Source organism: Diadema antillarum, unplaced genomic scaffold (assembly GCF_040938485.1).
Source record: "Diadema antillarum isolate AM-2024a unplaced genomic scaffold, OU_Dant_1.0 scf00000057, whole genome shotgun sequence".
Taxonomy (NCBI): domain Eukaryota; kingdom Metazoa; phylum Echinodermata; class Echinoidea; order Diadematoida; family Diadematidae; genus Diadema; species Diadema antillarum.
Window position 1 is genome coordinate 2,441,269 of NW_027270946.1, and position 72,089 is coordinate 2,513,357.

Here is a 72,089-nt window from a genome sequence, read left to right on the forward strand (position 1 = left end):
TGCAGAGAGCCATAGAAGTATTGAATAATTAACACTTCACTGCACGCAATTATAATCGCAAGGAGCAAATCAAGATGCAAATTTTACGGCTTCTACTTATGCTGCAACATGCACAATAGAGATGAATAAAACAGAAATCACCATCCATCACCTCACTTACCATATTTACAGATACGCGATATAATTTAAAAATTAAAATATTCGATTTTTATAACATTCGTATAATTGAAACCCCATGAAACGAACATGTTTGTTAATCATCCTCTAGAAATAAAAGATAACATTCATACAGTTTTCGATACGAGGATGAATGTAAATGTAACTGAACCCAAATAAAAGATCACTTCATAGTTCTATAACAATCTGTCACAAAAATTGACAAAATATTTTTCTGTACTTACGCGACACTGTGGTGGGTTGTTTTGGGTTCCCCGTAAGGACCGAAGAGGTCGGTGGACTGTACGGTGCGAGATACGAGGGCAGTGTATAATGGAGGACCCGGTGGGTCCCAGATTCGAACCTCTGCTGGTACAGCGATCATTTCGGCAGAGTCTCCATGTTTTCTCCTTCACAATGCTTTTCTGAAACTTGTACTATCATCAATCTGCATTACCGCGTCTGAAAAATAGTAGTGAAATCATTCATCTTCTTGTTATTATCTTGCTGTCTTTCTTATACGTTCCCCCCTCCCTGTTCATACATTGTGGACTGAATTTACATCAGTGGTCAACATGCCAGCATGGTGATCGGGGAGAAGACGAAAGATGAAACGCGCATATCATCTATGATGTCATAATCATGAAGCGCGGATTATGCGCAGATAACAGTTGAGCATAATGTCATATCCGTAAGATATAGGTAGACATTGACATGGTAGAGCCATTGTATTCCCCCGTGTAGTCTGTTCGCAAGATTGAGGGAAAGGAAAAAAAAAATCATAATTATGGAAGAGAGAGAGAGAGAGAAAGAAGGAGAGAGGAGGAGAAGGAAAGGGAATAAGAATTGTTATGTTGAATATCATAAATAAAAATTGATAGGCCCACTGGCCTGTTGAATGAAGAATGCAGTCTATACGGTTGAGGGAAGAGACGTTCCGATAATGTACCAATAATTTGTTTGTGCCTTCTTTGTGGGGGTGTGGCTAATGGCGTCTCAAAACTTAGATCTCTAGTCAAGTCAAGAACAGTGGCGTGGTCTTCGTAAGAATAACAAATACAGAATCGATCGATCAGCTTTGTCATTAAACAGAGTGGGTATAGCAGATCGAAAGTTTAGTGTGTTCTCAATTATATAAATAAGTGATCGTCATTAGCATGAAAATAGAGACCCCCTCGGCTGAGTGGAGTAAGCCCAATGATGCATAATAAGGTAGTAACGATACGCTCCCTCGTTGGCAACAATGGGGCCTTGACAGATTAGTCTAAATTCCGCAGTAATATTGCTATACCTTTCAAATTCAAATTCATCAAATGTTCGGAAAACGTGAATTTATTTGCATCGGTACCTTTGAAATGTTTGTTATTGGAGATGAAAGAGATATGTTGACCTTTAGTAAATTATTCTTTTGAAACACTACCGCACTAAGAGGCTTAGAGTTTCTAACCTGGTCTGCATACAAAGACTAGCAAACCTGTCTGTGTGCGCGTTACACAGGTATTGCGCGCGCCACTGACAATAGTCTAGCCAAGTATCATTGTGCTAAACAATACGCTACAAACCCACTAAATCAACAGAAGTACATTAAATTCGGGCCCCCTCGCAGTGTAGGTCTAATTGCCACAATCTCATCTTTAGATGCACACTTTCATACAAAAATCTAGGGGCATATCCCTGTGGCCATCCAGAGCGAAAGAAAAGAAAGAGGGATATTTCATTTGGAAAGTTGAAGAAGCACTATCCAGCTTTTGTCAAAGAGCATCTCCAACGCATCGGTAGAACCACGACCCCTCTTCGCAGATCACACTGTGCGCAAGATATTTTATTATATCTAGGACATCTGCACTTGCAAAGTATCATCAAAAGTCATCATGCCTAACTCAGGATTCCAGGGACAAATTAACCAGAGCTTCTACGGAACCCGTAAATCAGATCTCGTGCCCCTAGGAGACCAGTACGTAACCGGGAATCTGCCAAACCCAGCATTTTGGAGCAGGTTCATGCGGGAACCTTTCTCCGGTGCGTCGTCTGGATCATCGAGCATGGGTTCGACGCCGCGGGTGTTGACTACCACTGAAGTCCTCGCGCCAGTCAGACCGAGCAACATCCACTCTCAGCTTGGAAACCGGTCAGTTGCTACGATTTGTTGCATGCAAGCTGGTTATATGAGTCCCTCATGTCGTGTTTTTTTTTTTTTTTTGTTGAGCTTCTAACATAGACTAGTAATCATTCATTATGATATATATTTAATGATCCACCCAAAACCAATGTGTCAAGACGCCACTACATAGTTATCTGTGTATGAATTTCTGGTTCTGTGCAACCGATAATTATACCAGCAGGTTACCAATAACGAATTGGTTTAGTTCGGTATGTTTAATGGTCCATGTAAGTACCATATTTACATACATGATATAAACATATCAATAATTGAGGGTACATGCAAATTGTTGAATACAAACTGAACAGAATTAACACATGTGAAATGTGAGGAATCTATATAGAAGCAATACTTCACTGCTTTTAGGACGCAGACTGTCATATAATGAAATCATTTTTTTAAATGTAAAATTTGCAGTTGTAACGAATGAGAAATTATGAAGGATTATGAGATGCATAAGCCGAATATGACAAAATCAAAGCCCATTACATTTAACTGAAAGAGCGGTGTGACAACCCGGCTGACAGTGTTAATCTTGTAATATTGTAATATTGTATATCGTCTCTCCTCCCGATCGTATTCGTACTGACTGTATCCCCCACTCAGGCGGTCAACCATACACATGCTTGCTCCTGATTCTTAGAGATACTCCCTTTGAGGATGGAAATTACGGGGGATTTTGGAAAGGAAACCATTAAAATCACCCTATATGATCTATCACAGATTTTTGGAAGGAAACTCGCTAGCAAAATTATCCTTTGAATGAAGGAACCGAGAATGACGAGGTAAAGAGTGTCCACAACAGCACTCCCTAACAAGAATATCTTTAGGGACTTTGTGATCTCATGCTGAATATACAAGAGAAGATGTAGGCCCTACTTTCCTGCGAAAAGAAGGCCAGCCGGCATGCATTGTAACAAAATATACACAGTGCATGAAGCACAATAGGGGAATCGGGGCAAAAACCAAGAAGTCCCACTCCTCCTGTACATGCACGTATATTTCGGATTTTTTTCGAGGATTTGAAACTTACCCTATATCGGGACACTCTTTCAGGATTGTTGGGGAAAGATTTCAAAACTTTACCCCCAATAGAAATTTTTCGGGGAAAAAAAACCCATATAGAACCCCCTATAATTCGACAATCTTTTCGGGATTTGTTCCTAAAATATATACCCCTTTTCCCGAAAAGTCAGGTACTCACTTGCAGAGAAGACGACCACTTGGGGGGGGGGGGGGGGGTTGTAGGTTAGCGAGGAACCGAATGAACGTTGGTTTGTCGCTCCTTGTGCGTTATAGGGACGTGCCTACTGTCCGACCAACAGGACAATGCTGGATTGCCCACCCTCTATAGAAGTCCTTATATTTCATTTGTTCTTGTTTTTCTATACCATGACTATATCTACGGTAACTGAAGTGAACAGTTAATTAATTTTCATAGAATGCTGTAATAAATGACAATCCGTTGACACGCGAGCCAGACAGGTATAACGATCAAAATAATAATGGCGTATGCCAACCAGGTACCATGCATACATTTTGCAAGATGATGGTTTCCCCATGCTCAATACACGAGAAGTTTAGTGTTGTTTCTCTATGAGCATGGTAAACTAAGCATCCTGAACTCATTATGTTGAGTGCATGATACAGTATTAAAGGTCTACGATAGCGTGTTAGTAAATGAGTTTTCTCTTGATTTTTAACTGCGTAATATTAATAAATCGAACAAGAGCACATAAATTGGGGTTTATCATTGCATGAAACGCCGCTCTCTCTTCTGCGCAAGATATACTTGGGCGCAAATATTGCATCGTCTGTATGAATTTGTGACATCTGAATACAACGTTAGCATCAGCGAAACTGGGTCTATAGATATAGTATAGGGATGCCTGTTTGACAGCTATTAGCTAGTGACAACCATCAAAGTATAGCCGAAACGGTTGATCGGGTATTCTACATTTAGGCCTTGAAAGAAGATGCAGTTGGGTGAGCGCAAACAACTCGCACGGAACATGGACGCTGGGAAAGGAATTGATCAATTGCATTGACACATGTTTCATGAAATCTATTATGCAAACTGGCATCGATCGCAGACCCTCAAGTGCGTTTTCAAACAAATACTTTCATTGAGAAAGCTCTCCTCTGGCAAGAGTCAATATTGAGTTACTTGTACAAGGGCGACAAAGTAGATTGTTAGAGTGTTTTAACATTTTTTTTTTCATTGTACCAATCGTGTATTTCATTGCAACTATAAATACAACATTAAATCTATAAGTGACTGAATATCAGCGACACGAACTCCTTTTTTCTCTCGAATATCAGGTAATTTTTCGTTCGAAATGTATCACTATCACTTTAATATCAAATAGCTAAATACGATTACGGGGTATATAATTCACCTAGAAATATATAAATCTACTTCTGTCAAATTGCAATGATATTATAGATAGAGTTGACTTTTCATTTCAATACTTTTTTGATCGGGTTTAAAAAAGAAAATGCATTCAAGTCGTGTACATCGGATGGGAGTACCGGCTTTAGGCTTTCAAGTAAAAATATCTTATATTCTTTTTTATGAAAAAAATTGAACTCCTTATATGACATGCAGGTCTGTTTGTGTATGAATGCATCACATGCTATGGTTGTGACCCCCCATTATGTAACATGCTTGCAGTCCTCACTTCTTCTACGTCTTCATTATTAACTTCTTATCGCAGATCTACGGATGGCACCCTCCCAAGGATCAAAACGTCACCGTCGGGTGTCGTCGGCATCGATGACCAGGCCTCAAGTGACTCCACCGAGGTGGGATCGCCTCCGTCCCGCGGCCACTCTCGGGACGCGCACATTCCTCTTGTTGCTCTGAACTCGCTCGCTCCTTTCGCAACCACAAGCAAGCCTACGTGCGGCTACTTCTTCTCCCGAAACACAGACAACAGGAAGAAAAGCATTGGCATTCCCGCCACCGACCTCGTAGCATACCGCTATTACGTCAAGTAAAAGACTACACGTCATCAAAATTTAATGCCTACACATTCAAGAAGAACTCTTTATACAACGAAACCATGTTCGTTATTGTGTAAATAATGTACCGGTATTTTTTTAATACCATTTCTCTTTCGTGAATTTCAAGTATTCTTTATATTTCTATTAAATCTCTATAAAAACTGATTCTTGCCTTCAAGGGATCTTCCTGTGCTATGATGTGTATGTAAATCACTCATTCTCAATGCACTATGATATGGGACTGGTGAATTCCTTTACTCGTTTTTAAGTGTGTGATTACCTCACCTTGTGTGTCAAAATATTCTGTTTCATGGCACGTATAGATAGTGTTACCATAATGATGTCTTCGATTATCTTTACTACTGGAATTTATTTACATTGTTTGCCATGACTGAAAGTGGGATTCTGAGTTCAATACATTTCCCCATGATAGATTGTATTTCCTCACACTCGCGATTGAAAATAGGTGCAGAAGCTCAGCGCACGTCGTCATTATTATGATGGTCGTACATAAATAGGTAAGATACACGATAACGGCTTGATGTGTACTTCACGAAATATATCCACGAACTATCTCTAGGCCTATTTAAACCAGGGAGGTGGGAAGAGCGTTAGGGTTAGGGTTAGGGTTAGCAGCTCTTCCCATCTCCCTGTTTAAACTATCCCTGTGTTTATTAGAATAGAGTCTGGAACTTTTGAACAGCAACTTTATTATTTTTTTTTTCTTCGGAAGCTTAAGATGTCTGTTTGCAGTCTACTTAGTTTTCCTTATTTGGTTACGAGTCAGTATTCTTATTTTGGCTTACTGAACACACTTTGAGGGACATAATCATATTGTGTATAAACACACGTTTGTTCTCACCCGGAACAATCTCCGGTTCTCAAACAATACGTATTGGAAGCGTGATTTTTTATAGGGATTTCCACCACTTATATAGTTGTTGATGCATTGAAAATTGTAAGAGTGTTGGATTATCTATACCTCTTCGGCATTGATCAATAACTTCCTGTCTGAATTTGTTTTGATAAGTAATTTTAATATGAAGTCATCGAAAATGATGAAAGGGCGCGAAAATTATCCCATCTTGTCTGTATGTGGGCCATCGGACAAGTTGATATTAGTCCACCACCAATTCCTTACATGCAGGCAAGTGAGGTTTTGCTAGCTCGTGCAGGCGGGTACATAAAATGTGCAACTAAAATGTTCCTTTTACGTTTTCCATCATTTCGCTTTATGATATTTTGCAATCAACGTATATTGGATCTACCCCAGTATGTTATCAGACGTGCATGTGTCTATGATAATTATCTATTTGAATGCAGAAAAAGCTGCTGAAAACTGCTTATTCAACTGTGGCGAGCCAATAGAATAAAATGGAGTCAAAAGGGGCATGAGCTTTAGATCCTACAGCAAAATTGAGACAAAAAATGGCCATCGCGAAGATTCTGCTAGGATCGAAAGCTCAGGCCCAGTTGACTCCAAAATTATTTGTTTAGGCCTACATGCATACACCTGTATTATGATATGCATGTTGGGGTGACATGCTGCCGAAATTGTATCTCTTGAATTATATAGCCACACTCTCTATACCCCTTTGCCAACAATCTATTCCTCTATGTCATTTTTATCAACTTGGCTTCCATCCCCTCTGATTTATTACGCTGTATCTGTTTATTGTTACACACGCGTCAAGATGGACAGCTGCTGTTTTTCCCTTCGTAGACCACTGTTTGTAATAATCACTGATATCCATATCCTCTCGTTCACCGACACTGCATGCAAACTCAACGAGTATATTACACGAAATTTGCCTTTAAATACATTTATGTATATATTTTTGCAATTAACGTTGATAGGATATATGCTGTATTTTCCAAGATGATAACGATTAATTACCTGATTTAAATTGCACATTTCGTAACGTTGGAAACTTCAGGGCTGCCAACATTGGAAACTAGTTGAGAGTGAGACTCCCAGAGGCCAATGCTATGAGTCAAAATGTTTGAGATCAATAGAAATGCATGCAAATGAAATAAAGTTTTAGAGTGAGAAAGGACCAAAATGAGTGAGTCTCACTCTCAATGAGTGAGAGTTGGCAGCCCTGAAACTTTGCATGAACTGAGTATACGTGTAATATAGTTGTGTGAATTGATACTGTCTGTCGCAGGAGTATTCTGTATAGAAAGGTATGAATGTGTCATGATTTTATGAAGAAGTTGAAAACAAAATGCGCTTGTAAGATGAATGCATTTCAAACAAAATCTATTATGTGTGCAAAATTGATAAGAATTGCAATATTCTTTGTTATTCACTGATAGCCTTCAAAATATGTATTGTAACATTATGTAATCATATTTGCAATAAATGTTAAATGAAAGAGAGGAATACATTGTTTATAATCATTATTCGTGACATTCCTCTAGGCTATATGTACCTGTATATGTATAATGTACAGTACATGTAATTATGTATTTCTGGGGAGGTGAGTAGAAAATAGGAAATATACCAGGCGATCCTCCTTTGAACGACGCAGTTCAAGCGTCGCAGAACAACCAGTCAATCACGTAGCAACGAATCGAGCTCTATTGGTTGCCTGGAGTCAAGCGTAGTGATTTGCATGTAGGCGGAGCGCGCGCCAAAATTTAGGGTTTACTGATTGGACGACGCCGAGCAGCAATGGCAATTTGCATAGCAGGTGCTTGTTCGCTGGATTCGCGGGCAAATTTGGATCGCATGCTCGCGATATAAATTCTGTCTGTTCGCCGTGCCAAAGTACAGATCAACTCTGATCACAACTCCAATCATGCCTGCCAAAGCACAAGCTGCTGGAAAGAAGGGATCGAAGAAGGCCAAGGCCCCCAGGCCAAGCGGGGACAAGAAGAGGCGCAGGAGGCGAAAGGAAAGCTACGGCATCTACATCTACAAGGTGCTGAAGCAGGTCCACCCCGACACTGGAATCTCCAGCCGTGCCATGTCCATCATGAACAGCTTCGTCAACGATGTCTTCGAGCGCATCGCTGCAGAGGCTTCCCGCCTTGCCCACTACAACAAGAAGTCGACCATCACTAGCCGTGAGGTCCAGACTGCTGTCCGTCTTCTCCTCCCCGGAGAGCTGGCCAAGCACGCCGTGTCTGAGGGCACCAAGGCCGTCACCAAGTACACCACCTCCAAGTAAATCGACTACTTGTAGCCGGTTTCTTGGAAAACCCAACGGCTCTTTTTAGAGCCACCAAAACTTCAAGAAAGAATTCGTGAAGATAAACTCAAATTCATAGCAAACCTCATAATATAGAGACTACAAAGTACAAAAATAAATTTTGCATAACTAACTGGACACTAGTAATAAGGCAAGTACGATCAGAACAATTTACTGGTTACGATAGTCATTCAGGATCAGTAGCCGGCAAGCTAACCGCAGCAGCGACCCCATACGGACAAATACGTACCGTAAAGGGGTCGCACAGCAAACCTATCCTGTCACGGAAGCACCTGATATGGCTAAGCATTTACGTGACCAGAGACCAAAATAGAGAGTTTTATACCGAAATTAGTGGCCTTACTCTTAGATAAGATACTTACAATCACGGCAGGCGAAGTCGATTTACAATATGATCTGTTTTGAGAGCCCTGTGAAAGAGTTTATCCGAGGTTTTTATAGTCCTACCGCATTTCGTATTGTAGTATGACTTACACAGCGCATGCGCTAATATGGATAAAACGTAGCACATACTGTAATACGCAATGTATGCGTGTGGAAAAAAACCGGACGGCTCGCTGAGAACTGAAATGAATATTCATGAGACGTAACAAATAGAATGCATGCTGGGCGATGATTTACTATCGGGCCTACCGGCACTTATTTCGTTTTTAAAGCGCATTTCGAATGTGTGGTTCATTATTTATTTGCAATAAAGGAAGTGCACACATAATGAACACCTGGAGATGTGAAGGATTAAGAAAATGATAGGTGATTTTCATGATAGAGGGTATGTTTTGTTTTGTTTTTTATTTTTTTCCCCAGTCTGCAGAGGAAATGCCCCAGATGTCTCATCTATGTAGATCAAGTTTCCTTTCACACTGTACATTATAGTTTTATTAAATGTTGTACATTCACAATGGGCTCCACTCACAAGCTCTGCTTCTTGGGGACTCATATTCATTTTTGCTTCATGTTCATTTTCTACTGTGATTTGAATTGAATACACTTCTGTTACATACATGTTTTGTTTATTTCCAATAGTTGAGAATTGTTTGATTATTAATATTGAGAGACCTTCCCCCCCCCCAAGACTTCTATCGCATGAGAGGAGATCCTTCCTGTCTTTCTTTTTCTGTCAGGCTTGTCACTTTCTGTTTGATTGTGTGTATGTGTGTGTGTGTGTCCGCGTGCGTGTGTGTTTCATAATTATTGTGTGTAACAAGTTGGAAGAATTGGAAGCTAAATTTCTATGTACTGTGACATACAGATAAATAAAATTGACTCTTGAGTATTTATTCATTTTCATTCATTCATTCATTCATTCATTCATTCATTCATTCATAGCAATGGGACAAGAAGTGTCTTCTGAAAATTTTTGAAATTTCAAATGTCATAACTTCCTTATTTTTTATCCGATTTTTATCATTCTTGCACTGTTCTGCTGGATTTTTTTTTATCATTGTCGTGAAATTGATAAAATTTTAGATTGGCTTTCATCTTAAAGGCATAATGGATTGGTTAATGAAAAACTAGAAATTAACCCTTTCAGATCCATCCACATGGTCATTGGGATTGTATTCCATTGCTCCCCATGGCTTTTTTTTTTTTTTAATGTTGTCTTGCTTGATCAATACCCTTTTAAGCCTTATACATACGTGTATGTACAATACTGCTGAAATGCATGCCGGTATTCCCCAACGCGTTTACATCGTTCGTTTGCTTGCGATCGGCGGTGATGCCATCAGACAAGGAGTATGTATTCGTAGAGGCGCACGCATTTCTGTGGTCATTTCACTCATGCCTTTTTTTAACCCATGATCCGATCCCGGCTTTGCAGCAGCGTGGCAGATGACATGATAGAACGAGTTTACTTGTGCAGATTTTTAGAAAAATTGAAAAAATTACAGCAGTATAAAGATCTGATTGCGTTTGTTTTCATTTCATTCCTTCAGAATGGTCTCATAATGAAGATAGGCACAAAAGGGATAACGAAATTTGTCCTGTTGTTTACCTTTCAAGAACGCATGCACAAAATGTGACGAGAAAAAAATTATTAAAAAAAATCATAAAATCATCGCAGTCCCGTTGAAATTTGCGGAAACATTATAGGCGCGAAAAGGATCTTGAATTCGGTCCTGCATGCCATGTTGGTTATCAAAAACGCATGCACAAATGCGAAGAAATTATCGGGAAAAAAAACTATGTACTTTCAATCCTTCTTGTGCGTGCATCACAACAGATTACAGCCGAAAGAATTCACGAAATCATCGCAATCCTGCTGATATCTGAGGTATAGAAATAGGCGCAAAAAATCGTGATATTCGAATAGTGCGAAGAGATTATTGGGGGAAAAATAAAAGACACATTTTCAACCCCTTCTGGTGGTGCATCATAAAGATTACAGCCGAATATCAAATCATGGCAATCCCGTTGAAATTTGAGGAAACGATAGGCGCAAGAAGGATATCGAATTCGGCCCTGAATACTGTCTTTCAAAAAACGCATGAATAATTCCGAAGAGATTTTCGGGAGAAAAATAAAGAATGTTTTTTCAACCCTTCTGGTGTGTGCATCACAAAAGATTAGAGCCGAAATAATTCATAAAATCACCGCGATGCCGTTAAAGTTTGAGGAGACAATATAGGCGCAAAACGAATCATAAATTCGGCCGTGAATACCTTCTAATCCGAGAGGACGCGCATTTACGAAATGTGGGAGAGAATATCGGTAAAAAGTATAAAAGGACACATTTTCAACCCCTTTTGGTGTGTGCAAAGTAAAAGATTACAGCCGTAGGAATTCATGAAATCGTCACAATCCCGCTGATATTAAATTGATAGGCGCAAACAGGATCATGAATTCGGCCGTGTTATGATCTTTCAAGAACGCATTTACGAAATTCGAAGATTTTATCGGGGAAAAATAAAGAACACATTTTCAACCCCTCTTGGCACGTGAATCATTAAGATTATAGCCGAATAATAATCCATGAAATCATGGCAATCCCGTTGAAATTTGAGGAAACAATAGGCGCAAAAAGGATCGTGAATTTGGCCCTGCATGCTGTGTATCTTTCAAAAACGCATACCGCATGCACAAATTCGGGAGAAAAATAAGACACATTTTAAACCTCTTTTGGTGCGTGCATTATAAAAATTACAGCCGAAATGATTCATGAAATCATCACAATCCCGTTGAAGTTTGAGGAGAACAAAAGGTGCAAAAAGAATCATGAATTCGGCCGTATCATTTCTTCTAATCCGAGAGGACGCATTTACGAAATGCGAAAAGATTACCGGAGCAAAATAAAGGGTGCATTGTCAACAATTCTGGTGTGTTCATCACAACAGATTACATCCGAACAGTGATCCGAAGTAAAGTTCATGAAATCGTCACAATCCCGCTGATATTTGAGTTAGAAATAAGCGCAAAAAGAATCGTGAATTTGACCCTGATGCCGTATGCTGCCGTATATACCTTTCAAGAGCGCATGCACAAATGCGAAAAGATTATCGGGAGAAAAATAAAGAACCCCTTCTGGCACGTGCATCAGAAAATACTATACAGCAAAAATAATTCATATAATCATTACAATCCAGCTGAGCACCAAAAATGTGAAAAGCGCAGAACTTAAGTAACGCGTGTTACTCTACGTGCGCCGATGTTGACAAAAAGTCACAAACGCATTTGATACAATCTGATTTTGTTCATAATCATTTAACACTTTGATTCACAAACATTCAATTCTTTTAAAATGGTTCTATACACGAAGAAGAGATAGGAGTACAAAGCATTACAAATTCGACCCTGCAGTGTACTTTCAAGAACGCCAAGATACGGGAAGAAATTTTCGGAGGAAAGTTAAAAACCGCATTTCAGTCCCTTCTTTTTTTCTTTTTTTTTTACTTCCTTTTCGTATCAACAAATCAATTCACAAATGATTCCTTTTTGTTCCTTCTCAAGAAAATGATCCGTAAACAAGGCACTTGAGTTTACAAAATGTTTATTTGCAAAATGTATTTTTTTTTTTTTTGGGGGGGGGAGGTAATATTATTGTCGACAAAAACATGAAAATAAATTTGCAAGCCAGTTAATGCTTTTTCAGGTTGTTGTTGACCAGTAAATTTTCTGTTCCGACCAGTACAAAAATGGGGAGGAAAAATGGATATTTACTGATCCGACAGAGACAGGTTGGACCGGCAGAAAAAAAAAAAAATGGGTGAGTGTGCAGCCCTGCTTTATCCAACTTCCAAGATTTGGTGATGAAACCAAAGCAAGCACTCTTGCCAAACTCAGTTGGCAACATTAGGAAGGTGTCATTCTGTTTCACTGCGTTCTTGATAATTTCTATTTGCTCCACTTTGAACTTAATTCTTTTTGCATCCTCCTCTACTTCACTTAGAGCATCTTTGAACTCCATGATACCTATCGTATTGGTACGAACAAGTGTCCTTTATTAAATGAGACCGAGAACCAAATACGAGCAACATTGTACATAATTATGGCAGATGACGTAAAATATGAATATTCATTTGCGCATGCGCAGATCAGTATATTTGCGTGATACGTTCATAACGGCGAATGGACAGTATCTCGACTAGACGGTCTCAAAGATGACTATTTATCTTGTTTTCGGAGGTAATGGTGAGAAATACATAGTCGTTTCTATTGTTCAACAATAATGGTTTTATATCATGTGGCTTTTCGTTGCGAATCCAAGTGTCCTTTTGAGCGGTGAGTTGTTTACGTGTTGCAGTGCATTTGAGTGCTTCCTAAAATTGCATGGGTTGCTTCGGGGCGCTGTTACTGTGTTACAGCGCCCCGCGACGGGGTTACCGGCAAGCATGTCATTCCCTTCTCATTTTTTCCATTATGATTAAAGCATGGACATAATGGGCTTGCCTTCACTGTGAACATGCATGATACTAAAACTGGTACACCGAATGAAAACTACAGTATAACAGTGACTGTAACAGGGGTAAACATTCGGACCTCGTCGAAATGGGTGCATGAACTGCCCCCATGTTTATATTGTATCAGGGAAGCACCTCCGTGATTGTATGTACATGCATGATACAGCAGTCTATACCTGTACATCCATGCAAACCGCCTTTTGGTACGCTGGTGGATCCACATCTTTAGAAAAATATAAGCCTACCATGGCGATACAAACCCTACTAGTACATTGTAGTACTACCATACGCATTTGAATACAAATGTACATCTATACGCACGTCAGCTCTTTTGTAGCTTCATGCTCTGACCGAGGAGGTTGTTTTTATTCTCGTATTCAAATAAGATAAAACAGATAGCATGAGAAAAGAACGACTTCTTCGAGCAGCTCGCCTTATACCTCCTTGCTTTTACGAAATAAAGCAGTGCCTGTACATGTATTTGCGTATGTAGTATGGCAGATTTCTCCATGTGAATCGCCCTCCTTCCGTGGCCTACTCCCCTGTGATGAAAGTAAACGATTGAACTTTACTCTGTATGTAGACCTTTATGCGGCCATTTATTTAGGTCAGTGTCTTATGACACTATAAGATCTAATTGTAAAATGTTAAAAAGATTGAAACAGAACGAAAAGAAAAACACACACCTGACGGCTGAACGCTAACCAACGAATAGAAAGATGCCATTTTACCAACGAATATCAAGTAACGAGTATCCCCGTCGATACCTTTTTCTGTTTACGTACATGACCCTTGCAAATGTACGTTTGAAGCTCGGACAGTGAAACAGGTGTAGATTGACACTGCAAAATAAGTTTTCGCGACTGAAAAAACACACACATTATAAGTGACTGCCGTAATGATTATGCATGCCATGTAAAACTCCCCAAGTGATTCATGTACACACACAATCTCTCCAAAAGCCTGCCGCACTTCGTTGACTGGCTGGCTTTGACTTATAGTTATAGGCCTATATAATGCATGTAACTCAATAGGCCTGCATGCTTTTCTATCATGTATTTGTATTTGTATACATTGCGCTCCATAATTTACCACCTCCAATTGGCTATCGGTTCCAGGAGCTACAGTCATGGTTACTTCAGACCCGCATACATGCATAATGCTACAACAGTGGCGCGGAGACACGAATAGGATACGCATAAAAGAATCAACACTGTCCGTGTGTGTAAAGGTGAAAATCATAAAATTTTATTGCTTGATAAATACGTAGATGTGCATACACTGTGGACACCCATGTTTAGACATTGTATGCAACAAATGATGATAAGAAAATATCTACAACATTCTCTATAGGTAACAGATCACTCTCCTGCCTTTCCTGTCTGCTGGTCTGTCTGTTTGTCTGTCTCTGTCTCTGCCTCTCTGTTTCTGATCTTCTGTCTCTCCATGTATTATCCATGCTTATTTGTACAATAATGCACCTTCGATCACTCCTGCACACTTTATTGCTAATACATGTGCTTCCAAAGTTGGATAAACATAACAAGTGCAATGTTCTATCCCACACTGTCAAGAGGTATTATCAAACAGTAATAGCAATAAACATGTGCATATCATTTATTTGGTATTGATTTCCCTACGAATTGATATCACATCAAAACTTTGTTTGAAGAGTGCCAAGTACTGGTGGTAACACAATTTGACAAGTAGTGTGTACAAGTAAATTACATGTACTATAATTATGTAAAGCCTAGTGTGAGACCTTATCGTAAAGTTTCTGCTGGTTCTCTCTTCCCACATCCCTGGTTATTTTCAGGATATGAGCCTTTACTAGCGAAAATTCAAATCGCAATGTTCTCTTTCCACTAGCTCCTTAGTGTGTTAAACGTGGTTTGGTACGTGCACACGATTGGGGTCTGCGGGCTGTTGCTTTGTGAGTTCCCTTGTATTCATTGACTATCCGGATTAGAGCGATTGAAGCGACTCTGATTTTGAAAACCTACATTGGACAAAAGGCCGAACTGAAGAGAAATTGAGGATAGCACTCTATTCACTATACAGTACACGTACTATACCACATTTGGTAAATCCTCTATTCTGATTGGCTGAAATTGCGGGGCATAATACTAACATTGTCTTCAGCCCCATAGGCCTAAAGCTGCTCCATATACATTGTACATACAATTAAACAATCTGCTTTTGGCTCGAAGAGGTATACATTGTATACTATTGTGAAGTTACTTCAGCTCTTCACATCTTTAATAGCGCAAGAGGTAACCCTCGTCCCCAGGAGATATCACTTACACAGCTGTATCTGGAATGGTTGGATGCGTTCGCATGACATAAAAATACAGTGTACGTACATGTACAGTACAAATAATATATATTGAAAAGGAGGTAGATACAATTTGTTCACACTGGTTATAGCAATTAGTGAATTGATTTATAGCGCGACGGCGGACGACCAAGTAAAATTTCATTGACCCTTATTCCAAAATAATATAAAGCAGAAGCACGCTCTATTATTACATAAAAGCAACCATATCAACACACATTCTGTATTACCTTGTACATGTATAGGCCATTACTTATTGTGAATTATAATTTATCAACGCTTGTCGGATAAAATTGCAATGCAAAAGTCTAACGTGGCAGTGTATAGAAAACAATTTGTGTGAACTGACTGGCAGGATAGATCAAGTAAAATTTCATTTGATTTTATTCGATATACAAATGTATAAATTACAGATTATGCAGCAGTCCATATTATGTGGACTACCCCCAAATCCACAGAAAATAGACAAAGTTTGAGCCGAGTCTTGCTATTGCACGGAGCCACTAGATCTAGAATATTACGTGTATTTTCCATGACGGTCTGATTTTAACACAAGACCAAATTCACGGCTCAATTAAACCTTTACACTTGTTTAAAAAAACGAGCTCAAATAAGAATAATTCTCGGAAGAAATTTCACAAGATTGCATACAATTACGTTTTTCACAAAATTTACAATCTAAACTTTCTTGATTTTGGTATAGGATGCATACGCTCAGGCCTTTTCTTTCTGCTGTAATTTTGCAATGTACGACAACATAATCTATAAAGTTCTTTTAATAGCATTAATCATTCGCAACAGCATTTGCATTCCAATAAGCATACTATTGTCTTCTTCTGGAAATACACGTATAAATACAATGTATTATAAATTATATCATAATACAGCATTGTACTGATGTTCCACAGAACATTAGTACAAAGTACATTGCAGTTTGAAATGAAATCTAATGCCGCCGTCCATTCTGTAAAACATCTATATACGTTTGCTGGAAATGGGAAAAAAAAATGAATGAATGAATGAATGAAACATGAAAAGATACCCGATGAATGTCACTGTCTACTGCATGACGTGGATAAAGTGACAATATTATTGCAATTTCTCATCAGTGCACGAAGTCGATCTGTATTCCCGGTATACCCGCATCATGGTGTCACTGTTTCTAGTCGCGTCATGTCGAACTCGACGCTGAATCGATGGATCGGAGATTGTGAGATAATGATTCGCTATCTCTTTAAGCTCTTTCTACTGGTAGATGTCTTCGATGACGTCGTGGTCGATACAGACCTCCGCGCGTATTTGTCATAGATATCGGGAAGAAAGTTCAGTTGCTGGGGGTCGTGCACAGGAACGTTCCTAGTGGTCTTCAGCCGCTCTAGGCTGCTGGGATCCTTCACGTGCTGAAGTTTCGGCAGAGTCGTCGAAGACTTCATCTTTTTCTTTCTCGGGACGTTCCTTCTGATCCCCTTTTCGGGAGATGTCTTCCGAAATCTCTGACGCAACAGTTTGATCTTTCGAGGAATCTCTTTTTCTTTGGGAATATCTTCGCTCGCAATGTCCACGGCTACATCGTCCTCATTGCTTCTCGCACTTTTCTGGCTGCTTTGTTCACTTTTGATTTTATTGAAATCGCGGACGCAAGCGATGACGTCGTCGTCACTGTAAGTTTGTTGACCTTTGACGTGTAAGTCTCCAAACTCTGTTGACCTGTGCGTGTGAGTCTTTGTCGGTTTGGACGGTCCGCTAATCCCGCTGACGGCACTCCCTCCACTGCTGACGCTGGCTCGCGATTTATTCAGGCTTGCTTCAAGATTTACCTCCCCATCGTCGTCGTTCCCATCGGTTTCATAGTCGCTTTCGTCTGGTCGTCCCGTCTTCACTTTGACATGAAGAGCTTTCTGCCTGATTTCCGGGAGACGTCCACCATCGCCTCTACTCCCCGCGGCACGAGTACTGCCTGCTCTCCTCTTTATTGCACTCTTGTCACGGGCTCGTCTCCGGCTCTCAGGGATGCTCTTTAGCGATTTCACTGCCAGCCGGCTGGTCAAACTCTCGCCGACGCGGCTTTCGCCATCGTCATCCGAATCGACATCCTCCCAATCGCTGTCGCCGGTATTGCTGGACGTCGCGGTGGACAGATAGGCGGTTGCGTACGCCGGGTCGAGTGGCTTGGGTAGCTGGGACTGCATCCGCGATTTGAGCTCCGCCAACCGCTTCATCATCGCCTGAATGTCGACGGTGTTGAATCGTGATCGAGGTTTTAGTTTCTTCCGAAATGCCCGGAGATCCTGACTCAGCGCTAAACCTCGCTCGTTGGGTGGTTTTGCTGTCAGGGAAAGAAGAAACAGAGAGGGCGTTACATCACGTTGGTTTTGACTTATTCCACCGAAGTAGGTCATTCAAAAAGAAAGAAAGAAAGAAAGAAAGAAAGAAAGAAACATACACTGTACAATCAAAACAAACTAGTAGTGAGGCGTTTCGTCAAGAATTACCTTATTACTATCTTTATTCCCCCCTTTTTGTTTCCTCTCACTCTGACCTGAAAATTTTGTTGAATCTCAAATCCCTTCTTATTTCATGAAATGCTGGAAAGTATATACATAAATGTACTTACTACTTCACCCTGTAAGTAAAGATGAGTAAGAAACTAATATTGTCGAAAATGACTTCTCTGTATTATGTCTAAAGATACTTTGTTGTTGAATTGAGTCCTACGATTTAATTCACAATGACCTAAATATCACTGTCAGAATCAATCAATATGGTAAAAGCTGAAATGTCACCCCGGTGACAATGGTAGTCAAATATCTGTCTTCTAATTTGATTAATCAGTGTGCGATTTAAATTACTGTTGACGTCGGTTTCAAAGGTGCTTACATTCTACAGTGATTTCACACGCGATGTACTGTAGTACTCACTTTCGTAGAGGATCTCGACACCCATTTTCCGGTGGTCGTCTTGCCGCTTGTTACGGAATTCGAGCACGAGTTCGTAGAGGTCGGGCCGTGCGATATAGAAGAGAAGCGTCTGGAGAAAGAAGAGGCTGTTTTCGGCCACTAGTCGCTGTCCTTCCAGGATGCCCATCAGACGGGGTCCCTTCAGACTCTGACGCAGGAGATCCGGTGGGTGTACATGATCTGCACAGGGGTACAAACATTTTCCGGAGCAAAAAAGAGTAAATGCGTGAGAAAGGGAAATAGGAAATGCACTTTTTGTTTACCTTCCGCATATGTGACTTTCTGCTTCTGAGATGATTTACGTATACCAGGTAAACTTACACGGTGTGCGCTATAACTCTTCGCATTGTTATAGTTTTGAAAAGGGAGTGGCCAAATTCCTTTGTCAGCACAATCAATATAAAGACACCTGTAGCATGTGTTATGCTTTTCTTGCATATCGACGAGATATCAATTACAGCTTCTTCTCATATTTTTCATCTAAAACTGGAGTTGTTTTGCCTGCATCAGCTGTATTTAAGTAAGGCAAATACAAAATATAAAAATATTACCACATGCAAGGAGTTGATAACATGACACACATTCGAGTGATTGAAGAAATCTCCTTTGCTTGTATTTTAATGAAACGTGAATAAATTGTGAATACGTAGCTGAAATCCACTTGAAAGCGCAAAGATAGGTTTGGCAAGCCCATAGCAGACTAATTCGAACAAGAAGTAAGAGATGGAAACAAGTACACCCGTAACCTCTTGAATAAAACAGGAATTTTATCATTAGATCATAATACCATTTCTCACAGTCTCCTACCTCTGCAAAGGAATCGAATATCGGCCACGTTATCGATCGTCAGATTTTCTCCGATATATCGGACCATCCATCGAAATTCCTTGTCCCTCTTGGTCTTCCACTTTCTCGCTACGGTCTCGTCGTCATGGCAACCAAGCCGGAGTTGAGCGTGCTTCGACGGGTCGACAGCGGGCACAAGAGACAGGGGCGGCAGTAGAGGCATCGGTCGGGCCGGTCGATAGTATCGGCCCTGGTGGAAGTATCGTATCTGCGGCATGACGATAGAGTGCCGCGCCTCTCACGTCAAAAATGAGTTGGCCGTTCGTGGTGCATAGCTACAGGTAATCTCCTAGAAATGAGAGAAAGAAACAAAGAGGAAAACCGTCAATGTTCCAGATTATGTTTCAAGTTAGAATCTATTATAGCTGCCATGACTGATGACTGCACGGAAGTTCATTGTAGGTTCTGTGTTGTTATAATCGTAAAAATAATTGTTCGAGTGACACTTCTTTGTTTAACACCGAGGAAACTTATCTTATCATGTGGTTAGCATAAAATATTTCATGCCAACCACATGATAAGATAAGTTTTCTCGGTGTTGAATAAAGAAGTGCCACACGAACAATTAAAGGGGCTGTACAGTATTGGTCGAGATGGGGATTCATGTTTTATACATTCCTAAAGGTGAGATAATGAGAAACCTCTTTTGAAATATGAAAGAGTATGTAATTTTAAGAAGGATTAAACGTTTATTTGATGAAAATTGGTTTTCAAATGGCTGAGATATCCAAAAAAGTGATGATTATAATAAAAGACTATAGGCCACGCCTTTTATTAGGATCTCTTTGTTTCACCTTGTTTTTGGATATCTCAGCCATTTCAAAACCGATTTTCATTAAAAACTCTTTGACATTTCATTGAGTGGTTTTAGAATATCTTGCAAAATGTTAAAAGCTAAATCCTCACCTCGACCAGAACTGCACACACCCTTTAACCTTATATTATAGCTCCAACAATATCTTTGTTTCAAGCCCCCTTCAAATCACGGATTTCTACTCTGGGGTGGAGATCAGCGCTTCAAATCTGTAGTTACCATCTTTATACTGACAAATTTGATAATGATAAAGATCATATACTTCTTCATTCATAATGAAATTGAGGTTGCACTTCCAGAATTATACGACCAAAAAAAAAAAAAAAAAACCCATAATTATTGCAACCACGGTATAGCACGGTATATCTATCTATCTATCTATCTATCTATCTATCTATCTATCTATCTATCTATCTCTCTGTCTATTTGTCTGTCTGTCTGTCTATCGTTGTACCTACCTATTTATGACAGGTATGTTTCAAACAAGTTCTCTTCTCATACTTTGATAAGCAACAAAGAATTTACAAAATAATAGTCTCGTACTCCAATTTTAGATTTGAATGTACATTTTGCCAGATACAGTAGATAACGTGATTCCAACCAAGAAGTTCCCACTATACACTCTCATTGACTGATTGAGCAGCGTCTTTGATGACTGCACTATACTGGTGTTTTGAATTATAGTGATATCAAATTGCAAATTATTGCAACGAAAGATATAGACATTCATTGACTGATGAACTCCATCAATATTCTATCACCCACTACAATTACCGTGATCACAACATCAAACAAACTTTAAGTCGTTTAGGAAAGACACGGTGGACATTTTGATAGAATCTCATGTGATTCGTCTGATCAAACTTTGTTTCTCAACATTTTGTTACAGCCGACTCGCGTCGGCGACTTCATATCGCTTGGCAACCTCGCCAATGTCCAGTCTCCAACTTCACATTGAATACCACAGTTCGCTGGCGAATCAGTCGATAGCATCGATTCATGTTTCGATTTTGCAAGACAACACATCTTTTGGGAGGGACGACATTAAGAGCGATCATGGATCAATAACATGACATTGCTTTCTCCACTTCATGAGTTCACCTCCGCCATTATCATAGCCATTTAAGTCCAACAGTCCAAGAGAACGTCAAACGCCCTCATCATCAGCATACATACACTGTGTGGATATGTCAACAGTCTATATAGAGACAACATCCATGCTGGGTTACAGCACGACATTCTCTATCCATGTTATACTACATGTAGTAAGTCTCGAGCGGTTTTGAATGTTATAGGGAGCGATCCTTTCATCGCTTCCTGACTGAACAGTGCACACAATGCTTATAATTCAGTTTATAAGGTTGGCTTTTATGTCATAAATACAGCGTCCCTCAACAAAAAAGAGAAATGATAAAAACACCACCCCATTTTCTTGAGGCAGCAATGAAAGGAGACCTTCCTATACCGATATCAACCCCTCACGGCGTGCATATTCTTGAGGAACATGGATTTCTCAAGATTGAGCTGTAAAATTGTTAAGCTTTGTTGACTAATAAAGTGTTGCAGTTACATGTTGATCCTATACTGTATAAATTAATAGTGTTGATTTGATGGACATGTCAATTATCTGATCAATAAAAAGTTTCAAAAGAAGAAAAAAGTTGTGATCCCGTCCACTCTGACACGTGATGTGAAAGCGTCCACATGTATAGGCCCTATACTAATTAGTGCATATTTTCTGTGTTTATCTGCATAGAGGTTTATGTCACTTCAAACTTCCTGTCATTCTACCGGAACCTCAGTGTATTAACTGCTATATGACGTGGTGCTATGATTCACGCACTATTTATCACAGAGCTACATTTCATGGCGCTTCTGTCACATCTAGTAGTATACGTACATCAAACTTTGCACCCACCTGGAGCAAAGTAGTGAGCAAAGTGGCTGACATTGCTCTCAATTGTATTTTGTAATACCACACAAAATACCCTCTACAATAAATGCTCGATGCAACTTAGCGCAAATGATAATGACATAGGAAGACTTTCAGCTGTTTTCTCTTTTTTTTTTCCTTTTATCTATTTCGATGCATGTATTCGCATTCGTCAATGTTTTGCGAGAATAAATGTAGACAACGAGATGAAAAATCTGTTCAAAGGCAAGGAATGTATGACATGTTAAATTCAAGATCGCTTCTAGGCCTTTTGGCTAAGATCATGTGTATAGATTGTTGGTATATGGAACCACCCTAATCCCCCAGGCCCAGATCCCCTAAACACACACACACACACACACACACACACACACACACACACACACACACACACACACACACACACACACACACACACGCACACACACACACACACAAGCAAAAACAAAAACAAAAAACAACAAAAACAAAACAAAACAAAAACAAAAACAAAAACAAAAAGAAACACACCCCTCCCCCGCCAACCAACCAAACAAACGAACCAAAGGGAAAAAAAAATCAAAGCCCTGGAAATATCTGAAGAAATTACGAATTTGCCGTTTCAGTGCTCTTCATGCATAAGTCTGTGTAAATTAAGGATTTGCCATTACCTAATTCATGACGACAAAAACGGTAAATGCGCAAAATATGGATACACAGTCAATATGCTTCCAGAGTCTATAATCACCGTGCAATATCATTTGGGATATCATACTTTTATATAAGGATACCTATGGAGATGCGGAACGAGGTAATGTCATGCATCTGTGTTCAATTTTATCTACCTCAAAACGGTTTGGATAATTGATCCTGTGATGGGGAATCATAATTACACTGATTGATAGTTCATTTCCCGCATATGTCCAAGGCCCTTTAAACACGGTTTACATATACACCTGTAACTTGTAAGTGCAGCGTTCGGTTGCTGAAAGGTCATGCAAAACCTGTATGATGATACACAGATTTGCTGTTTTCAAAGAAATCCGTATACAGTTGAAAGATGCATGAACAAATGTGTTTTTACGGGAGAGGTATTTTACACCGTCTAATATTACGAAAGTACCAACGAGTGTCAATTTACAGAACGTATATAGTACATGCACTCGTGTTCGTCTCACATCCCTGGTATTACATTGTAGGCCTACTTTATACAGTGCAGGTTACACGGAATCGCCTTCAAAGGGCACACCGCCACTTAACGTGATACATTATGATAGATATGTCGTAGAGGATGAAGATCATAGTTTCACATAAAAACTTACGTCAAACTCTTGGTTGAGGGACACGCATGATAGTCCTTCGCAATTATCACCTAATTTTCATCGAGGCCGACGATTGATTCATTATTCATTCGAAAGCAAGGATGCATTCAACCTCGGGTATGACGTCTTTGTTTCACCAGTTGAACGTCCGAAAGAAACGGGGGCAGTGCATTTCCAGTGTAAAATTCAACGATGTGCACAAAAAACCGTGCAAAATTCCTCACCCTTGACTACTGACTGTGCATACACAAGCTCGAGGGACAAAGTGAAGAGTACCACCAGCAAGGGGTAAACAGCTCTTCCTATTGACCCGTTCTTGTAGCTGCAAAGTGCCCACAATAGGTGGGCGTATTGATCCCCTACCCCTGGGGTTTGTTGAAACATTGGGGGAACATCTTCTGCACGGGGCTGTATACAAAGATCTCTGAATGAAATTGATGAAAGGTATGGAGAAAAACACATGGAGATGCCATGTAGCGATGCAGTGATGAAACTAGACTCCCCAAAAACAAAAAACATAAGCACAAAACAAAACAAAAACAAAACAAAACAAAAACAAAACAAAACAAAACAAACCTACATCAAACAACACATATAATACACACATACAGAATGTATCTATAACAAACTAACTGTAGTAGGCCTTCTCCCTAGGCCAAAGACTGCGGCGCTTTGAAGCACATAGGCAGGAGAAACGAAAGAGAACGAGAGAAAAGTCAATTTTATGACAGTGCAGAGAACAAGCAAAGTGATTGCAATTATCGGCGTGGTCATTTAAAGTCTTAATTACAAATGAAAACAAGAAAATTAAAGAAACACAAAACAAACGACAAGTAAAACAGAAACAGTAGCGGGGAATGACAGTAAAAGTAAAAATCTGCTACACATGACAGTACAATTTTGCTATGGATCTGATTCATTTTCAGAATGAAATGCTGCATAAAGCTCTCCAGAAGAGCAAAAAAATTGCGAACTTTATTTTCCCTGATCATTAAATCATTCCATATAAAAATCTGCCTTTGAAGGTAGTGTTTACCATTGGGAGCAGTGATTCAAAAAATGTTCGAGTTATCACAATTGATGCATAATATGTGCAGATCAGTTGTATTACAAAACATGCATCCTTCCATGTAAAAATTTCGCAGTAAAGCCTGTATTAATTATATACGGGAGATATCACTGTTTTTTCAATAGACCATAACTGTAGACGGTTTATTCGAGAAACAATTTTATTATTTTATTTGTATTCTAAGCTGATTTATATGTTTGTTTGTTTGTTTTGATGATTGTAAAGCGCTTCGAAACATATTGTATTAAGCGCTAAATAAATATTTCATATTATTATTATTATTATTATCATTATTATTGTTATAACTACTGTTCACATTTTGTACATTTAACAATACTTAACATTGATTACACTGATTAACATTTTTACATTGGCTGTTTCTATCCCGTGATTAACTCCCATCTTAGAACTATTTTGAAGCACTAGAGCTGAGGTTTTGTTTCATCTGCAAATGGTGCTTATTGCCGATACATCTTTGTACAGAAGTTATAACTTGCATAGAAGCAATATATAACTGAAGAAGCAAATTGAGTTAACTCTTGACTATATGAGTAGACGTGTATGACGCATTTTGAAGGTAGATATATACTCATAAATATAATTATATCTTTTATAGGGCCTACGATATATAACACAGATGTACTTGATGATAGTCCTGCTGATTAACGTTGAAATTAGGGGCTTAGCAATTATTGAAAATGGAGAAATGACATGAGATTTTGACAACGGCCAAATGAGGCAAAGCAAGTAGGTAAGTCAAATCTTTGAGTTTATATTAAGACAGCTAGTATAAACGATTATCAAATATTTTTTTGTGTCTTTTGTATGTAAGCCTCTAATATTGTGATTCTATTTTTAAGCTCTTTTTAGAGCGATGTTCATCTCGAGTCTTTTGATTCTATTTCATTTCATTTCTGCATTTCTTTTTCATACAAAAATGTAAAAAAAAAACCAATTGAACAAAATTATTCAGTAATACATGTATTTGAACAGTGAAGATAGATGGAAACAGGTGAATGATTGACTTAAATTATACTGTTTTCTGAATTACACAAAATTAATGAATACGAGCTCGTGCCATTTACTAATTGAGAAAACAAAACAATACTAAAAAAACCCCGAACAAACAAGAGTTTGCGTACCTGCTATTCAAGAGACAATTAATCCAATCTAAGGATAATGAAAATGCAGGAGACCATATCATTATCATTAGTAGATGTTTGACGAGTTCAACAGCCTTTTAATGATGATATTATAGGCAATACTAATATAAATAAACTAATATTTTCCATAACTTTGCCTGAAAATAGACACTAATATGCATTTAAATCTATTCTTTATCATCGACACGTCCCTAACTTTATCCCCTCTTAACGATATAGAAAAATCATCAACCCAGTTAACTCATTTGATTCAAGAGCAAATTGTCTACATTTGTCGTGACACCTGCCGTAGCACATGGCAACTCCCACGTCCACGGGCTACCACAGAACAGTGCGGGCTACAGGTGTTGCTAGGATACGTTGGTGTTTGTTTCCCTGGGTGTAACCTCGTTCACAGTTTTTGTTCAATTTAATCGCAACAATAGGCTTTTACGCGCATGCAGATGTGAATGAAAAGGAACGAGCCAGGATTGACCCCCGAGGTCACAAATGCCAAACTAATCGGTCTGCTTTTACGGGAATTCGCACGTGAAAGAGCAGAGTGTATACCAATTTTTCACCTCTCGAAGGAACTAATGGTGACCATAAGCGAGGTTTGTAATCTTATATAATAACTTTACAAACTCATATAATCAAAAATGCATATTAATCCAATATAATATAGGATACATCTTTTTTCTTTTTCATTGTCAGCCCGAATGTTTCATGGTGCGTAGTCCCATCAACTGCTTATTTTGTTGGTAGACATTTACTCGTGAGAAGTACAACAACTCAAGAACAAGCTGCAAATACAGTAACGTTAGGCTTATTGTTTCGAAATGAAGATGAATTCCTATTTTCACTCCCCCTCTCTCTCCTCTTATTTACTGCTATCTTGGTTTTCAGTCATGTGGATGAAGGAACGTTATAAAGTTATGAGATACTAAAATGACTGCGCTCAATTCCCTTCCACTTTCTTTTTGACTTTAGAAAGCAGATCATGCATGAATTGTTGGTGAGAATCGGGATGGCGTTCACATCAGTTGTCTATATGACTGAGAGGGACCAATAGTCGATACACTATCTAGACTTCTAAGTTCTAACTGCTAGACACACATGTACAGCCTTTCTATTGTAGGTAGCATACACAGTGACGTACATGTGGACCCAGTCTAGTCTAAACACTGGAAGTTGTAAACTAGACTAGCTAGACTAGACTTAAACCAAGATCTAGTTCTCCGTAGTTGTAATTGTAGGGGTCTAGCTTACTGCGACCAGCCCCATAGTATACGCGTACTATGCGTATGGGGCTGCTGGTCGCAATTAGGGTCTAGCTAAATCATCCTGGAGTCTATTTTCACACACACACACACACAAATAATAATAATGATAATTACGAAACGTCACTTGACTGTGCAAAAATGTTGCACTTGCATGACTTCATGTTGCGGGTTTTAAAATACCTGGCCATTATGGGAGGATTGAGGACCAAGTATAAGCTAGGTGTAGTAAAGGAGAAATTAGAGTAGATTATCTAAGTATTACAAAACTCAAAAGAATTCTAGGATAGTCTAGCCTTGATCAACTTGAGACACTGTGTTAATGATTAATACATCAACATTTTACGATCAGTCAGACTGTTTGAAGTGTTATGTAGATTCTACATCTCTAACAATATATCTAGACTAGACCCTAGTCTATGTTTTTATGATAATGAACATATAATTACTTTCACTGCATTTCCTTCAGGGTCTAGTAGACTAGTTGAATACCATACAGTTTGTGTAAATGTGGTAGGTACACTGATACTTTTAATTGAAGGCTATGTAGCCTATTTACATCAGTAAACACATAAATATTCTTACATAAATTTAGAGTTTACAAGTTGACTAGTAATCATGTGAAATGACAAGGAAACAAATGATGAACGCTTCTGCTACATTTACAGCATCAACTATGTAATTTTGTAAGATTTTGTAAGATTTTATTGACTCTTTCGACCCCCTCTCGGGGTATGAGAGTACAAACATATTTACAATATATGAATACAAAAATATAAGTGATAATGTACATGTACATGTGAAAATAACAGATATGAATAAATATGTTTACAAAACAAGGCGTAAAGGACGTTTAACTACTCTACCACTACGTGTACAAACATTCGCATCTACTATACTTTCTACAAAAATACTGTCTTTCTTCTTTGGTATTGAAGAGAACTGAAACATAATAATTCTGACAAATTTGGCTATTTTTTTTCAAATGGCAAGCATTAGTTGAATTGAATAATTTGGCCATATGTAATGCACTTGGTCTACTGGCCGTCAAGCTACTTGGTAAATACAATAATCTCTCTATAATCTCTAATACTGGCATGTTTTTGTTGTTACATCAATGTATGTAAATTTACAAATTTATTTTTGCTTATTCAGTAAGAGATTTAACACTCGCTAAAATATTTTCAAAAATACAGCATCTCGGGCAGTTACATGTATGCAGTGTATGGTGCAAGTTATGTCATTCATATGTTGTGCATGTGTTTCAGAGCACAATCTCTCAATGTCACCTATGCAGGACTAACTTCATTGCCTTGGTTCCAAGATGCCGTCGGCTGGAGCTGTATGTGTGCCAACCATTACCCCTCTGAGGCTGCCTTTGTCTGGCCAGTCCAGCAATCAGATTGACACCAACACACTCGTTGAAATCAAGTCTGGTAAAGAAACTTATTTTATTAGCACATTTCTGTAGTATGTATTCCAGTGTGGTGCAAGATCCCATTTACGACTGGTAGGTTTATTAACAACATATTATCAAGAGCTTGTGGTTGTATCAATTAGATGATGGAAATATTGCCAACCTACATGTATACATTTTTTATTAAGTTGAGTTATAGAAAATAAACAATTTATAAGTTATTCAAACATATGTCTGTCCATTACATGATTACTATTGGTGTACATGATAATTACAAACTAACCTCAGCTTGTTTATGTTATCATCAGTCATTGTACATTATGTATGTTTATTCTTTTTTTTCCTTTCTTGCAGTATTATCCATATAGTGTAAATTTCTTTACTTTTAAATTTCAAAATGGGTATGTTCTTGTATTTTTGCAGCTACTCATAGAGCAGCCATCTACTTCAGCACAAATGGAAGCAAACCTGACCCATTTGCTAGGAAGGACAAGAACACCATCCGCTACAAAGGACCATTTCTCCTAAATCCTGGAAAACGGACCATCAAGGCTATTGCTGTGTCCAGGTACTGTAAGACTGTCAGTTGGGACACAAAATTTGCTACAAGCAGAGAAGTGACTGTAATTGAATTAGTTCACACATCATAACACATAAATCAAGGTCTTTCCACCACAGTGTTGCGTACATGTACTTCTTTCTTGTGTGGAATACAAAATATCTGCTGATGCATGGTACTTGTTCACAGTTGTCTTCAGCGGACCTCTTTGAAACAAGTATTATCTCTTTGTATCTCAATCCCAGCCTCAATACTATTTAAGTGAAATATGATGAAGAATTACTGAATGATGCACAGAATGAAGAGAAGAGTAAGCATGGCATGTGATGTCCCCTTCTCATCCAGTATTTGATTCTTTCTTGAGAAAAAGTTCCTTCCTGATATTAGTGAAGTATAATGCAGACCCAGCTGCACTGATCATAGGGGTTTTCTTGCATCACATGCTTGTATGGTTAAGTATGAAAGGAGCAGATAGGCATGATGTTAAAATGTTCATTAACAATTAGAAAGTCTTGTGATATGGTTAGAGCAGTGCACATATTCAAAACTAAGGTCAAATCATTAATCAACTGGTAAGAAGTGTGGTGACCAAAAGTTAAACAAGTAACTCATTGTAATTGGAATCACATGTCTTTGTATAATCTTTCTCTTTTTTTGAGTACATACGGACATATGCACTATGTGTTATGCGTTATAATAGGACTGTTAATCATAGTTAATTATTATTAACTCTTATTGGCAGTGATGGCAGTCGAGAGAGTCATGTGAACAGTAAGACTTTCATCGTCGATTGGGTCCCGCCTGAACCAGAGGACAACAATGAGGATGACGACCAGAGTTTCATCATGGACTCCAGGCGAACACAGAGGTCTCTCCATGTGAGTAGATTGTAATAGAAGCAGGGAAAAATACATGTACGTCCTCTAGAGTAATTATCCCTGTTTGCAACGGTACAGGGTGCTTATTTGTGGCAGGGGCAGTTCAGCATTGATAAAACAGCTAAAGTAACGCTTAACACTGGCACCAGTCTGACGGTCCTAGACCAGTAAAAATCAATGTTGGGCTAGTAACTTTCTAGGAATTACCAAATTTACAAGTCCAACATGACCGGTAAAAAGAAAAAAAGGGGAAAAAATAGCATTGTCAGGGCCAGTCGAAGTAAAAAAAAAAAGGGACCAATAAATTTTAGGTTCAGACCAGTAAAAAAATGAAAAACTGGCTATCTACTGGTCCGTTAGGGGCAGGTCAGACCAATAGAGAATATGGGTTAGCGTGCAGCCCTGGATAAAGAGCATCAAGTGTATTTAGCCCCACTTTAGAACAAAAGCGGGAGTTTCTCGTAAGTGGGAAGTGAGAGTACTCTTGCACATGACTGGGCCCTTTCATCAATGAATGACATGGCCCCTGCTACAAATAGGCACCCTGTCACAAAGAGGGAGAATAACATGAGTACATGTTGTTCAGAGAACAACTCGACAAGTTGGTTATTTATGCTTCTTCTTGAGATTTGATGTCTTTGACACTGTAGTGGTTTTAGGGTGCAAGCTCAATATCAAACCCCTGATATTCAAGGGTAAGGGGGTGGGTATGTATCTGGAGATCATTTGTGTTTTTACTCCATCCATCATTGAGAGTAAGATTATCAGAAGGCACACAGCTTTAAGTCACAGTTTCAAGTCACCAGAAATTATAGATCGACTTTGTGGGGCATAAAGTGTGTTTGGAATTTAATAGTATACTATGTAATAACCTCTGAGTTATACATTACCAACCTAGTAAATATTACTTTGTAAATGTGTGACAAACTGAAATCAATACACTTGAAGTGTTCTCTTTCAAAAACCAAATAATTGTATGCTCAGTGGAATACAAAATGCAATTTCCCTTTGTGGTAATAGTTTAAGACTAAGGAAATTACAGCTTTTCTCTGATCAAGGTGCCAAATGATGCATGTAATCAATGCAGGAGAAATTTTGGTCTTTGCCATTTGAAACCACCTCATCCGTGTGTGGTTAAAGTTGCTGTGTATTTTTGCAAAGTTAGTCGGTGATGTTGTACCTGTGTTTTGTTTTCATTAACAGAGTTCTTTCAATAGCAGTGGTCCCTTGGAGACGATACACACCAATGGTGCAGTGACCCTGGCCAGATCTTCTATGGTTAGTAGAAGTCTCTCTAGAGTAGCATTTCACTTTTGCAACCCTCTCCAGTTTCTTTCAAAGTTTCACTGAAGGTGGTATGTTGTACAATGACAATACACTTCAACTTTCAAATGAAGTTGTGATATCTTATATTTTATAAACAGTTTTACCAATGCCAAGTGATGTGATCAAGTGTCTGTTGTACCTGGCATGTGTCACAAATTGACAATATATGAAATGTTCTTGCATGTAAACCACATTTTTTTTTTTCTGTACTAGAACTTTGAAGAGGCCTCTCTTGTTGAGACCATGCATGAAAAGACCATTACTGTGCAAGAACCATATGTGTAGATGCAGCTGTTTGAGCATTCAATAGTCGTTCTCAAGAGAAAGCAAAGTTCATTGAAATGGCATTCCCTAACCTGTAAAACTTCAAGCAAAATCCTTCTCAGATGTCATGAAATCTTGAAGCTCATGTTTACTCATGGCGACCATTTTAAAATGAGTGAACCTCTTTCTATTGGCAATATCTTCAAGGAAGCACCTTGTACCAGGTCGGTAAAGGCATAACATGATATGAAATTGCTATGGAACAGTACTCCTCACAGTCCAAAATTGCATAACTGTTTGTCTGCACATGCCTGTAACTATATATTCAAAGTTAAAAACATTATCTGTCATATCTGTGTGCTACAGCTGCCCTATATTCTTTCTGAGATAAATGCATTTCATGAAAATATGACCAAAATAACCAACATATTTTTGTTTAATTTTTTAATTTTTTAATTTTTTTTTAATGAAAATAATTTTCTCATCATTATAGCCAATGCATGGAATGGCATCTGGACCGGTCCCCTACAACGCCTGGGGTGCCACATCCCCACAGCCTCAACCGATGACGACACTCAACAAAAACCCGGATTACTTTTTCCAGTAAGTGTACTCCACATTGCTGTCTGCAAGAGTAACTGATAACGTACGCCCATTAAGAGTCCAAATCACATTTCATTTTTTTTTTTCATTCGGACTTAAATATTGCGACCATTTACAGGGGACTATCCTTGACTTGAATCTCTGGAATGATTTGAAAGGATAGTCCATATCAGAAGAAAGAGATCCAATACTTTTTTTTTGGACTCCTAATGGCTGCCGTCAATGCCCAAGAATAATAAAAGAGTTTGTGATATATGTGATGGTACGCTTTACACGGAATTCTCAGATGTATAGGAAACTCTTCTTCAGATGTACATTAGCTAAATATGTATGGACTATTGATATTTGCAGCATTATTGCAAAAATGTGCACATGTACTGAGAATGCAGTACTTTTTTCTTTTATTTCCTTTTTTCTTTGGTTTCTATTTCCTTATAATAGTTACCACATGCATCAGACCAGCCCACGTCAGAATCAGCCCCAAGTGAGACAGTCTATTGGCCAGGGGTCTGCGATGGTTCAACCACCGGTTATTATTGATGTAAGGAGCAGATCATTCTGTCATTTGGTGCATACAGAATAATAAAGAGAATGATGATGACAAAGATGAAGATGTTAAAGATAGTGTTGGTGGTAGGGGTGATAATGATGCTGCTGTATGTCATATCAGTATTGTTGATAATGGGAATGATGATGATTATGAGGATACATAGGATGTACCTGTGACAATGGTAATGCCAACATTCATTTGCTCTAAACAGCATCATATGCAACCTTTTATCCTTCAACACTTACAGAATATATTGCAATTTTTTTTGTTGGTATATGCCATTTTTATATAGTTGAATGAGCAAAGCATGTACTGTAAAATCTGTAATCTTGATATTGCTTATTTATCTGTGATGATCAAAGTGAATTTGCATCAAAACTCCTTTTACGCCAGTATTATGGGTAGTATAGACATATGCAAAATGAAACTAAAAACTTACAAGTTCAGTGTCTTTATGTATAATGGAGGCTTTAACAATGCTGCTACAAGCTCAATTTTTTGCTTCTTTAATTTTTTAGGCAATGACAGGTTACAATAACCAGGAGGCGTGGCGCCCCCTCAGTGTACCCCTCCCTGCCGTGCTGAACCAATCCATTGGCACACAGACCGTGGGTCTCTTTTACCCCACCCACGAGCAGCTGACGCGCTCCCCACAGGATGTCGAGCAAGTGCGGGCGGTGAGGGAGCAGGCTACCACCATGGCCTCCGCCCCTGCGCCCCAGGAGCGCCCCAAGCTAACCGACATCAGTCCTGGCAAGGGGTACTGGAAGCGCCAGCTCGCCCACATCGCGGCCCACCTGGAGGCCTTCTCCCAGCGGGATGCGGAGTTCCGCGCCCTCGTCGGCAAACCCAAGATGGGGAAGGTGAGAAGCAGAAAGTCACAAAATGTTTTCCTCCTTCATTGCACTGGCATTGATCATACCAAACAGATTTGAAATGCTTGAACTGTTTTGTGATAACCCTATTTCGATGAAGATGAAAGTCCTTGAGAGTATTGTGCTAATTAAATTCTATGTTAAACACACATTTTCAAGTACTGGTATACCAGTTTTTATGATTTAAACAAGTACATAGATGACTACTTGATTGCTTTTAGCAGAGGATTTCTATATCACACTTACCATTTGATTGGCATCTTACTACACAGGTGTTTTACTCACTGAACCTTACACAAATCCCTGAAGATACCTAAGATTGGGAATGGAGAATACAAGTATGATTTACCTCTAGACTAATCATATCACCACATCTTTCATTTCATCAAACATAGTCATCCACCTTCATGATTATGATAATATATATTTTGTGCAAATTACTCAGCATAGGACTCCAATAAAACTCATAACAACCAACCAAGCCATATCAAACCAATTGTTAAAGAAAATGCTACATAGACGGGCTACATTCTACAATGTGTATGTTTGCCTCATTACAGATCACCTATGCTAATGTGGAAGATGATGGTGTGGATGTGACACTGACCATTAGCCTCGAGTCGCGTGGTTCAAATCCTCCAGTCAGGGGCAACAGAGCTCAAGTGGCTCGTCAAGGTAGGTCAAAGGTCGCATCAATCTGTCCTCTTACAATGTACATTTGGTGTCAATGAAACATGTAGGAACACGAAATCTGTAATTTTGTAGCAATTATCTCGACTGTGATCCACTGGCTTTCACGTCTTCCTCCCATTTTAACCATGGAAAGCAAACTACTGTGTTATCTAAATTAAACATATTGTGTAAAGATATTCTTTTAATATGTTCAGGAGGTATCTGGTAATTTTGCAAATCAGATGTCAGTGCTGTCATTAATGTACCTCATCAAATGGGTCACCAAAAGAAAGTAATTACATATCTGTGTACACGTGGAAACTAGAGTTCCATTTCATAAACTATCTTGCAATAATTAAAGTGTGCATTAATCACAATTTCAGAGGAACAGTTCGGTAACAACCAATCACATGCAAGTTATTTCAGTTGTTGCAATGGAAAAGAATGCAACTTCATCTTGCTTTAATTTTAAACATCTGAATACAATGAGCCCCAGAACAAATGTTTAGAAAAACGATGAAAACAACAGATTTGAGTTAATTATGGTGCTTCAAACAGTGGAACTAAAATTTCCTGGCCAGGTGACTGTCGAAATGTGGCCCTGTAACTTGTGGCAACTATCATTCATGGCAAGTAAAGCAAATTCTGTTTTATTCCTATCTCATTTTGCAGAAGCTATTTTGGCAAAGAATAAAACAAGTGATGCAGGTAAGTTCATATCAATGTTGCTTATATTTTATGATTTTGTTATTGTTTTCGTTCTGGTCTGCAATTAACTGAGGATTTTTTTAGTTCACTCGTAAAAAAGCATCTACGTGCATGTAATTTGAAACAGCACTTCTGCTATTTTTTTCCTCACATTTGGCATCAATGTTATGTGAAGTAATCTGGACTGTAGAAATCTGGCACAATTGTGTAAACGATATTTTTCCAAGTGCCATTAATGCAACAAAAAGGATTTACCCCCAAAATAGTGGATGAAACTTGTTGTGCAAGTTTTAGCAGTTTGTACAGATATGCTAGTAGAAGTTTAATATGTGCATTGGGTTCAATCAATTCTTTGTGCTCCTACCTGAAGTTCTCCAACACTGCTTGTACTAAATGCATAACACTGCACCCTTCCTTAATTTCTGCCATATATGGAAGAGTTAGTCTTTATTCAAATGAGACAAATAAAGGATCCAAGTCAATGAAGATTCACAGAAATAATTCATAAGAAAAACATTGTACAGTTGTTCATTAATGCTTTTCAAGATGCGTGAGTCGTGCTGATAAAAGTTCTTGTCGTCCCCCCAACAGAGGAGCTGTACGGAGCCACGAAGAAGAAGAGACCGCTCACCAAGAAGCTGGCCGCAAAGAAGAAAGCTGAGGAGGAGAGGCTTACAGTAAGTCAGTTTTTAGTTTTGAGGCCCTACTGAAATGATTAACCACAGATATCGATGTGAAACCCACTGACAGGAACTCTCCCCAGATGTTGAAAAATTGATGATATTCATTTCTTCAAACTGCCTTGCCTTGAGATATCCCAGGGAGACATACGCATTGTATTTTTGCTGATGTGCTGCTCTTATATTAAAAAATAGTAGTGATAAAAAAAGTCTTCGCTTGCTCAGTGATAATCTTATGGATGATATATTAGTTTGTTGTGGAAGAATGCATAAATAGAATTGTTTGGGGCAGTGATACCAGGTAGTACCTGTAAGTGGTGCATTTTCTTACAATTGTGATAAATGAAGGCAACTATAGAACAAGGACGAAATGCATTACTCTGGACATGAGAATCAATAGGACTAGAAACAAACTTGCACTAAGCAGAAGTGAAGGGTTCCAGTTATTACTTGCATGAAATAACAGTACTAATTTTGAGTGTTTTGAGTATCTATTGACACTTGGAACTTGCCATAATGTAGCTATTTACTATGCTCTAACACTTATGCTCATATTCACATTCACTTGATCAGTGCTGCAGTTTTAATCAGTGATACAGACTATCTAGATTTTAGCAGTCAAAAAACAAAAATTAGGCTGTGATCCATTGGTAGCTTTTCTTTCAATCTACCTCATGATTAATATGGTGTTGTTTCGATGAGTGGTGCAGACTGTCTAGCAGTCAAAAATCTGAAATTGAGTTGTGATCCATTGGGAGATTTTCTTTCAATCTTCCTCATATGGTATTAATTGTTTTAATCAGTGGTGCGGACTATCTAGTAGTCAAAAAAAAAAGCAAACATGAATTGTGATCTGTTGGTAGCTTTTCCGTCAATCTACCTCATATGGTGTGCTGAGACTGTTTCTTCATATTTTTCTTCCCCAGCCCGAGGAAAAGAAACTGATCAGAGAGGTTGGACCACGGGGTGAGGGAAATGTGGACGTTGTGCAAGACATGCTTGATGAGGTAGGTGGTAATATTATGGGAGGGACATGTGCCATGTGTCTGGGATAATCATTATTCCCTTCTGCGCCAGGGACCTGGGACAGTGTGTACAATCCTATTGCATTCTCTGTGCCAATCAACACTCAAAGCACACAGGGTTGATGGAGACAGAGAGCTTCGGATTGACATGGTGAATGGTACTGTGTATTGTTTGTTGTAAAGGTTGAACTATGGTGTATTATGGTGATGCAAGAAAAGCTTCTGCTATTCATTCTAGACAGCTTGTAAAGGCATGTGAGATACCAGTAATATGTAATGTGTTAGAGACTCTTTGCAGTTGAAAGTGATTACACGTACAATGATTACTCTTCCAGGAATCACTGTAATGCAATAATGCTGGTAATCTTTATTCATTTTGATATGAAACTGAGGCAGGTAATAGTGGGTTTGGAAGGGATGGTCGCTCTGTGGATTGAAAAATAAATCCACTTGTGTTGAGATACTCTATACACCAGCCACGTCATACCCACCAACAAGTTCCAACTTAACCCGTTTATGAGGATGAGTCCCATGTATACTTGGGCAAGTGTCTATGGGAAATGCGTGTTGTAGCAAAATCTGCCCGTCCTCAACGGGTTTCCAACGATACATCTCTGCGATCACTCCTGTGACTCACTTTGGTGCCCCCTGGTGATCACATGGCATTATAATTATTTTGCATGCACTCGACATGAATATACACTATAAAAATGGGTTGATGTTATCACATGAGAACACCACAAAGTTAGTGGCACTGTACAAAGTGTATGGGAATAATACCCTATTGCTTCTGAGTGGTGCTTTCAGCTTGCATACTTGAACAGACTGGGTTCTATTCTTCATCGAAAGAAGTTTGGCAATATCAAATATTCTGTCTATCAAAATTCATTTTACATGGTTTTTGTGTAAACAATTCTCAAACTGTACAAAGTGTATGGGAATAATACCCTATTGCTTCTGAGTGGTGCTTTCAGCTTGCATACTTGAACAGACTGGGTTCTATTCTTCATCGAAAGAAGTTTGGCAATATCAAATATTCTGTCTATCAAAATTCATTTTACATGGTTTTTGTGTAAACAATTCTCAAATCAAACAGTCTTCATCATTCATATGATTGTATACAGGAAAGACAATTCATTTGATAATCCCTAAGATGTGCACAAAATTCTAGCACTATGTTTCTCCTTTCTTTACAGGGAGCAGATCCTAACTGTGAGAACAAAGATGGCATTCCAGCCATTGTCTATGCTGCAATGAACAACCAGGTGGACTGCATTCCAGTGTTGGCGGATGCAGGGGCAGAGGTCAACAGGAAGACTCCATCAAGGTATGTAAGAGGTCAAGGGTCGGAGTTCCCTGGCTGTGAACACTTCTCTTGGGGTTTTGCTTGTACGTTTACTAGCTTGCAAATGGGATTTAGTACATCACAGTGGTGGATCCAGCAAGGAGCGCACTGGGCACGCGCCCCCCTTTATTTTTGTTGAAACAAACAAAACAAAACAAAACAAAAACAAAACAAAAACAAAAACAAAATTGGTGGAGGGGTGCGTGCGCCCCCCTTTAATTTTGTAAAGGTGCCCCTCTTCACGGAATTCCTGGATCCGCACGTGCATCATCTCCCTTGAACCAGAAGAAAATGAAACTTGTCTGCTCAGTGGCCTCTCACAATAAAATGGCATTTCTGCTCTGTGTCTATAATTTGATAGCAGGCCTACGGACAAAGAGAATTGATATAGAAAGACAATGACTTATGGCTTTGCTGCACTAGATCATTAATTCATCAGCCATGTTGCTGGCTTTCAAAAAAAACCCTCAAGCCTAACCAAATTATTTTCCGTCATTACCATTTCCTGTCTTTATTCAGGGACATTATATGGGAAAGTTATGCTCACATTGATTGCAGTGTATTATGCTGTAGCCCATTATACATTCTGAGATCTTCCTTTTGCTGAAGCCATTCGATTGATGTCACTGATAGAATGAATAAGTAGTTTAGATAGGATAGTGATCCAGATAAATTTTGATGCTTTATGTTGGCATTAATCACATTAGTACCTGAGTTAGACCAGGAAACTGGGCATTGCACAAGTGGAAAGAGAGAAAATACAATTTGATAAAATCGTGTTAGACCTAGCGTAAACCTAGTATCACTTCAATATACACATTTTGAGGAACTTTTAATATAAGGTTGTATCATTCAAGATTTCTGTATAACACGTTGGTACAGAGTTTGTATCGTGCATACACAAGATAAAAATTGTCTATTCAAAGTAAGATTTTCGTGCATCTGTTAAGTGAAAAGCTCATTCCCACTGACAAACAACAGAAGAAAGGAATTGAATCCAAAACCTCTGTCAACTGATCTCAACCCATTGAACCCATATCACATGGAAAAAGGAACACCACCCTCAGCTGAAAAGCTCATTCACATTGACAGTGAAGAAAGAAGGAAAGGGAAAAAAAAAAATGAATCCCAAACCTCTTTTGACCAATCTCAACCAAATTAACACATATCCCATGTCCAAGAAAGCAAAGGGAACATCACCCTCATCTATCAACTGAAAGGCTCATTCCCATTGACAATAAAGAAAGAAAGAAGGATAGAAAAAAAATGAATCCAAAACCTCTTTGGACAAATCTCAACCCATTGAACCCATATCACATTCACCAGGAAAGGGAATGTCGCCCTCATGTATCAACTGAACAGCTCATTGCCATTGACAGTAAACAAAGAAGGAAAGAATAAAAAAGTATCCAAAATCTCTTTGGACTAATCTCAACTCATCAAATGCGATATCACATTTACCAGGAAAGGGAACACTGCCCTCCATGAGGCCGTACTCCTGGGACCAGAAGGCCAGGAGGCCATCGAGGCCCTCCTGGATGCGGGGGCCAGCGCCAAGGTGCAGAACGCCAAGGGAGACACGCCCTACGACCTCGCCATCTCCAATGGTTACTCTTCGGTGGTGGCGCTTTTCGCCTCCAGCATGGGCCAGGACATGCTGAACAAGATGACCAAGTCGAAGAAGGACAAAGGGAAGAAGGGACGACGGAAGGATGAGGATAGTGAGGAGAGTGAAGAGTCTGAAGAGGAGGAGAAACCAAAGAAGAGGAGCAAAAAGTACAGGGAGAAACTACCCAAGGTGACTATATTCTTTTGCAATCATATAGTTTCATGCACTTCTAAGTCTTATTATTGTACCTTCTTGTGTTAAAGGTATCGTATAGTTTTGGTTGAGGCCTAACATATTTGTGTGAGATAATAAGAAACCTCGTAAGAAATGTGAAAGAGCATGTAATTCCAAGAGGATTTGAACATATCAAAAAACAGAGTGATCCTAATAAAACTCTCTGCTACATTGCAATTGTTGTTCTATCTCTCTGTAATTAGGGCAATCTCACAGTTGATATTAATGTTTGGAGTGTATATCCATGAATTTTGCAACTTTTAGTTGTGCTGACAGATGAAAAATATGCAAATGTTTAAATAATTACATATTGTCATTGAGGCCAGTGTATGTGAGTTGCACAAAGCTGGAAAAAAAAGGGTTTACTCCTGATTTAATAATCTCTTAATTCTGCATACTGCATCCTATCCTTATTTTGCAGATTGTGTGATTTGTGTGGATTTTTAAAAACATTTTTCTTAACGACATTAATTTTCAGTTATTTCAAAATAAATAAACATATAAATCATTGATGGCCAACTACAGAAATGACACTGCATGTATGATAAATCTTTAAGACAAAGCCTACATACACTAACTATTGCTTTGCTGCACTCCTTACATTTTTTCCTGTTTTTGTATTGCCCAGGATAAAGGCACAGTGAATCCAGTCTCCAGGTTTGATCCTCAGGCCGATGCAGAGAAGTTGCGCAAGGCAATGAAGGGACTTGGTGAGTTTGTCCTTGGTACTTTGTGGAATTCCCATATGTAGTGGGATTTGCTACTGGTTTTGTCATATTGGACCATTCTGACTTCCCCTAGAAGATACTGACTTGATAATGTGCCAACAGAAAATGATAGGGAGTGAGAGAAGAGATGAAAAATTTCAGAAGAATGTTGTTTCTCAGCTGTAAGATGTTCATTAACTCATTCATTGTCTGCGATGAGATGTGCTAACCATTCTCTTCTTCTTGACAAAGCCAGCCTGTTTTCATTTTTTTTTTCATAAAAAAAAAACTTTCTGCACACGAACAGCCTCGCTAAGATTTGTAAGGCAATGCTGATATTAAAGCATTTGTTGTGTAAGATAACGTTTCTGATAGAGTGCACTCCTGTGATAATGAACACAATTATAATGAAATTCCAGTTACAATGAAGTGAAAATTCAGGCTGCAACATTATCCACTCTCTGATTTTTATCGTTTATTTGTTCGGTTATTACAAAATTGTGATACAGTGAAATAAATGTGCCGGTCCCGAGGACTTTGTTATAACAATGTGTGTCCATCAGGAAGTGTATATTTACTTCTGATTTGATTGCTTACTTTTGCATATTTGCTATTATTTGGTAATTTTTACTTCTTCCATCTTTCCTCTCTATGTGGCACACAGGTACTGATGAACAGGCCATCATTGATGTCCTGACGGCCCGCTCCAATGACCAGAGACAGAAGATTGCCAGGCAGTTCAAGCAGATGTTTGGCAAGGTCAGAATATATGTGTTTCTTTCACCCTTGCAGGATGCTGAAACATCAAATAATCCAGTTGTTGATCACTCAAGTATAATGCTGTGTGCCTGTCATGCCGACTGATTTCCTTTTGGTGCCTGTAAAAAGAATATTGAAGATGTTGTCAGAGAATTGTAAAAGAATCGTTTTAATGATCACTTATGATCCGCCAAACCTGCAAACATGCTGAATCAGTCTTGTAGTAATGTGAAAACGCCCAGATTTGCGTTGTTTTTTTTTTTTGTTTCTTTTTAAACTGAAAAGCTAAACTTTCATTAACAAAGTAAGGTTGATGGGTTGGAGTGTGGCAGGTTATATCATGATGTTCCTAATCATTGTGTCCTGTTGACCTGAAGTTTCAGAGACTACTGGTAATCCTTAAAGGGGAAGGCTAGTAACTGATCAGTGGGAATCAGTGGAAATGCTGGGAGATGATTGTTCCAATCCTTATGGGATTCATTCAAGAGTTCATTGTATATCTATTGTTGTGTGAAAATGATTTGCTTCAGAATGGTCTCATATTCAAGTAATGTGCAGTTTAATGCTTCCAGGTTAGCGTCCCTGGTCAGTGACGGAGCATTAATCTGCACATTACTTGAATATGAGACCGTTCTGAAGCAAATCATTTTCACACAACAATAGATATACAATGAACTCTTGAATGAATCCCATAAGGATTGGAACAATCATCTCCCAGCATTTCCACTGATTCCCACTGGTCAGTTACTAGCCTTCCCCTTTAAGCACCCAGAGATTTCTTCCAATGCCAATCTCCACAACCTGAAGAAATATGCAAAATTTCAAACAATTTGTTTTGGTTGAAAACAAATCTATCATATATTATGGAGATAAACATGCAGAGAAGAGCGATATAGGGTTGATACTAGCCAAGGAAACACACTCATTGCACACCGACTCATATAATCTTAAGCATGGCTATCAGAGATTCAGTGACTTTATAGAGGGGCGAAGCAGGCTGTGACCTTGAATGACCTTGACTGTAAGACTTATAGATGATGACAAGTAATGCAATATCTGCTGACTGCTGAGCGACATACAACAATTCTTTTTTAATATCTTAACTCTGTATGTCACACATTACTGAGACTGATAAATTGATGGTGATTTCTTTTTTTCCCCCCTTTCCTGGCAGGACCTGATCAAGGAGCTGAAGAGTGAACTGAGCGGCAAACTGTGGGACGTGGTGCAGGGATTAATGATGACCCCAGCTCAGTATGATGCATACCAACTCAACAATGCCGTCAAGGTGAGAGAATATGGCTCTGCACCAGTCTCCAGTACTTTCTCATTAGTAGTGAAAGGTTTGACAGATGTTTTGATGGTGCTAAGTGATAGGTATCTTCAATTGTGTTTAATAGATTTGGAGATATGGGGGGTATAATTGATTTTAAATGTCTTACAATATTGCTTTGTTTAAATCTCAACAGACTAGTGAAATCTAAACTACATTATCTCACAATTCTGTGCAAATTTTTTATTACTTTGTTTTATTTTGCATTATTTCACAATTCAGTATAAGTTTTTGATTATTTTGTTATATTATGTTTAAGTGTTATCAGTCTTGTAGCATTTTGTAGCAGATGGAAGATCACGTCATAGCTTCAAACATGAAGCATTTGTTTTATAGTGCAGAAACTGATTCTTCACACATTCTAACAATATCCAGAATGCCATCAAGCCACACAACTTACTAGGTTTCATGCCCTAAATTTTTCAGGGTCTGGGAACCAATGAGGAAGTGCTGATTGAGATCCTGTGCACTCGCACAAACGGCTCCATCGAGGCGATCAAGACAGTCTACGAAGACGGTAAGTTCATGGTTCGTAGAGCTGGTCGCGGCTGTTTGCTGGACAGGGTTAGGTTGTAGATGCTGACTCCATGGAGGTACCTCCACACTGAATGATTTGTGCCACATGTTCACATTAACCCGTGAGGACTTACTGATTTTGCTATAACTAGCATTTCCCATAGACACTTGCCCGCGTATACGCGGGACTCATCCTCAATGGGTTATAATCATGAAGATAAGTTCAGGAAAATGGGGAGGGGAAGTGATAGGGTGTTTTATACACCCCATTCTTCATTCTTGTTGGCTTCAGGAAAAAACAAGAAGAAGAATGGCTCCCTTAAAAATAGGTCAAATGTTGGAACTATTTTTCTTTCTTTTCTTGAAGAGAAAGAAAGTATTCAGATACACATAGGAGGAAATGAATGAAGATAGATACAAATTATGGCCTAAATAAAGGCAGATTTTGTCTTTCTGTGTATTGTATTTGACAAATTATACAAGAGACTGTTTTCATTATCTACATGTCACATCATAAGACTATGAGCGAGTCTGTCAGTCATCCTCTTTCGGAAATTTAAAAAAAACCCCAAAAACTGTCAAAGCTTTTTGTGATGTTCAACACAGTTCTCTGTCATCAAATGTTCAAAAAATTTCTTTCTTCTCTTCATCATAGTAAACATTGTTGCTGCATTCCTACCAGATGCTAATTCAGTTCTTTTCAATCAACTTCTCAGGGTTTTCAGAAAATATAAAAATGGATATGCTTTTATGAAGTCAACCACTTTTTGGGCAAAGCCTACCTTATTGCAAGGCTATGTGGTTGAATCCTAACATTTCTCAATGCTTCTTCAAGGAGCATTTTAGTAGGTTAGGCTTAGACTGTGTGGAGTGATCTTCCATAATGTCTATGTATTTTGTATGCTTATGAAATAAACCGGGGGTCATTAAGTTGGGGTTGAAATTCATGGAATGACAATTTGGAAATTTACTTCTCACTTGGGGATGGCTATCCATTTTGATAAAATGAAAAACTTGGCACATTTGTAAACCATCTTAGTATTTACTCTTCATCAGTGCTATCTGTGTGGTAATCTTTAATCTCTACCTTCCTATCCCTACCCAATCCCAAATTTCCACCAGCCTATGGCGAAGAGTTGGAGGAAGCAGTAGCGGACGACACGTCGGGCCACTTCCAGAGGCTCCTGGTATCGGTTCTCCAGGGAGCCAGGCCAGAGGGAGACGAGGTGGACCCCGACAAGGCCAAAGCCGATGCAGAGGTGAGGGTGTGGTGGATGGGGGCAAAAATGAGAAGGGGAGGATATTGCAGTAGGATACTGAATAAGAAAACAGTCATAGATATGATGGAAGATAGCTGATGTTGGAGAGTGATGAGTAGTTTGCATTTGAGTGTAATGCAAAAGTGAAGTATTGTTTAATACCTAGTAACCATGGGGCACTTCTGGGTTTCATGAGCTAACAAGTCCCCCCCCCCCCCAAAAAAAAAAAAGAAAAAAAAGAGGCCCTCTGGTGCAACTTCTGGGTTTCTTCAGCTGACAAGCTAAAAAAAAAAAAAAAGGTCTTCAGTCTTCAGCCCATCTTTCTCATTTCACTTCCAGGTTTCTTCATCCTGGGGGGTCCCACATGGGGGGCCCGATCTCGGCCAGAACGCGAAGCGCTCCCATTGTACAACACTGTACAATCCGTAGGGACAACTTGGCCCTGCCATCAAAGCGAGGCCGACTTGTCCCTTATTCCGAGTTAGCCTGACCTCGTTCTGAGATTGCCGCTCCGGCAAACCTTTTTGGTTAATATTTCACATTTTCATCATTACTCAACGAATATCTTGTTATTACAGCATTATTCCACACATTTCTTAGGCATATGTGTACATTTTGGAGCGAAATTTTGACAATTCTGCAGGCCTATGAGAACTATGTTTTACCTTTAATATCTTCAATTACGACGACATCATCTCTTCAATGATGTAAGAACAAATTTTGAACTCTAAACTCACTGTGATGTTGCTGTGTCTCTAGGCTCTGTACAAGGCAGGCGAGGCGAAGTGGGGCACGGACGAGTCGCGCTTCAATGTGATCATGATGTCGCGCAGCTACGCCCAGCTGCGGGCCACGTTCGAGGAGTACGGGAAGCTGGGCAAGCACGACATCGAGCAGTCCATCAAGAGGGAGATGTCGGGAGACCTTAAGGACGCGATGCTGGCCGTCGGTAAGTTTACAATCACATCCGCAAGGCATGAAATCTATGGATACAGATGGAAGAAGTAGAGTGTACTCCTGTTCTAACAAACACGGTTATAATGTAATTCCAGTCACAACGAAGTAAAAATTCAGGCCTCAACATCATCCATTTCATGTATCTTTATTGTTTATTTGTTGGGTTATAACGAAATTTCGATATAACTGCTGGTCCCGATGACTTCGTTATAACGGGAGTCCACTGTACATGCACCAAATCTCTTGGATATTATGTCAATCCTGTGATGTACACTGCCAACAACTCATGAACATAATAAACTACCGATCATTAACAATATAGTACAAGTATGTGTGCCGAGGCATGAAGTCTATGGATACAGACACATAGTATAGTAAATGCATCAAATCTCTTAATTGGAAAAACCCAGATGAAAGAACAACTTGTGAAATCATCAACAATACACCACAGATCATATGTGATTGATAACGGTAAGTGCTGCAATACAGACCTTTAAAGACTAGTAAATCATGATCTGGATACTGTGAATACATGTGTTTCTTTATATCAGAAACGCAGACTCTGTGATAATACCCAGACCAACAGGAATCTTGTGAGAAAGATTTATTGTGAATATAGTTCAAATGTAAAGTCTCTAAGAGCACAAGCTTTTCTCTACAGAAATACAAGTGATCCTAAACAGTGTGCTATGACATTGTTTGTGCATGCCAGATCTCATGGAAATGCAATTATTGTGAGGTAAACTGGGACAAGCAAGTCATTCCTGGAAAAAAACAAAAACAAAATAAAACATATTTCACAAACTGATATTTTGATACAAGCCCGTAGAAACAAGCAGCTCAAAAGTGGCATATGGTAAATACTTGTGCCACTCAAGAAATCAAATACATTACAAATCGGAGATAGAGGCAAAGGGGGGGGGGGGGGGGAGCTGATTGAATCATGCACATTGAAAGAAGGATGAAAAAAAGATTGAGAAATATGTGCAAAGAAGATAGACTGTCTGTTATTGTTTTCAGACAATGTGAAATAAAGGAATCGGTTAGAGCAGACAAAACCAGACAGGCTGCATGTCTTTGATACCATTCTGAGATAGAGACGAGAGCCTGGAAAACATCAAATGATAGTTGTCAGTTGCAGATTGTTGAGTGCCATATATAATGGCTTGGGATTTCATGCTCTGTAGATTTGTTTGTATTTTGTTCATTTGATATCGTTGGGGAACATCTTGGAAAATGTGCATGCTTGTAGTTCTTTTTATTTGAAAGAATAGATGAAGAAAAACAAATTATCACTATATAAATGTTATGCTTTAGTTTAAAGACACCTACTAGTCTGCTAATTTGTGACTATTTACCATGTTACCATGAGAAAGTCAAAATCATTAGAGCAAAGATAACGGCAAAGAAAAGCACATTTCTATGGCAGGATCTGAAAATAACGTTTGACAAATTGTACATCAGTAAAGACATATACCTACAAAGTTTAGAGAAGTACCAAAGTCTGCAAAGTGACGTGAGGTGACTTTGTCAAGTAGATATTGTGGCCAGTCACAATTTTTCGCATAAACACAGGATGCTGCTCACACTGTAAGATGCACGCGGGGGTGTCATTTTGGTGTAATGGCTGGATTCTTGTGATTAAAAGGAGTTGTTTTCATCTTCGACAGAAAAGACATGCCATGATTCTTGCCTTTGTCATGAGGTTGCTTGAAAATATCTGTCAAATAATGGCACATTCCATAGATTTTGAGATGCAGAAAGCCTGTGTGCAGGGCAGTCTCCTTATAACAAACATGCTACAATAAAATTTTGCTCCAACAAAGTGAAAAGTCAGGTCCCAAAATTATAAACTTAGGGATCTCTATATGCTGTATTTGTTCGGCTATAGTGAAATTTCCTTATAACAAAAGAAAAATGCTGATCGCGAGGACTTTGTTTTAACAGGAGTTGCCTGTATTGCTCATTTTATCCTCAAGCACCCACTATCAGAGAGGTGACCACCTTTTTGTCACATCTTCATCTCTTTCTTCCTCTGTATAGTGCGATGCGTCCGTAACAAACACAAGTACTTTGCTGATAAGCTGTACAAGACCATGAAGGTATGCATTCAAATCATTCATTTGTCTCATGTGATTGTCATACTCTCAACAATCAGTACATTGTTTGCTTATTTATTCTGTAATTGTTTCTGAGATAATGTGCACCTGTATGTGTTGTGATGTGGAGTTGATCAAATCTTGTAAACTTTAATGTAGGACTTGACTTCAAGAGCTGTACTGATGTTCAGAGAAATAAGAATGAGTGGATATCATGCATAGAATATTATGTATGTAGCACACTATGAATGAAAGTAGTGGCAGAAAGCAACAATTAAAATGAACTGCAAGTGGTAGGCAATCATCCGTATGAATATGGATAGTTAGAATAGGAGTTCCATGGACATGTTCAAATTGCTACCAATAATGATCATGGTATTGTTCTGTTGCTTGTGTTTTATGCCCCATTTACTTTGTGCACAAATGTCACTAAAGGTTACTTTCTCATTTTCTCCTTGAATTATATGAAGTAATAAATTACATGTTTTTGTTTGTGCATTTCAGGAAAATCACATCTTTTGTGAGCATTGTTTACAAATCAAAATGAGGCACAAGACTCTAATGACATGCCATCTCAGGGGAGGGGGAGGATCCCTAACTATGCATTTTGAAACAAGAAAATATGTGACGTCATTCCATTGTGGTAGAACTTGATCATTTAGTTAATCAGCCATAAAATTGCCACAAATATGTCTTGATTCTTGAAAGTAACTTCTCCTTCAAGAGCAGTATTGATGATTTGCGATCCATTTTTTCTGATTATTCCCCTCCAGGGAGCAGGAACAGATGACGACACACTCAAACGCATCGTGATCTCCCGCTGTGAAGTGGACATGCAGAACATTGGTGGAGAATTCCAGGCAGCCTACTCTCAGCCGCTAGGCCAGATGATTGCTGTGAGTATTTGGGTGCCTTTCCTGCCCCAACAAAAAACTGTATGTTTGGGACTTATTGTAAGACCCTTGTTTCTCTATGGCATGTAAACCAGCAGTACAATTTGCCTTTGGAGGAATTCCATCAGGACAGTTTTACTTGACATTAAGACTTTATCACTTTCAGAGCCTGAAAGTTCCTGGCAATTTAACAAATGCTAGGAGCAACAGTGTTTGCATGAAAACATCTTTTAAGACATATCCCTTTAAAAGAGCACTATGAACTATGCTTCCATTTTAGATTCCTGGTGAAATTCATAAATGCTATAGATTTCTAAGCAAAATATTATGCTTGGCATGTGTCTTCTCATGCCCAAGATTTGTTTTATGGTTGTGTTTTTCACAGACAACATTAACAAAGCAAAGCACTTGACTGAGTAATTCAGATATTGTTTCTTTTCTGTTTGCAGGTAGCAAAATATATACCCGGTAGATGCTTTGTTCAGAGTTCTGACTCATTGTAAAGTTTGACCAATCCGACTAAGTAGTACAACGTCACCCTCTTTGTTTGTTTGTTTGTTTGTTTGTTTTTTCTCAGGATGATACATCAGGTGACTACAAGAAGATTCTTCTGGCTCTTGTTGGAGGAACAAACTGACTCAATTGAATCCATCATGATTTGAAGACCACTGCCAGTTCTGTATGTGACGGGACCATCACCAGCAGAGGTGTGGTGGCATGCATCATGTAGACCAAGGCACAGTCTGTGATGAACCCATATCAACCCACAGTTTTTTAAGACTGTTCCATGAAATTAGGACTCTTCATATATCCAGGGCATTTTTGTTTGTTTGTTTGTTTGATTTTTTTTTTTTTTTAAGCGAGAGAGAGGGAGATTAATGAGACACTGAAATTGTTTTATATTTTCTGGAAAATTGATACAGTTGTTTACATCAGTATCAGGGAGACTAATGTGATATTTGATATGTCCTTGTATTCCTATCAATCCATACATGTATCCCCCCATGAAGTCACCATTTTAGAAATTTGCAAATTTGTTTGAGATATGACCATCCATTTATGTCAAGTATTTGACTTTTAGTTGTTGCTGTTGTTGTTGAGATACCGTTATGCAATTAAAACATGTTTGTGTAAGCAATTTGGGGCAGTATGCATATCTGCGTGGATCTTGTTTCAGCAGAGAAAAGCAAGACAAAAACAATGTTTGTCCAATCTTGTCTGCAGCGAGGTATGACATGTGATGCCATAGGTGAAAGTTTCTGGGCAAACTCTGGTGCGATGTCCCATCTTTCATGAGTTAATGATGGCCTCACTGGATATACTTTAACCTTGGACCCATTGAAAACACTGAAGAGGCACTGGCTGTGAAAGAAGCAATCCCCCGTGATTACACGGTCAGATCAGATTTGAATGTAAATGCAATTGTTTGCACTCCTACGCGATTGAGACTTTTTAATGCTGGCTTTGAAGTATGCCACTTAAAATAAGTGACAGATAAACAAGGATCGCTTCTCAATAGCGCACCCTTGGGAGGGTGGGAGGAGGGATTGTATGTCTTTGGTAAGTAAACAAGGGTTTCACTTGAGAGCCTCCCGGAATCTGACCTTTGACCCCACTGATAGGATCTATAAGTGGGGCGGTTGGTTGACAGTTTAGCGATGAGAGTCTATAAATCCCAGACTCTGGGAGTTGAGCTACAGTTCTTCTATCACTTTGGCATGCCAGAATGATAAAAGTTGTATTAGTGAAGGAAAGTTTTGTAGCACTTCAACAATGGAAAACTAAAGTGTGGATACAGATTAGCAGGGCGTGATTACACCATTTTTTTTAAAAATCTTTCTTTTTTTGTCTGCAAGGAAGATGAGAAAACCATTAAGAGTAAACCAAAGAAAACTGATAGAAAACTGTAGCTTTATGATAATTACATCACTAGAAACATACTTTTAACTCTTTAACTCCCAATTGACATCCATTCATAACAGTTTGCTAGTACAATGAAATATTATTTGACACTGACTTCTATTCAGCAAGAGATTGAAAAAACATCATTAACCTTAAGCATCATTTAGTCATCCTTAGTACACATCTCATTCACTTTGTGTTATTAAAGTGATGTTTGTTATGTCATTTTGTTGATAAAGCATCCAGTCAAAAAGCAAATAAACAGTGTATAATTTTGACGTAGAAGCATTGTACTGCTGCAAGGATCGCTAACTGAGGAATTTGGTCTTGCTTAGTGTCCTGTATCGTGAGATTTCTTTTCGTCTTCTTCAAGTGAAAGTGTAATGTTTGACATGCTCGTTCACGCTACGTGCATGGGTGTATGCAAGGGGGGGTCGGGAGGGTCGTACGACCCCCCCCCCCCAAATTTTCAAAAGGTCCACTTTTTGTAAAAGACATTTTTGTTTTTTTGAGGGCTTTTTACTCTATATAGGCCTACAACAGGAAAAAAAAGTGACCAGGTGGTGTTCCAGCAAATTGTCAAAAACCTCATAAATTTCGTAACTTAGTTTTAATATGCCATAATTTACCTTATTTCTAAGCTGCACTGCCATGCCGAAAAAGTCACTTTTGTATGCACCAAATCAGGGTTCGGAATTGGCGATGGTCCGCTGGCCATTGGCCACCCAAAATCATGCCGGACTAGCTAAAAATCATAAAATTCTGAAGTTACTAGTCCGTCTGGCTAGCCGAAATATTGCTTCAGTGTCAAAATTGATTCTAAGTAGTCCGCCTGGCTAGTTAAAAAAAAAGTTAAGTGCGACCCCTGCAAATTGCCCCATTTTAAGATATAAAATTCAAAAACTCCCTACCGTAGAAGGGGGGACACCCCCCTCCCACACCCTCCCCCCGCTCGGTCACTCCGCTCCCTCGCAAAGGTAAAGGTCCAAAAATTTGGGTTACGACCCCCCCAGAAAAAATCCTGGATACACCCCTGACGTCTCCTGTAGTAATTGAATTTCCTTGGAAAGTGAGTATCGCTATCGCGTTGTGTTTTGTTTTCCTTCCAGTATTCATGTCACATTCCTTAGCGTTCTAAGTTTTTTCGTTTTTTTTTCTTAAAGCATTCCCTAATTCCACTATTATTAAATCTTCTGTTTATGTTTCTGATGGTACAAATGTTAGTATTCCTATCTTCAAAATTGCAGACCATGCTCCATTTTTAGTGTATTTTGAACTGCAGAACAATTCATTTGTCTTTGTTTAAAACTGTTGAAGTTGTATATCATGTACATATAATTAAAGAGAAGCAGAAAGTGGAAAAAGAATATGAGGGGCAGAGAGAGAGAGAGAGAGAGAGAGAGAGGTTGAAATGACTTTACTATGTTGTATTTATTGTTGTGCATATACTGGTATTTGCAATTTCTGTAACTATGGATGATCTATCTCATAAACCTTGATCTTTCGTATGTATTCGTATGTTCTTCATTCCGATGCAATTTTCAAGAAAATATCAGATTCCTATCACGGGTTCACAATTGTAAATAATCACATGAGAAGGCAATGGAGGCAAATGATCTCTAGAAGGTCCTGCTAATGTGATATAATGACGCGATCATCTAAAGAAATATGGAAAATTGATTCAGCACAAAATTTCACTTTGTCTCCTATTTTCTTTTAGATGAATTTATGTTTTGTGTGACAGTCATGTCAAACAGCTGCTTTAGTACTTTGTATATGTTTGTATTGACGCGCAGTGGAGATTGTCAAGATTTTTTGATGTATGCTCTGTTATTAGATTTTTATGGCTGTAGTAATGAATAAGTTTAATGTATCATTACGTACTGATTGTGTATTCAAAATATCCTTTTTATCCGATTGTAAAACATCTCTTAGTAGGTTTTTTTCTAAGTGTACAGCTGATAAGTAAGTAGGCTAGGTAAGTGTAACTTGTGCAAGTATTTTCTAACTATTTTAGACAATGTAAATGTACAACTTTGTAATTCATGTCTTAAAAACACTTTCATTTTGTGTTTGATACATGTGTATATTATAATAGATTGGCTGGTATATTTCTTTGTATTTGATAATTGTATGTTTCTAGGTCACTGAATTAAGTTATAGTTTATGTTTTGTTACTTTGGATAAGGAATTGTACAGTTGAGTCTTTGTGGGTAAAATATAGCTGTACACGTAGACAGGATGTGTTTGATGATCTTGATATAAAAATGCAAAATTTTTTATCTGTCGTACGTATCGAAAGTGCCTATGTGCAACCAGGTTATACATTTTAGATCCTTGTTTTAGCTCATTGGGCAATCTGAGGTCGTAGCGAAATGACGAGATCTCTAAATTATACCTTGAAGTTAATGTTTTAATAGATATAAATCTGACCTGCTAAGCTAGTATTGTATACATACAGGAGTAAGATATAATGTTTACCTTTATGTTTATGTTTTTGCCTCACTTTTGAAAGTATCAATTTTATTGATTATCTGTCAGCAAGCACTGATTTATTTCAGGCGTTACTATGGATGTCGCATGTCTGGTTAAAGATACAAATGCCTTTCCTCTTCGTCGTGATGTTCGAATCATAGTTATAACTGTTGTAAGGACAGTATTTATTATTGTTTAATGTATTGTATATATACCTCACTTCTGTACTGAGAAGAATATGTGTATATAAGTATATATTTAGTGGAGGTACGTTCTCTTGCGCAGATGTATACATAACAATAGTTCGTAATGGATTTTACCAAGGAACTGCGGAGGAAGTTGTGAGTTATGAAAAAGCATAACACAACTTCATCTGCAAGTTCTTTTATGGTTTATCATTATTTCAGTTACCATACTCTGTCTCACATTCAGAAAAAAAAATCCCCGCCTACATCTGTTCGTAAAAATAAAGCCTGCAGATCAATGCGTCATGGCTAGAACCAAATTCAATTTTAGAAATATCGAACAATCATATTTGCGGGAAATCACAGTAATGGTAGATGTGCAATACTTCTACTTTGCCCATGCAAAATAAAGTTGCCCATATTATCTGTTCACCTCCGGCCGAATTTGTTGAAACATTAAGTTATTACGCACATCTGATGTTCACAATTTCAAACAAACAAACGAGCAAACAAACAAACCTCGAATTCCTTTGGTTTCATTCCTTATGTGTTTGTAACGTGAAATATCAGGATAAAGAGATGAAACGTTTATGGACACTTTGCAGTTTGCTGTTTCATATTTTATCATGTCTGTGTCGACTTTATCATCAAAAAAGTCAAATGTAGCATATTTTGAATCATGTGGTTGTGCTAGAAACTACCAGTACTTGGTGTACAATGGCTATTGTTGTTTAACAGTAGCGCTAGTCAAGATCCCGGCAGACAGTTACAGTACTTGGAATCTTCCTAAACAATTCTGGTTTCAGTGGAATATAAAGCTACATTTAGGACGATATCTTGGTGTGTTTTTTTCTGTTTGATTAATAGTCCTGTCTACAGTTCATCTGTCTTTGTTTCCCGATTTCATTACTCTTACGAATTATTGGTGAGTCGACACAAGATCGAAAAAAAAAAACTGAGAAAAAAAGGAATACAAATGTACCATGTACATGAATGGCATATAGGCAGTGTAAACCATCGCGTACTGTGGGGAATCTTTTTTATATTAATGTGAAATAATGGCTACCGTTCCATACGTGTAGTTGCGATTTAAACACGGTGGTAGTTCGTTGAATGTATTCAGTTTGTTTATTTTTCATTACTTTGTACGTATGATCGCAGTTACTCTATATCCCCCATCACACCCTCGTGCAGTTATAAATGAATGGATACATACAAAATTACACACGGAGAAGTGAGCATTCTTGTCTGTCTTACATGAGAACACTTTTCAAGGGTAAAAAAGTGAAACTTTGAAGAAATGGTACGTTTGTATTCCCCTTTCTCTTTATGAGTGTATTGTCAAATGAATACATGTACTATAATTTTATGCATTTCTTTTAACTCCGTACAACCGTACGCAATGGTGATGATAAATATGCTTTTACAATAGATCTTACACGCTGTATTCAAATTCGGTACTTGTACGGCAATGCAAAGTGAATGTCTTTCATCTGAATATGTAGAAAGTAGGATAGTGATTGGTCTGTAGCTGGCCATGGAGTTGAATTGATGACAAAGTGACTTTGAGCAGAGGTCGAAAAGAGAAATAAAGGTAGAAGGAGCTTCAAAACTTATTTGTTTGAGTCTCGGTGATTTTGCTGTTGGATTGTACATAGAAACGGGAAGTTCGTATGTTTTTGTCTTGTTTTTTATTTCTGTTAACCTTCACTTATTCTTGCCATTAGTGGTGACTTTGTTGTTGGTCGACTTGGATTTTACATAAAAGCGGGAAGTTCGAGTTTTTTAGTCCTGTTTTTTTTTTTCTTTCTCTGTTAACCTCCACTTATTTTTGCCATGAATCAAATGCTCTGATAATATGTAGCCTTTTTGTATGTCCTTTTTCACAACTTTGTTGTTGGATTGTGCATAGAAACGGGAAGTTCGGGGTTCGTTGTTTTGTTGATTTGCTTTTGTTTCTGTTAAGGGGGGGTGGCCTTTTTCTTTTATTTCCGTTAAAATTCACTTATTCATGCCATGAGTCAAATTCTCTGAAATGCTACCTTTGTGTGTGTGTGCGTGTGTGTGTGTGTCTTTTTTTTCACGACTTTGTTGGATTGTACGTAGAAATGCAAAAATCGGGGTGGGGGGGTGGCCTTGTTCTTTTATTTCCGTTACAATTCGCTTATTCACGCCATGGGTCAAATGCTCTGCTATGTTGTCTTTTTGTCATGTTTGTGTGTCCGTTTTTTGAGGACAGCACGACAAATTTGTATTTTCTAATCCAACGGGTAAGTTCACTGCCGGGGTGCAATTTGTATCATTTCGAATGTCACGCGATCAAAATAAAACTGAGTTAGATGTTGCGTGCCGTGCTCACCTTTGAAATGACCAGTTTTTGTATCCATTTCAAAGTAAGCAAATTCCGCACGTTTCCAATAAACATTATGGTATATGCAGGTGCGCAAAATATAGGAGACTTTAAAATTCTGTCGCTCATAAAACATTTGCCTATATATTGCTATCGTCGCAATTGGAGACCAAGGGTTCAACGGTCATCTGAAAAAGTTCGTTTACTGATGAAGCCCACGATAACGTCGGGCATATCCCGCTGGTTGGCCCCATGCTGGATTGACGTCCCTCTCGGGTTATACATCTTAATAATATTTATGTTTATAGCCGGATTTGACAGATGTATCTATTCTGAAATGGTATACCTGATTATCACGATAAAACCAACTCCGTCTTCCATTTTGATGTCCCGATGAAGATGGATTTTTGTACAAATAAATGTTTCGGCGTAGTTTCAATGCAAAAATTTTTCCAAATTCCTGGAACTCCCACCCGTATATTAAACTAACTGCAGTGCATGAACATTCATTCAGCCTCAAGGAAGGCATAGACTCCTTAGTACACATGTCTCATTCGCTTTGTGTTAAGTATTGAAAATGTTTGTTATGTAATTTTGTTGATAGAGCGGCCAGTCAAAAAGCAAATAAACAGTATATAATTCTGACCTAAAAGCATTGTACTGTTACAAGGATCGCTAACCGAGGAATTTGGTCTTGCGTAGTGTCATGTATCGGGAGATTTCTGTTCGTCTTGTTCAAGTGAAAGTGCAATGGTTGACATGCTCGTTCACGCTACGTCTCCTGTAGTAATTGAATTTCCTTGGAAAGTGAGTATCGCTATCGCGTTGTGTTTTGTTTTCCTTCCAGTATTCATATCACATTCCTTGGCAGTCTAAGTTTTTTCATGTTTTTTTTTTCTTAAAACATTCCCTCATTCCACTATTATTGAATTTTCTGTTCATGTTTCTGTTAGTATGAATCCTAGCATTCCTCTCTTCAAAAATTGCAGACCGTGCAGCATTTCTAATGTATATTGAACAGCCGAGCAATTCATTTGTCTTTATTTATAACTTTTGAAGTTGTATATTATGTCCATGTAATTAAGAGAAGAGGAAAGGGGAAAAAGAATATGAGGGGCAGAGAGAGAGAGAGAGAGAGAGAGAGGTAGAAATGACTTTTACTTTGTTGTATTTATTGTTGTGCATATTTTGGTATTTGCAATTTAAACTATTGATAATCTATCTCATACACCTTGATGTTTCGTATGTATTCTTATGTTCTTCATTCTGATGCAATTTTCAAGAAAATATCAGATTCCTATCACGGGTTTACAATAGTAGATAATCAGATGAGAAGGCAATGGAGGCATATGATCTCTAGAAGGTCCTGCTTATGTGATGTAATAACGCGATCATCTAAAGAAATATGGAAAATTGATTCAGCACAAAATTTCACTTTGTCTCCTATTTTCTTTTAGATGAATTTATGTTTTGTGCGACAATCATGTCAAACAGCTGCTTTAGTACTTTGTATATGTTTATATTGACGCGCAGTGGAGATTGTCAAGATTTTTTGATGTATGCTCTGTTATTAGATTTTTATGGCTGTAGTAATGAATAAGTTTAATGTATCATTACGTACTGATTGTGTATTCAAAATGTCCCTTTTATCCGATTGTAAAACATCTTTTAGTAGGTTTTTTTTTTCTAAGTGTACAGCTGATAAGTAAGTAGGCTAGGTAAGTGTAACTTGTGCAAGTATTTTCTAACTATTTTAGACAATGTTAATGTACAACTTTGTAATTCATGTCTTAAGAACACTTTCATTTTGTGTTTGATACATGTGTATATATGATAGATTGGCTGGTATATTTCTTTGTATTTGATAATTGTATGTGTCTAGTTCACTAAATTAAGTTATAGTTTATGTTTTGTTACTTTGAATAAGGAATTGTACAGTTGAGTCTCTTTGGGTGAAATATAGCTGTACACGTAGACAGGATGTGTTTGATGATCTTGATATAAAAATGCAAAATTTTTTATCTGTCGTACGTATCGAAAGTGCCTATGTGCAACCAGGTTATACATTTTAGATCCTTGTTTTAAGCTCATTGGGCAATCGGAGGTTGTAGCGAAATGATGAGATCTCTAAATTATACCTTGAAGTTAATGTTTGTAAAGGACAAGTTCACCTTCATTAACATAAAGATTGGGAGAATGTAGCAATATTTGTAGAACACATCATTGAAAGTTTGAGGAAAATCGGACAATCCGTTCAAAAGTTATGAATTTTTGAAGTTTTTTGTGCAGTCACCGCTGGATGAGAAGACTACTGCAGTGTATGATGTCACATGCGTACAACAATATAAGGAAAATATAAAGAGAATTTCACAAAATTTCATCTTTTGAAAAAAGTACACATTCCCTTGACTCGTCACTGACATATGTTATGGGTAATATTATTCCCATTGCCTTTAGAAAGAGGCAAGTCAAGTGCTATTTTATTATGCGAAAAAAGTGAAAATATGTTGAATTTTCTTTATATTTTTTTTATGCTGTTGTACTCATATGACATCATGAGCCATAGTAGTCTCCTCATCCAGCGGTTCCAACGCAAAAATTTAAAAAATTCATAACTTTTGCATCGATTGTCCAATTTTCCTCAAACTTTCACTAATGTGTTCTACCGACCTCCCTGGTTCTACTAATATTACTGCATTCTCTCAATCCTTATGTTTATGAAGGCAAACTTGTCCTTTAATAGATATAAATCTTACCTGCTAAGCTAGTATTGTGTACATACAGGAGTAAGATATAATGTTTACCTTAATGTTTATGTTTTTGCCTCACTTTTGAAAGTATCAATTTTATTGATTATCTGTCAGCAAGCACTGATTTATTTCAGACGTTACTATAGATGTCGCATGTCTGGTTAAAAATACAAATGCCTTTCCTTTTCGTCATGATGTTAGAATCATAGTTGTAACTGTTGTAAAGACAGTCTTTATTATTGTTTAATGTATTGTATATATACCTCATTTCTGTACTAAGAAGAATATGTGTATATAAGTATATTATTATCTAGTGGAGGTACGTTCTCCTGCGCAGATGTATACATAATAGTTCGTAATGGATTTTACCAAGGAACTGCGGAGGAAGTTGTGAGTTATGAAAAAGCAATACACAACTTCATCTGCAAGTTCTTTTATGGTTTATCATTATTTCAGTTACTATACTCTGTCTCACATTCCGAAAAAAAAAAATCCCCGCCTACATCTGTTAGTAAAAATAAACCCTGCAGATCAATGCGTCATGGCTAGAACCAAATTCAATTTTAGAAATATCGAACAAACATATTTGCGGGAAATCACAGTAATGGTAGATGTGCAATGCTATATGTACATTACTTCTTCTTTGCCCATGCAAAATAAAGTTGCACATATTACCTGTTCACCTCCGGCCGAATTTGTTGAAACATTTATTTATTACATTACATTACATTTATTTATTACGCAATTTGTTACGCATATCTGATGTTCACAATTTCAAACAAACGAACGAGCAAACAAACAAACCTCAAATTCCTTCGGTTTCATTCCTTATGTGTTTGTAACGTGAAATATCAGGATAAAGAGATGAAACATTTATGGACACTTTGCAGTTTGCTGTTTCATATTTTATCATGTCTGTGTCGACTTTATCATAAAAAAGTCAAATGTAGCATATTTTGAATCATGTGGTTGTGCTAGAAACTACCAGTATAACATACTTGGTGTACAATGGCTATTGTTTAACAGTAGCGCTAGTCAAGATCCCGGCAGACAGTTACATTACTTGGAATCTTTCTAAACAATTTTGGTTTCAGTGGAATATAAAGCTACATTTAGGACGATAATCTTGGTGTTTTTTTTTTCTGTTTGATTAATAGTCACATCCACAGTTTAATCAGTCTTTGTTTCGCGATTTCAGTACTCTTACGAATTATTGGTGAGACTACACAAGATTGAAAAAAAAAACTGAGAAAAAAAGGAATACAAATGTACCATGTACATGAATGGCATATAGGCAGTGTAAACCATCGCGTACTGTTGGGAATCTGTTTTTATATTGATGTGAAATAATGGCTACCGTCCGATACGTGCAGTTGCGATTTAAACACGGTGGTAGTTCGTTGAATATATTGTATTCAGTTTGTTTATTTTTTATTACTTTGTACGTATGATCGCAGTTACTCTATATCCCCCATCACACCCTCGGCAGTTATAAATGAATGGATACATACAAAATTACACAAGGAGAAGTGAGCAGAATTCTTGTCTGTCTTACATGAGAACACTTTTCAAGGGTAAAAAAGTGAAACTTTGAAGAAATGGTACATTTGTATTCCCCTTTCTCTTTATGAGTGTATTGTCAAATGACCTCATGTACTATAATTTTATGCATTTCTTTTAACTCCGTACAACCGTACGCAATGGTGATAATAAATATGCTTTTACAATAGATCTTACACGCTGTATTCAAATTCGGTACTTGTACGGCAATGCAAAGTGAATGTCTTTCATCTGAATATATGTAGAAAGTAGGATAGTGATTGTTTTGTAGATGGCCATGGAGCTGAATTGATGACAAAGTGACTGAGCAGAATGTCGAGAAGAGAAATAAAGGTAGAAGGAGCTTCAAAACTTACTGGTTTGGGTCTCGGTGATTTTGTTGTTGGATTGTACATAGAAACGGGAAGTTCGTATGTTTTTGTCTTGTTTTTTATTTCTGTTAACCTTCACTTATTCTTGCCATAGGTGGTGACTTTGTTGTTGGATCTTACATAAAAGCGGGAAGTTCGGGTTTTTTTGTCCTGTTTTTTTTTTCTCTGTTAACCTCCACTTATTCTTGCCATGAATCAAATGCTCTGATAACATGTAGCCTTTTTGTATGTCCTTTTTCACAACTTTGTTGGTGGATTGTGCATAGAAACGGGAAGTTAGGGGTTCGTTGTTTTGTTGTCTTGCTTTTGTTTCTGTTAACCTTCACTATTCTTGCCATAAGTCAAATGTTATCTTTGTGTGTGTGTGTGTGTGTGTGTGTGTGTGTGTGTGTGTGTTTTGTTTTTTCCTCACGACTTTGTTGGATTGAACGTAGAAACGCAAAGGGGGAGGGGGATTAGCCTTTTTCTTTTATTTCCGTTAAAATTCACTTATTTACGCCATGAGTCAAATTCTCTGAAATGCTACCTTTGTGTGTGTGTGTGTGCGTGCGTGTGTGTGTGTTTTTTTCACGACTTTGTTGGATTGTACGTAGAAATGCAAAAATCGGGGGGGGGGGGGTTGGCCTTGTTCTTTTATTTCCGTTACAATTCGCTTATTCACGCCATGAGTCAAATGCTCTGCTATGTTGTCTTTTTTATGTTTGTGTATCCCTTTTTCACGACAACACGACAAATTTGTATTTTCTAATCCGACTGGAAAGTTCACTGCCGGGGTGCAATTTGTCTCATTTCGAAATGATCAGTATTCGTATCCACTTTAAAATAAGCGAACGCTGCACGTAATGGTACATGGATATGTGTATAGATGCGCGAAATATAGGAGACCTTGAAGGTCGTTTTTACCTTTGGGAGCAGTGATTTAAAGAATGTTCAAGATAACACATTTCATGCATATGAGTAGGTCAGAAAAATCACAAAACATCCCACCATATCAAAATTTTGCAATAGAACATTGTAGCTTAAAATATAAGGAGATATCACTATTTTTGTCATGAAACCATAACTGTAAATGGTTTAGTCTGTAAACATTTTTACTATAACTATTGTTTACATTTTGTATAGGGCCTTCTGTATTTAACAATACTTAATATTGATTATACTGGTTCAAATTTTTACATCGGTATTTCTATCCCTAACTAACATTTTAGAACTATTTTGAAACACCAATATGCTCGGGGTTTTGCTTCATCTGCAATTGATGGTAAATAATGCCTTTAAAATTCTGTCGCTCACAAAACGTTTGCCTATATAATTGCTATCGTTGCAATTGGAGACCAAGAGTTCAACGGTCATCTGAGAAAGTTCGTTTACTGATGAAGCCCACGATAACGTCTGGCATATCCCGCTGGTTGGCCCCATGCTGGATTGACGTCCCTCTCGGGTTATATTCATGTTTATAGCCGGATTTGACAGATGTATCTATTGTGAAATGGTATACCTGATTATCACGATAAAACCAACTCCGTCTTCCATTTTGATGTCCCGATGAAGATGAATTTTTGTACAAATAAATGTTGCGGCGTAGTTTCAATGCAAAAATCTTTCCAAATTCTTGGAACCCCCACCCGTATAAATAACTGCAGTGCATGAACTGTAGTTTATGCGCAATTTCTCGACATGGTGTCACCAGCAATTCAATTTCTCAACTCGGTGAATGTTGTAATTGCCACGTACTTTCTGATCCAATATAACAAGTATTTCATATATTTCTGAGACCTATTCTACCGATGCAACCTGTATTATAACTTCTGCTGCTGCTTCTATACTACCAACCACTGCTGCTTTATGTTTATGCTACCTCCTACTGCTACTACTGCTTCTGCCACTGCCACTGCCACTGCCACTATTTCTACAATGCAAAAAGTCCGGTGTTAAATATGAAACACCGAGCTGGTGTTAAATTTTCGATGCTCATTTATAGTGTTAGATTAACACCTCCGGGTGTCATTTAAAAATATAGAATTGATGTTTTTTTTTTTTAAATTAGTTGCTGCACTTTTTGTTGATTTCGAACTTCAACAAGACGATCAAGAATTTTCCGATAAAGTACTTGATTTTTGAAAACTACAGTAACACCAGTTGGTGTGGTCTCCTATTGAAACTGGACGGGTGTTATACCATTGACATTAACACTAGCAATATCACATCAACACCATGCATGCGGTGTCATTGTTGAATTAACACCAGCGCAGTGTCAAAAATATCACCAGCTGCAGTGTCAAATTAACGCCACGAAGTGCCAGGTGAACACTTTACAAAACCATCACAACATACTTTCTACACCAGTGGGTGTGGTCCTCTATTGACATTTGATCGGTGTTAGATTTAACACGCGTGGTGTTAAATCTAACACCGATGTTTTTGCAGTGTACTATTACTCCACACGCTACTCCCACTCTTCTCCTATTTCCATTTGTATACTCCCCTGCTTTCTCCTCCTCCTCTTTCGTTTTCCTCTTAGATTTTCTTTTGGTCCTGTCTCCACTCTCTTCCTTATGACAGTAATCTTTTCAGGTACTGATCTCCTCGCATAATAGTCTGTCTTCGTATTTACCTCATGCAACTTTCTGTCTTTCACGTCACAACATCTTTTGACGTCACATGTATCTCGATCGTGTACGTTTCATCCGGGAGGACGGGAGATGGAAGAACAAGAATGACGCCTTTAACTGAACTCGGCATGCGAAATCAGGAATGTAAGGAAAGCGAAGTTCAAGGAGTGACGACCGGTGAAAGCGATGCCATGTTATCTTATTTTGAAATCGACGGTGACAAGTTTCAAGCTCGTGAAAGTGACCTATGACCTCTGACACCGGACACTATACATCTATATCATATTTTGATCGCGTTTCCCAAGCAACTGTTGTTTATTATTGTTTAACTATTGATATGGTTGGAAATTACAGACACATCAGTGAATGAAAAAAAAATAGAGAGATGGCAAGGATATCATCATGCGTCAAAAAACAAAACAAAACAAGAACAGTGTATAGGCAAATATGAATTGAATGTCTTGCTTAATCTCGTGTTCAAGGAAAACGTCACACGACACGGCATACATTTTTTTTCCTTTTTAAATATCGCAAATAACGTGTTTACTGCAATGGTCTACCGTTCCTTTGTCTTTCATTGACCCGCCTGTTTTCATTCCACACTTAGGGTCTATTATATTAAGAGGTCTACATTAATGATTAAGTTACTGATGCAAAAGAGCTGGCATTAATCAAACCTAATGGACTGACCCCTATCAACTAATTCGTGCTTAACTCTAAAAACCACGCGTAGAATCTGTAAAACTGTCGATCGAGAGTGCAGGGACACAGGCGTATTGGAATCGGAGATTGGTGTTTTATACAAATAAGTCTTTGAAAGGAGACATAAGGTGCATTAAAGGTAGAAACATATTGCATGTACACCCATGGTATACTACAACAACATCAACAACAACGGCGACGACGACGACGACAACAGCAACAACAACAACAACAACAGCCTCTCATTCGAGCGATGGTTGTTTCATTTTAGGGGCTTCCATGCAGTATTCCCTCTGAGAACTGTGCAGGAATTCGACATTCTAGAAAATCCTTGAATGGATTTGGTTGTTCTGTTTAATGGACAGATTGAACTGCCTGCATTAAGCACAGGTTACTAACCTGAATCATTCATATTTTGGTTAACTCTATTTGTTTAAAATATTTTGCACTATTTTTCTTTCGTGATTGTGTTCCCCCTTTTCCGTGATATAAACAGGAACTGCATATTCCTAGTTTGTTTGGTCCCAAAATGAATTGATTAAATAACTTTGACAGAGAGAGAGGAAACGAGGGAGGGAGAGAGGAAAAAAGTAAATCAGATCACCTGCCAATCGATGTGATCGCATTTTCTCCGAAATATTCTCTCGCTTATATTTTGTTTGTTTGAGCGCCCTCTTGTTTTCCTAGCAAACGACACAATTTTTGCGCTCAGCATGCGCGACAGACCGGTGTCATGTTCCCATCTCGAAAACTCATATAAAACCTCTGCCCAAGAATGTGTCGCCCAAAGTTGATGCGGATTCTTTTCGGATTACTAAACCAGTAGTTCGTGTCTCCAGTAAATTGCAGGAGTTCATGCCCTAGACAGAGAGAGCTGGAGACAAGATACTGGAATCCATCACTCTGGTGCATCGCTAACTCTTGGAGTTCATTTTTATTATTATTTTTTTTTGTGAGAGTGTAGAGATAGCATAGTCACTACAGAGGGTAATACTTGAGCGCAACTTCGAACAGGACCATCGGATGGGTTTGGGTTTCGACGAACAGAAAAAGTTTCAAAGGCTGAAAGTCAATCTCCGTTCAAGATCATGATGACCGTCATCATCCATTCTCTCGTATTCGTGTTGGTCTTCGGCATTTGTCATGGGTCGCATTTCCGCGGCGGATCCATGTCCTGGAAGCCGATTGGGGATCCGTCCTTGGGGGTGAGATTCTAATCATACCAAAATTCAGCTTCCCGTTGTCACTAACCTGCTAACCATGCATGTTTAATGAGTTTTCCTTACACATATTTTCACTTTGTTTTCCCACCGCACTGTGTTATGCCAATTACCTTTCAAACTTATAGGTGTGACGGAGGAATGACTCGCAGACGTTGCAGTAATGTTCACTATAGCCTTTTATTCTCCCGAACTTTCGACCGAGTTACCGGTCTTTTTCAAGGGATTGGGACGTAAACACAAAAGCAGAAAAGCAACCAATTTGCATACATTTGAACAAAATAAGGCAAAAACAAGGCAATTGCCTTATTTTGTTCAGATGTATGCAAATTGGTTGCTTTTCTGCTTTTGTGTTTACGTCCCAATCCCTTGAAAAAGACTGGTAACTCGGTCGAAAGCTCGGGAGAATAAAAGGCTATAGTGAACATTACTGCAACGTCTGCGAGTCATTCCTCCGTCACACCTATACATAAAGATAATGCAGCACCCACAACATACGAGGCCAAGCTCGCTTCACCTTATATATATATATATATATATATATATATATATATATATTCATATAATGTGTATTGATTACATAGACAAACAACTAAATTATAGATAAACAATCAATTGAATTATTGTAATCGGTAGAGTATTTTTTTTTGTACTCTTACATTCCCAGAACCTGTCAACGTTTCTTATTATCTGTTAGCTAATAGTGTTCGTCTAATATTTCGATAGCCCGTTAATGTGAGAAGAAGGGTCAGACTTATTTAAATCTCAGTTGTAGAAATACTTAACTCTCGATACATAGATGTGGATTGTCATTCACCCAGATGTTTGATAACTTGCTCATTTTTGTCGACAGGAAACAGGGAGCAAAATGTTTCCTGACATCGCTAAAAAACCTAGGGGCATAAACATCCCAACTTCACCTTGTACAGTGCACTCCCGTCATAATGAACACGGTTTTAACGAAATTGCGGTTACACCGAAGTAAAAATTCAGACCGCCACATTATCCACTCTTTGTTCTTTATTGCTTATTTGTTCAGTTATAACGAAATTTCGATGTAACGAAAGTAAACTGCCGGTTCCGAGGACTTCGTTATAACGGGAGTCCACTGTATCAATGCCTGCCAGTCTTGTCAACGAGCAAAGAAGTAATTTTGATTAGTCGTGAAGCCGACCCTCCTTGGCTACCAATTACCGATAAACGAATGTCCAGTTTACACGACTAAAAATGTTGTGTAACATCAGTCATCATATTCCCTTGGCTGTTGAAATATATGATGCGCGCTATATGCTCTTTTCAATTCCATTCGCGACAAAGAATTCAGACATTCATAAATGAATTATCCCATCCAATGCATTAATGAGCCTATACGAATGATGGTATATTCGTTTTAGCCGCAAACTCGGTATATCACCATTAACAGCAGGCAAAAATATTCCGTGAATATTCAGCAATGGTTTTGGGGAAACATAACTGTTTATTCCTCATTTCTCGATAAAAAGCGCGGTAGTCCGTATTATAAAACAAGAAAGATCTCAAGTACTATTTTTCACCTGCTGTATTTTGTGAAATACTGGTGTGTATTCCATTTATAGCTATATCCGACAATGACAATGACAATGACAATGACAATGACAATGACAATGACAATGACAATGACAATGACAATGAATCTTATTTCTTAAAACGTCCCCTCTCCAGGCATGGAAGAAGAGATAAAGAAATAATACTCAGTATTTTTTGACTGATTCATGAATATAATTAAAAATCAGATAAGTCTTGCTACTTTTTGCTATTTTCCGTTTGTTAAAGGGCGCTATCAGCATTCGTAATTTTAAGAATTTACGTTATTTTTGAATTTTGATGTAGCATGAAGTCTGCTACTGTAGGAATGCAATGGAGTGGACGTAGAAATGAACGGTTGATAAACTTTAAGTCTAGTAATATTAGTTATGCTATGATTTACAAAGTGGTAAAGATCGAGCACACCAAAAATCCATTAAATCCGGCAAAGGGTATCACAGTGACTTTTAACCAATCAAGCCCTGGAGACTTTGTTGAATGAATCAGCATATAGTATGACACTTTTAGATTTCGCTACCTTTCTTACTTTGGAGAAAGATTACTTCGATTGAGTTCATTTAATTATCTACAGTACAAGAATAAATTGCCCATTTCAGAAGGAAAGCGGAACTATGATCGTCTAAAATGTCTGTTCCCAATTACAAAACAGTTTAGAGTTTAACTATAACATACAAAATAATTATGATCAACAAAGGCCTTGTTTTAAAGGAGCTTTTTACTCTTCTTTTGAAACAACCAGAATAGGGTCTACATAGTAAAAAAAAATAATGGTTATGAAAAGACATTGAAATATGGTTTATGAGACACGAAAAATAAATGGCTTATGTGACCATTTGAGGCCCATGTTGTCGGCAGATGATCGAGGTGAGTTACCGACTGGCCTGGCAAGCGGACACCGATGAGGGCTCCCATAACTGCACGCACGAGCGAGTCAAGACCAACGCCCTAGTCGAGGGGGACAGTGGCGGTCTCAAAGTTGACTACCCCGGAGCTCCCGAGACAGTTCGAAACAAAATTCGTCCACTCAGTTACTACTGCACGACAAGGTCAGTTCTCCTTACAGTTCTCTGACAGTTTAATCAACGAGCTCTTTGGTTTAAGTGGGTAGGCCTATGTCATTGGCTTGGAGACTAGGTGGCAAACTGGTGACGACTCGAGTCTCGCCGGTCACGGAGTGGTCGCGGATACGTCTCCGTGACGTCGCCATGACGTCTCCTCCAGACATACGTTTTCTGAAGACTACCTGGTCTCCGGGGAGTCGCGAGAGGATCGAACATGCTTTTTTTCCGAAGGTTTTTTTTTTTCCTTAGTCTCCAGTTGATGTACATGATATGTGTACGTTATCCATACTGGACGTCCCAGTCAAGCTTTTCATAGCTTATGACGATCCACACAAAATGTATAATAACATGTTTCATGTACAAACAATGTACATATTTGTGAATAATGTATGTATGTGCATTTGTGAGTAAATCAAATTAAATCAAATCAAATCTCGGAGATGTCTGAACTATAGGTCTCCGTGACGTCTCCTGGAGACTATCTTGGTCTGCGGAGAGTCGCGAGAAGTCGCCCTTACTTGTCCTCTGTGGATGATTCAAGTATGGCAAGACAAGTCTTATCGATGTGAATTATTTACTTCAGTATACCTGGAAATTCCCGTTCTCTCCTTATTTTGCCTGTATCAATGTGAAGTGACGAACGCTTTTCCATTCATTTTATTGCAATCACCGACATCACCGACTTCTGTTTCCTCTCATGATGATGTCAGATATGAGGCGTCCGACTACCCTTCCGATCTCAGTCGCAGCTGGGTCATGGGTGAGAACAAATTCAACCAGTCCGCCCCTCCCAACGGCCTCCTAGAGTACGAACTTATGTAAGCATGACAGAGCTGTTAATTGTTTTAACAATTATAGAATTCACAATTTCCGCGCATCCGGGGAGTTATGTCAGATTTAACCTTTCCTTTCCATTATTGTTTTAAAATCACGATGTCTTAGTTAAGCAGTCACATAATATAGATGACATTAAGAATCACAAACGTTAAGTTTCCAAATTTAAGCCGTGTAATCAACTGCTTAAACAATAATAAGAGGAAAATTTGTTGTGACACTGCATCCTTGCTATCAATCAAAATCTCATCACGTGTGTCTACCCTGCACACCGCTCAAATGATATACAGACTAAAAGATTTCAAAATCCTAAGTCTGAATATTAAAACATTACAAGGTGACATCAATTTTGCACACAATGCAAGTTGTCTACGTAATAAATTATGTATTTCAATATTACTAATTTTAAACGTTCATCTACTATCAAGTATAACTGTCTGATTTCAAATCTTACACTTTATAACCCTTTACATCGCTTATAAGCCTCGTCTGCCAGATTTATGCAAATTTTCAATTTAAATTCATGCAATAATCTGTTCTTTTCTAGTTTCAGCACTATCTGTACGCTTTCTCCTATACCTCCCTGCCTATACATATCTCTTTATTGATTTACCGGATACCAGTGTTCGTTATTCCGAGATTTCGTTTATTGAATTAAGACTCGTTATTCGAAACACTCCAACTCTCTACACCTAGATGTTCGTTACTCGGAAAATGAAATATAGTTAGTTAATTCGAACATTAATTTGTGGCATTATTCCGAAGGTTCACTATCCCGAAAATTCCTAATCCGAAAATCAAATCAGGATTCATCATTCCGAAGGTTCGTTAATCCAAACATGAAATAAAGTTCGTAAAACCGAAAATGAAAAAGGTCCGTATTATACTAACGGACCTTCGGAAATTATTTCGATCCTTTTTTTTCTCTTCGAATTAACGAACCTCCAGAATATTGAACCTTATTTCATTTTTGGATTTATGGACCTTCGGAATAACGAATTTTCAAAATAACGAATTGTAACCGATTCTTCAGCGAATCGTTAAATGATGTACTTGCTTAGTTTTACTATTTTTTCCTTTTATCTATTCTGTCATGTATATAGGCCTACTGGCTTCTCTTCCATACACTCTAAACTTGCTCGAATATCTATACTTTGATTCTGTTATTTACTTGTTAGTGCTACAACACATCTCTTCACTGCATCTAAAATGTTTCTGTAAAGGTAAATGTCACTCGAACTGTTTAACCATTTCAGTCCCGCGGCCAACGTGTCTATGTATAATGTCAAGCGAAGTTGACGATGATGATACTGAAAGAGGGAGCCTGTTGCTTGTTCATCAGTCTCAGTCTGTCTTATCTTGTCTTAATGGTCCTGTTTACCTTTGGGAACAGTGATTTAAAAAATTGTCAAGATATGACATTTAATGCATATGTGTAGGTCTGTTGTACCACAAAACATCCTATCAATAAAATTTTCGCGATGAAGCATAAAATACAAGGAGATATCTGTATTTTTCTCAATAAACCGTAAATGTAGACGGTTTAGTCTGGAAACATATTTATTATAACCATTGTTCACATTATATATTTCAACCGATTCAAATTTTTACAGTAGTTGCTTCTATCCCTAACACACCTTAAAGAACTATTTTAAAGCACTAATGCTGGGTTTCCATTTCACCTGCAAATGGTAAATTACGCCTTTAACAATATTCCCCTTAAAGTTACCAGTCATGCTGCTGGGTGCATACACTAGTCAACTATTCCCCACCCAAGAACTGGGACTTTGTGATGTCGGTGAACTTGGAGACACGTCAAGACACGGGGAAGATTAACCACTCGCCTATCACGACGGGCCTCCCAGTGCAGCGGATCAGGCAGGGTTGCAACAGAGCCGTGCTCAGGATTCCAAGTAAAGTAACCTCGAACGCAAAAATATCAAGCAGATTTTGATTTAGACAAACAGTTTTAGTTCCCCTGCCAAAGTATTGAACTGATTTCGAGGGATCATTTATTTCATTTTTTAAACAGAGAAAACAAATCATTTTGATGTACTGAATGCCTAAACTTAATGATGACCAACATAACTTTTGCAGGTATTATGTTGAAAGGGTGTGCGAAAAACAGCCATTGGCCTATCATAAAGCGTGTACCGCGCTAGAAAGACAAAATTTAAAAAAGTAGATAAATATGCGGGACGTCGCTGTTTCATTATATTATGATGAATTATATTATGATGAATACTGACAAGTATGTGTACCTGTCATTCGGATAAAAGGCGAGAAACACTGTTAGCGAGCTAATTTATGTGTTCTTTGTTTTTGCATTTGTTTATGTTTTAGTAGAAGATTTTTCTTTGAAAAGGGATGTTTAATGGTGTAGCCCACATCAAGTATACATTTTCTCACCAGAAAAAAAAAAATTGGGATTCTTCAAAAAATATTATGTTCCCCTGGGACTCACCGATCAAAACTTACACTATCTAGATTCAAACAAAGGGACATTGACCAGAAATGAATATAATTTATTTCCACTATCAAAATTCAACACATTTTCACTTTTGTAGCATAATGAAAGAGCACTAAACTTACCTCTTTCAGAGAACAGGGGTAATAAAATTATCCTTGGTATAATTATGCCAGTAACAAATCCAGAGAATGTGTGCTTTTCATATAAAATGATATCTTGTGGATATTTCTTTAATTTTTCCTTTATATCGTAGTTCATATGTGATGTCATGATCTGTATAGTAGTCTTCTGATCCAGCGGTCTTGTCACCAAAATTTCAAAAATTCAAAACTTTTGAATGGATTGTCAGATTGTCCTCAAACTTTCACTGATATGTTTGACAATTGCTGCTTTCACTCAATCCACATGTATAATAAAGATTTGGAGTAAATTCTCCTTTAACCTTACAAATAGGGTCAATAACATCCTAACGGTGCATAAGTTTTAATGAGTTGATTTCTGATCACGCTTTTGCTTTGTAGCGTATGACCCGGATGGTGATGAAATCCGATGTCGATGGGTGAGCGAAGACGAGTGCAGATCCAACTGCGATGCCAGCACTGTGTGGCCAAGCCGACGTTTCCGGCTGATCGTGAGTTTGTAGATCCCCTTTGAAAATCCCTTTGGAAAGGGACGCTCACTATATAGGTCTTGGATATCGGTGGACATACTGAATAGACTGCTGTATAGGAGAAATTAAAAAGGAAAACCCTGCATCTCAATTTTTCCCCGCAATATCCCGATTTTCCCATGAACTTGATAGGAAATCAATAACCTCTTTCTGAGGATACCGGATCAAGTAGACTGTAATAACTGTTAGCCTTCCCTCATTTCCTTCACCCATCTTCGGAAATTTGAATGTAGAGGAGTATGCTTAAAGAGGAAATCCAGTCCAAATATAAGTTAGTCTGATAAAAAAGAGTATAATTTTACGAGTTCAACGGTAAAAATTTGACTGAAATCGGATAAAGAATAAGGAAATTAGGAAATTTTGAAGTTTTGATAATTTTTCCAGAAGAGTTCTTGTACAGTGGGCATGAATATGCACATGAGTGAGCTAACCATGTCATACCCTCACAATTTTGCATTTATCGTGTACAAAAAAAAAATGACAAAAATTCAATGTTTCTGTCATTGAAGTCTGAAACATGACGTTATTCCTGGTTGAATAACTTCAGAATAGTGATGAGTTAGATATATGAGGATTTGAGCCTCGGGTATAATTGCGTTTGAATAAAAAACAGGAAATTCAAAATTTTATGTACAAACTTTATAGTAAGTTGTGAGGGAATGACATGCTCACTTTGTCATTTGCATATTCATATTGACTGTTCAAGAACTGTTTCCTCCCAAAATAGCGAAACTTCAAAATGTCATAACTACCTTATTTTTCATCCGATTTCTATCAAATCTATACCGTTGAACTCGTAATAGTTTACTCTTTCTTATCAGACTAACTTATATTTGGACTGGATTTCCCCTTTAAGAATGATCGAACTACACAAGACGATATTTTCATTCTCGTGAAGTTTGATTTCGTGATAACACTTACAGGGGAGCAACCTCAATAGTAGCGGTTACTCACCAAGCTAG

General features: G+C 38.2%; 5 protein-coding genes across 5 annotated transcripts in view; 4 read left to right on the plus strand and 1 right to left on the minus strand.

The window, feature by feature from the left end:
• Nucleotides 1–2,027: 2,027 nt before the first annotated feature.
• LOC139715859 (uncharacterized) lies at nucleotides 2,028–5,317 on the plus strand. The gene is made up of 2 exons (XM_071627393.1): nucleotides 2,028–2,284; nucleotides 5,035–5,317. The coding sequence occupies exons 1-2, from the start codon at nucleotides 2,028–2,030 to the stop codon at nucleotides 5,315–5,317; spliced, it is 540 nt and encodes a 179-aa protein (XP_071483494.1).
• Nucleotides 5,318–8,113: 2,796 nt separating this feature from the next.
• On the plus strand, nucleotides 8,114–8,550 carry LOC139715860 (late histone H2B.L3). The gene has a single exon (XM_071627394.1). It carries the CDS (start codon nucleotides 8,128–8,130, stop codon nucleotides 8,497–8,499), a length of 372 nt encoding a protein of 123 aa, XP_071483495.1. The 5' UTR covers nucleotides 8,114–8,127; the 3' UTR covers nucleotides 8,500–8,550.
• Nucleotides 8,551–16,997: 8,447 nt separating this feature from the next.
• On the minus strand, nucleotides 16,998–19,791 carry LOC139715924 (uncharacterized). Its single transcript, XM_071627477.1, has 3 exons — nucleotides 19,536–19,791; nucleotides 18,690–18,908; nucleotides 16,998–18,097 (listed from the first exon to the last, which is right to left on the minus strand). Exons 1-3 carry the CDS (start codon nucleotides 19,789–19,791, stop codon nucleotides 16,998–17,000), a joined length of 1,575 nt encoding a protein of 524 aa, XP_071483578.1.
• Nucleotides 19,792–26,345: 6,554 nt separating this feature from the next.
• LOC139715861 (uncharacterized) lies at nucleotides 26,346–49,045 on the plus strand. Its single transcript, XM_071627395.1, has 23 exons — nucleotides 26,346–26,447; nucleotides 28,411–28,549; nucleotides 28,954–29,098; nucleotides 29,832–29,967; nucleotides 31,171–31,245; nucleotides 32,051–32,160; nucleotides 32,602–32,701; nucleotides 33,229–33,573; nucleotides 34,146–34,260; nucleotides 34,930–34,965; nucleotides 35,557–35,642; nucleotides 36,572–36,652; nucleotides 37,867–37,997; nucleotides 39,480–39,813; nucleotides 40,487–40,568; nucleotides 41,230–41,324; nucleotides 42,499–42,612; nucleotides 43,084–43,174; nucleotides 44,296–44,432; nucleotides 45,192–45,381; nucleotides 47,433–47,491; nucleotides 48,262–48,384; nucleotides 48,959–49,045. The coding sequence occupies exons 2-23, from the start codon at nucleotides 28,438–28,440 to the stop codon at nucleotides 49,016–49,018; spliced, it is 2,757 nt and encodes a 918-aa protein (XP_071483496.1). The 5' UTR covers nucleotides 26,346–26,447; nucleotides 28,411–28,437; the 3' UTR covers nucleotides 49,019–49,045.
• A 15,228-nt stretch (nucleotides 49,046–64,273) lies between these two features.
• Nucleotides 64,274–72,089, plus strand: part of LOC139715925 (uncharacterized) — a 22,543-nt gene continuing 14,727 nt past the window's right edge. Inside the window, exons 1-5 of the mRNA XM_071627478.1 lie at nucleotides 64,274–64,493; nucleotides 66,948–67,138; nucleotides 67,864–67,971; nucleotides 69,713–69,900; nucleotides 70,979–71,088. Of these exons, the coding sequence (XP_071483579.1) occupies nucleotides 64,377–64,493; nucleotides 66,948–67,138; nucleotides 67,864–67,971; nucleotides 69,713–69,900; nucleotides 70,979–71,088 (714 nt within the window). The 5' untranslated portion in view covers nucleotides 64,274–64,376. The remainder of the gene's footprint in view (nucleotides 64,494–66,947; nucleotides 67,139–67,863; nucleotides 67,972–69,712; nucleotides 69,901–70,978; nucleotides 71,089–72,089) is intronic.

Coding starts and splice junctions, on each gene's coding strand:
- LOC139715860 (XM_071627394.1), top strand. CDS start 8,128: ATGCCTGCCAAAGCACAAGCTGCTGGAAAGAAGGGATCGAAGAAGGCC.
- LOC139715924 (XM_071627477.1), bottom strand. CDS start 19,791: ATGCCGCAGATACGATACTTCCACCAGGGCCGATACTATCGACCGGCC. Junction 18,909..19,535: donor TATTCGATTCCTTTGCAGAG/GTAGGAGACTGT, acceptor ACCCCTGTGCAG/ATCATGTACACCCACCGGAT. Junction 18,098..18,689: donor TGTCGAGATCCTCTACGAAA/GTGAGTACTACA, acceptor TTTCCCTGACAG/CAAAACCACCCAACGAGCGA.
- LOC139715861 (XM_071627395.1), top strand. CDS start 28,438: ATGCCGTCGGCTGGAGCTGTATGTGTGCCAACCATTACCCCTCTGAGG. Junction 32,702..33,228: donor AACCACCGGTTATTATTGAT/GTAAGGAGCAGA, acceptor TTAATTTTTTAG/GCAATGACAGGTTACAATAA. Junction 36,653..37,866: donor TGCAAGACATGCTTGATGAG/GTAGGTGGTAAT, acceptor CTTTCTTTACAG/GGAGCAGATCCTAACTGTGA.
- LOC139715859 (XM_071627393.1), top strand. CDS start 2,028: ATGCCTAACTCAGGATTCCAGGGACAAATTAACCAGAGCTTCTACGGA. Junction 2,285..5,034: donor CACTCTCAGCTTGGAAACCG/GTCAGTTGCTAC, acceptor TTCTTATCGCAG/ATCTACGGATGGCACCCTCC.